This window comes from Apium graveolens, chromosome 5, assembly GCF_009905375.1.
Source record: "Apium graveolens cultivar Ventura chromosome 5, ASM990537v1, whole genome shotgun sequence".
Lineage (NCBI taxonomy): Eukaryota > Viridiplantae > Streptophyta > Magnoliopsida > Apiales > Apiaceae > Apium > Apium graveolens.
In genome coordinates, this window is record NC_133651.1 from 77,802,158 (window position 1) to 77,874,246 (window position 72,089).

Sequence of the window (72,089 nt, forward strand, 5' to 3'; positions counted from 1 at the left end):
TATGGTTCTCAAGCCCAACAACAGATCCAATAAGGACTCTACAAAGAATCCTCTAAGCCTTGCTCAGATGAAAGAAGTGGATTTTCCTCTTCCAAAGCCTGATGAAGACAAGGTTTTGGGTGGAAGTATCGTAAAGCACAAAGAGACCATGGATGTGGTTGAAAGGATGAACATGGCTATTATCTTTAGAGAGGGAAAGAGCATTTGTGTGATGCAAGGACATCCCAAATTCTCAATAGCCAAAAGGGAAGAAGCCAGAAGGTTGAAGGAAGAAGCCAAAAAGCTAAAGGCTGACAAAAGAGCACAAGCAAAGCTTGAAAAATAGCTAAAGTCAAGTCAAGCTGAAGAAAAGAAAGAAATTGAAGACAAGAGTGAAGATGTAGGTATGTGGGACATGTTTAGTGATGATGTGGGAGAAAGAAGTAAGGAAATAGAGGAATGGCAGAAAGGGAACAGAAAGAAGGCCAATGCAAAAAGAAAGATGGTAGATGAGACTGAAGAAACCCAATCAAAATCTAAACCACTACCTTCTATTCCTGAACCCATTGTGCCTGACCCCCTCATAAACATCCATGGTGAAACAATCACTCCTAAGGAGGAACCAATTGATTGAGACACCATCAAATTGCCCACCTTCTTAACCCCTTCTCCACCTTCAAAGAAACAGAAAAGGAAAATCAAATCAACACCTCCTCTAACCTCAATCAAATTTACTCAGAAGCCTAAGCCTAAGCCACAAGCCTCTAAGGATGATTATGTTCACATTTGTGACATAAAGGAATTCTCAGACATTGAACTCTATCTGGATGAGCTGGAGGAAGTAATGGGAATAGATGCCTACAGACAGCTACCAGAATGACTAGTGTTCAAATACAAAGGAAGTGGGGAAAGAACTTGGCCTCTCTACAGGATTCTGAATGAAGGCTACTCTACCTTGGTTAGAGTCTACTCAGCCATAAAAAGGGATTCTGGCTTTACCAGGACTGCCAAGACTGAGATTCTCAACAAGATTGCCAACATAAGGAAGACTTGGTGGGAGCCCAATGCCTTGCCTAGAACATTATTCATTCAAGAAAGAGGAATTACAGTTCACAAATCACCTCATTGGTTGATGGAGTTCAGAGACAACAAAGAAGTCAGAAGATTTTTCAGATTTGAAGATCAGCTCAAGATTGCCAGTAATGAAACTCTCAAGGATATGTAATCTAAGTTGGACATCAATGAAGAAGATGAAGCTGAGTTCTACAGACAACTTCAACTTCAAATAGAGGAGAATGACAGGAGGCTAGGAAAGAAAACAAGAGATCAAAGGAAAAGAAATTAATCTACTCAGGCTAAAGGAGCACCCTTGGAAACAATGTAATTCTTCAATTCCATCTCAGCATACATATTTTTGCAGGACTTTTGAATTTCTTCTTTATTACAGTTAATATGTTTGTCAAGTATTTTGCTATCATCAAGCTAAACCCAAATTTATGCCTACAGTTCTAGTAGACATAAATAGGGGGAGATTGTTAGGAATATGTGTATTAGTTTGATGATAAGTTAAACAAAACACTTAAGTAGAAATCTAGTGTTTGTAGCCTCAACAGATAAGACCATCTTGGCTATCCGTTGAAGGATTAGCTTTACTTAGCAATAAGTTTAGTATTGTAGCACATTTCATTCTCTGGATTCAAGTTGTAATTCTTAGATGTTGTAGGAAATTATCAGTCATGTTGACTACTAGTGGATATGCAAATAGGAGGGCTAATTGTAAATATTTCATGCCTTGTAATTTTGTATAAGTGAAGAAGTATCAACTGATATTGAAGACCTTCAACGGATAAGAAACAAAGCTTCAACGGATGTCTCTAAAGCTTTAACGGATAATATCCATCAACGGATAAGTGCTTCAACGGATAAGACTTCAACTGCTAATGCATCAACGGATAAAGCTTCAATGGATAAAGCCTCAACGGATAAGGCATCAACGGATGAAAGCTTCAACGGATGCTTAGGTCAATAGCAGTTGATAGTGACAATTCATAAGCTGACAGAAGCACATGGGTTGACAGAGACAAACTGGAATGTGGCAGCGTCTAGGGGGAATCAAGAAAATGCAGCATTTTTATTCTGGTGCAAACAAGGGAGTATTCAAAGATTAACAGCTAAACCCAAATTACATTGGATAGAGAAATGAAGAAGAAACATGTGAAGAGCCTTTTTAATTGTATTTTACAGTTTTGTCTTCACTTGTAAAATTGGTGATATATAAACCAAGTAGCAGCTAGTAATTAGATGTGAATTTTCAAGAGTTGTTTAGAAAAATCCAGAGAGAAAATCATCTAGTTTGTACTAGAAAGCAGCTGTGATTTAATTCTTTGAATCACAGATTTTCTGAAATAACACATCTCTGGTGGAACAACAAATCCACCAGAAAAGTTTTTAAGTTCTTTGTGTTCTTTATATTTGTGTTTGAATATATATCTGTCTGTATTAGCCTCAAGCAATTCACACACATTTGCTCACTAAAACACTTAGCCTTAGAAACTGCTCAAAACTTGAAAAAGTTTTGAGATTTACATTCAACCCCCCTTCTATAAATCTCATTGTTAGTCCACTGGGAATAACATATTCCATTCGTCCATACACATAAAACACAATCACATATACTCAAATTCATTTTCATATAATCAAACACAATAAACTCCTTTGGTAAGCATATTACAAGAGTCCTTCCGCAATTACGCTTTTATTCTTTTGTCCAAAATTCGAATCATACTCATTTAAGACTCAAAACTCAACACCCTCTTTTAATTATCAAATTCGAACATAAGCATATTCCAATCAATGTCATGCAACCAAGTTCTTATTAGTAATTAGCACATATTCTCATAAAAATCAACTCAATTCTCTTTTAACCATATGATCCATTCGGGTTTTTCAATAAATCACACATGCAAGGATCAATTTTGACATGCAAAGTTTTATATCACATTTCCAACTTGTTTTAGACCTTAACTTAGTCATTCAATTCATTTTCATCAAGATTTCCGAAGCACAAAACCAAACATCATCTAATGACTCAAACCTTAATCAAATTATTCAATCAACATGCATGCATTCACTTAATCATCAAATCAATCTCTTCTAAACCCATTTTTCATTCGGCTGAATCATGATTTACAATCTCAAGGATCAAACAATGACATGCACTACATGTTCTTTTTTTAGAACTGACATGCAATCACCTTCTATACAAAATAAGCTTAGTTTGCACTAAGATCAAACCATCAAATCCAATTCCCCTTTTTAATTAGCACAAAACCAAATTATAAACCCATCATGCAACCTTAAATTTTGATTTCCTAAACATTAAATGATTTACACACACATCAATAATCAAAACAATCCATTTTCAATCACATATTCAATTTTCAAAGGAAATACCAAAAACCCTTTTTGATCTTTCAAAAAAAAACCAAACATGCAAGGTTTAAAAATCATATTAACACATCATTAAAACTCCACCGGCTCTCCTTGGATCATAGCCGGTGGTGGTCGAACTTAAGAGAGCCCGCAACGGGTCTCCTCTTGAGTTTTAAACCACATAATCTCCTTGAATTCACTGTTATGATCTTATATCAAGAAATCAATTTCCTTGTACACTACCATATAGATGATCACCAAAACACTTACACAAATACTCACATGCAAATGGAATTTGAGAAGTATACCGAAAATAGAAACTATAGAGAGCAATATCTTTGAGTTTGAGTGAAGATTGGGTGTTGCATGCAAGAGAGAGATAAGAGAGATGGAGGAAGCCGAGAGAGAGAGAGTGAAAAAAAGAAAGAGAGAAGGGGAAATAGGGTGCACGGGAAAAGAAAAGAAAAGGGGGGGGGGAGAATGAGTTTATAAATGATCAAGGACAAGGGCAATTTAGTAATCTACTAAATCCCTTTTAGGCTTATTTAATCCTTTCTTTTTACTCAAATATAATAAAAATCAAATATAAAATATATCTATCTGGGAAAGTCGAAAATTATTGCAAATGACAATTTTAATATATAGATCTCGAAATTAGCTTTCCAACCATTACTCATAATTAACTTTTGAGCGTACGGTTGATTTTATATGATTTCCGCAAGCTCGCCTTAATAATAACATTTTTCCACATAAAAATCAATTTAAAATGCAATGACCACACAATAAATATATTCATTATTTTTAAAAAGTCTCTAGGACTATTATGAAGATAACAAAAAAAATCCCATGTTTTTATCTTACTCAGATAATTTTATAAAAATGCGCGAAGGTTAAATAAACCTTCATTTAAAACTAATAATTCCTCTAAATTCATAAAAATGTCACAGAGCACATAGTCATGCACACAGATAAGCAATCACATATATACGATCACATAAAAACTCAGGTCTGATCAGAGAATTTGTCCTTCTTTAATATTTACCCTTTTCTACGCGTATCGAGTCACGCTCAGCCTGACGGCTCGACGCTTAGCGTTTCGATTACGCTTCTCTTTATCACTATCGACCGACACGTCACTTAGGACGAAATACTTTATTTAAACATTCATTTCACTCAATCACACATAATTCACATTTTATATTTTTTAAATCCTTATTAGGATGGATTCCGTTCTACCTGACGGCCCGACACCACAACTTAACTCCTAAGCTGACTCTTTAAATTGGAACGTTTTTACTTACGCTCCTATATTTTAATATACAGCAAAGAAAATTAATCAACACTTAATCACATAATTATAATCACATCACATAAAACATACTTTATTGACTTAATTACGTCGAAAAATTCTCAGTCGTCACAAGAGGACAGTTCCATATTGTAACAGAGTTTAATAAAGCTTGTTTTCTGTTACTTGTGTTCTTTAATTCGATTTGATTGTGATAAACATTGTATTCAACCCCCTTCTACAGTGTGTGTGACCTAGCAAGTGGTATCAGAGCAGATCTGTTAACACACAAACAGTTTAAGATCCGAAAACAATCATGTCTGAAGAAGAACAAACTCCAACAAAGCCCACCAAAACTAAAGAACCTCCAAAGACTCAAATCCATAGTCGATATGAGACCATTAGAGTTCCCATACTAAAACCATCTGAATATTCCATATGGAAGGTGAGGATGTCTATGTTTCTAAAAGCTACTGATCCAGAATACCTTGACAGAATCAATGAAGGACAACACAAGCCAACCAAACTCTCTGTTGTAGTTGCAGGTGAACCAACAAATTATATACCAAAGGAGAAGAGTGACTATACTGCTGAAGATATCTCATCAATTGCTAAGGATGCTAAGGTACGACACTTGCTGCATAGTGCTATTGATAATGTAATGTCAAACAGGGTAATCAACTGCAAGACTGTAAAGGAGATATGGGATGCTTTGGAGACAAGATGCCAGGGAACCAAATCAATTAAGAAGAACAGGAAGACTATACTCACTCAAGAGTATGAGCAATTTGACTCAAAGCCTGATGAGTCATTAACTGGTTTATATGACAGATTTGTAAACTCTTGAATGATTTATCACTATGTGACAAGGAGTATGATCTTGAGGATTCAAATCTTAAATTCCTGTTAGCACTTCCTGAAAGTTGGGATTCGAAGGCCACCACTATAAGAGACAACTATAATCTTGAAGAAACAACTCTTGATGAAATTTATGGGATGCTCAAGACTCATGAACTTGAGATGGGACAAAGAAAGAAGAGAAAAGGAAGAGAGTCAAGGACAGTTGCTCTTAAGGCTGATGAGGAATCCCCCAATGCAGCTGCCTCAAGGAAAGGCAAGGGAAAAGCTCTCATCACTAAGTCTGATACTGAATCATCAAGTTCTGATACTGATGATGACTCTGAAACTGAAAGCTTACCTGAGATGGATCCTGATGAAGAGATGATGAAGCTGTGAGCTCTTATGGTGAAAGGAATCACAAGGATTGCATACAGGAAATTTAGAAAAGGAAAGAAGTTTTCCAGAAAAGGTGCAAGTTCTGATAATAAGAGTTTCAGAAAATCTGAAGGCAAAGGAGGAAAGTCTGACAGAGGAGATTACACAAATGTCAAATGCTACAACTGTGGTGAGAAAGGCCACATATCTCCTGATTGCAAGAAAGTGAGGAGTGACAAAGGCAAGGCTCTTGGGCCACATATCTCCTGATTGCAAGAAAGTGAGGATTGACAAAGGCAAGGCTCTTGTCATAAAGAAGAAAAGTTGGACAGACACTTCAGATTCTGAAAGTGAGGTGAACAATGCATTGATGGTAAATGCTGATAGCAGTTCTGATGATGTTGAGTTAAAGGTACCTCAAACTACTTATGCCTTTCATACTGATGATATTAATGAGTTGAGAAGATATCTTAAAACCATGTTCATTAGTTATAGAGATCAAACTTTAACATGTGAAAGATTAACTTCTGAAAATCTTGCTTATAAGAAGAGGAATGATTATTTAGAAAAAGAGTTAGTCATGTTCCATCAAACTCAAAAAGATAGAGATGATGCCATTTATGTTAGGGATGAAATACTTAAAATAAATGAATCTCTAAAAACTGAGTTAGAAAAGGAAAAAGAGATTATCAGGACTTGGACTAACTCTCACAGAAAAACTCAGAATTTGTTAAGTAGTGGAAACTGGAAAGAAGGCTTAGGTTATGGAGATGATAAGCATGATAAGGGAACTGTAGAAATTGAGCCTGTAGTTGATAAACAAAAGCCTAAGGTAAATCCTGTTAAGTTTGTAGCTGTAAAGTCTGATATTGAGAAATCAGAAGTTAAAAAGAAATTAACTTCTAACAAACCAAAACAGGATAAACCAACTGAAGTCAACATAGGCTTAATGACAAAGAAGCAGCTTAAGCATAAGCTGAAAGATGTTATGAATGTAAACAAGGTAAATCCACCTAGGAAAAATAGGTATAGAAAGGAAGGTGTGAATAAAAGTAATAATTATAAGCCTGTTCCTAATGCTCCTATAAAACATGTCATAACTGTGGAAATTCTAACCATCTGGCTTCTTTTTGTAGGAAAAATAAGAACATAAACTCCCTACCTTCAAAGTCAGGAGTTAAGAGTCAGTCTGTTAGATATAGGCCACAAAATCCTTGTTTTTATTGTGGTAGTTTATGGCATTCCATTTATACTTTTAAGGAATATCATAGCTTGTACTATGATTATTATCAAATAAAACCTTCTTTAAAGAAAGTTAGCATTGTTCCTTCTAGTGTAAGTTTTGATACAAAGTCTAATAGTGTAAATCTGATAAGAAAAATGTTAACATAAACTCTGATGCTAAATCCGCTGCAAATGTTAACAAACTTAATAAGGCCAAAGGATCCAAGCAAGTCTGGGTCCTTAAAACTAATAATTAGTGGTCTTTGTGATTGCAGGGCAACAGGAAAAACATCCTAGTTCTGGACAGTGGATGTTCAGGACATATGACTGGAAATAAAGCCCTGCTATCAGACTTTGTGGAGAAAGCTGACCCAAGTGTTTCTTATAGAGATGGCAACATGGGAAAAACTTTGGGATATGGCAATATCAATCTGGGGAATATCATCATTGAAAAAGTAGCTCTGGTCTCAGGAATTAAACACAATCTGCTGAGTGTCAGTCAAATATGTGACAGAGGTTATCATGTGGATTTCTTTGAAGAACAATGTGAAGTTGTAAGCAAATTTACAGGAAAAGTTGTTCTGAAAGGATACAGGCATGGTAACATTTATGAAACCAAGCTTTCAACAAGTACTGATGGTTCAACAAGTCCTAATCATGTCTACAGACTTGACAAAGCACTTTATGGCCTTAAGCAAGCTCCGAGAGCATGGTATGAGACACTAGCTCAGTTTCTTCTGGAAAGTGGATTTTACAGAGGGACTATTGACAAAACATTGTTTTATCTCAATCATGGAAAGGACTTACGTTTGGTGCAGATATATGTTGATGATATCATTTTTGGTTCTACAAATGACAGACTTTGTAAAAATTGTGCCAAGCTGATGTAGTGAATATATTAAATGAGTATGATGGGGGAACTTAGCTATTTTCTGGGCCTTCAAGTCAAGCAGAATGAAGAAGTTACTTTTATTTGTCAATCCAAGTACACCAGAAATTTGCTGAAGAAATTTGAAATGCAAGATTGTTCAAGTGCATCCACTCCTATGATTACTGCAATAAAATTGGATAAGGATACTGGTACATCAGTAGATATTACTGATTACAGAGGTATGATTGGCTCATTACTCTATCTAACTGCAAGTAGACCTGATATCATGTATGCTACCTGTCTTTGTGCAAGATTTCAAGCAGATCCAAGAGAACCCCACTTAACAGTTGTGGAAAGAATTTTTAAGTACCTTAAGGGTACAACTGATCTGGGATTGTGGTATCAAAGAGAATCAGACTTTAAGCTAATATGTTACTCAGATGCAGATTTTGCAGGATGCAAAATTGACAGGAAAAGCACAAGTGGAAGCTGCCAATTTCTTGGAGGCAGATTAGTTTCTTGGTTTAGCAAGAAACAGAAGTCAATTTCCACATCAACTGCAAAAGAAGAATACATTGCTGCAGGAAGCTATTGTGCACAGATTCTTTGGATGAAGAATCAGTTACTAGATTATGGGTTAGAATTTTCCAAAATTTCTATTTACTATGATAATCAAAGTGCTATTGCTATGACAGGTAATCCAGTTCAACACTCAATGACAAAGCACATCAACATTAGGTACCACTTCATAAGGGAACATGTGGATGAAGGTACAGTGGAATTGCATTTTGTTCCAATAGACCAACAACTAGCAGATATCTTCACAAAACCACTGTGTGAAGCTACTTTTACAAGATTGGTAAATGAACTTGGAATGGTTTTAGGTTCTTTCTCTAAATCTTCTTAGTTTATGTTCTGATACATCAGATTTTATGATCAGTATTTACAGATATTACTATCTTTGTGTATTCTGTGCTTATATTGAAATTTGCTTAAGCGCTGATTGTTGTCTGATATGAATCTCTAAACTCTGATAGTGATATGCATGTCTCTGTGACTATTCAATGCAATGAGGATAATTGTTCTAGATGATGAACTAGTAGTCTTTAATATTCTAAAAATCCCATGTTTGAAGTAATTGTTTATATGGAAATCTTTTAACACAAGCAAATTCTGATATTGAGCTTAGTTAAGTTTACTTTGTGTATCTTATTACTAAGTCAAAAACTAGAATAGTGCTTCTTATATGTTAAGTTCTGATGTTAGTAAATCTGGTGAATGTACTTAGTGCTGATAAGCCTCACTTATCAAAAGAAAAAGAAAAGAAAAGAAATAAAAATCAGGTACTCCTTTGAGATTTAGAGTAAAAATGTGGAAGGGAAGACCCAAGTGCATTGCTGGTATTAAGTTATATGCATTAGAAAAGCAAAATAAATATTTTCTTGGTGACTTTTCACACTCTATGCTTACTGGAGAAATACTCTGATAATAGCATAAATTCTGATAAGCAGTCGTGACTCACTTACACTGAGAAGCCACTGATGGAATTTCAAAAGATGCATAAAATGAGCACAAAACAGTTGAGGTGGACTCATGCATGAACTCATTCTATAGTAGACTTCAGAATAATGACAGATTTTGAGCAAAGTTCTTAGTTATTCCTTATTTCTAAGATGTACTGAAGTGAATTAGACTTTATTCTTTATCTGATATTTAGCTTACTGCACACACATACACTCCACATGAATGATGAAAATTACTGTGGTGATAAATGTTATTTTAGATGAACAGGTTAAGTGTCAGTTGCTTAAATTCTGAGGACAAGTTATGATGGAAATTTTGATGATTATGTTTTGAAGAAACTAAATCAGTATTTGTGTGAAGAATTACAGAAATAGACATTCACTTTTCGAGTTAAGGAGCCTTGTTCTGACGACTGTTAAGTTCTGATATAAGTCTAAGTTCTGATATTAAATCCTAATTCTTTACTTGACTTATTTGTGGTTAAATCTGAAATAGTCATATTTAAAATCAGAATATGTTTGGGTGAGATATAAACAATCAACATAATTTGGGTTCGTGGTACTCATAAATGCATAGTATTTTTTACTTGTTTCGTGTGCTCATTAACTCCTATTTTAACTTCCGATAGCTTTCATTATTACTCATCGGTCTAGGGAGACGAGGCTTGACTTCTTTTCGTTTCACATTCCATGCATCCCTTGGTCTTCCCTTGTCTATATAACTGACCAATAATCCTTCAGTAAAAATCAATTCTTTTACTGAAACATTAATTCTTCTCTCAAACAATGACTCAGTTTGGTTGGTTTTACTGCTATGGCTCAGACAAGGTGACTATCTGGAACAATGGAGTTCCAACTCGTTATCCTATAAATAACATTCCTTCTAATCTCTGGATTCAATTTCCAGAAATCATTAAAAATGACTTGTTGACTATACAAATAAATCTTCATCTCCGTTCTCTTTGTTAGCAGGAGAGAATCATTCGTCTTGCTATTCTTTTTATTGAAGATAGGAAGAAGAATTAATTGCAATCCTCCTGTTTCTCTTCACTGTCAATTTTGTCAGTCTGTTAGACTAAGACTAAGGCTGTTGATGTTAGAGATTTTAGACTAGGGCAATCTTGTAATTTTATGCATGTAATTTAAGTTTCATGAAATGTATTCATTTGATATATTAATGAAATTTTACTTTATTGCAAGATTTTGTCTCTGAGTCGTTTCATATTCTGATGACCTTTAAAATTTTGATAATAATCAAGTTCTGATGACCTTTTAAATTCTGATAATAATCAAGTTCTGATGCTGACGTGGCAGTATTTCTTTACTTGGTTTATTTTTGGTCATTACCTCAACGGTCATATTTTTCAGAATATTGGTTTATGAGAGATAAAGCAGTAATATTCATTTATTTAATGGGATTACTTGGTTAGTGGGACGGTTTTTCTTCTTGAAAAACTGTATGTGATAAGTAATAATTGCTTATTTACCGTGCCCATTAACTTTTGCCTTAACTACTGCATGTCTGATAGGTGTAAAGGTCTGTTCCACTACTTATTAACTGCTATCACGTGGGGTGTCTAAGTAAAAGAGATAAAAGGCTTTTAAATCTTTTATTTTCATTCTTATTCTACTCTTTCTCTTTTCTTATTCTCTCTCACAATTTCTGACGGTTTCTTTACAGACATTTTATCAAACACCTTACAGGCAATTTTATTTCTCACTTAATTCTCATGGCACCCAAGGATTTAATTGTTGATGGAGCCAAGTTTTTACCAAACAACTATGCTGCAATCTTGAACAAGGCTGAAGCTCCATCAGATTTGCACTTTATGCAAGATTTCTTAGCAAATAGTGAGATCGGGTATGCTTTGACCCAACCTCAAGCCATTTCAAGCCAACAATTACTGACGTTTTGACGAACTGGGATTTTTGATTATCGTGGTTCTACTGGTACTCCAAGCATCATATTTGAAGTCAATGATGTTGAACATGGGATCACTCCTGGAGCCGTTCGTAAAGCTATTCACTTACCAGAAGGATGTATATTCTCAACAGTGGAAGACCCTGTTCTTCAGCAGCTCATGGCCAGTTTGGGCTATGAGAGTAGTTTGGGAAAGCTTGGACAATTGAAAAGAGCAAATATCAGGAAGGAATGGAGCTTTTTCTTCGATTGTATCACTAAGGCATTCGCCAATAAGTGCTCCAACTTTGATGCCATTCCAATCATGAGTCAACAAATCGGGTATACTCTTATTCATCAAACTCACTTTATTTTTGCAAGTGTTGTGTTAGGTTTCATAGGAGATAGGATGACAGAGGATAGGAATATCGTATACTTTGCTAGATTCTGTCAACTTATATATTCTTTTTGTTGTGCTGATGAGCCCCCACCTACCACTAATTTAATTCCACCCTTTAAGCTTGTAAAAAGGGCTTTTAATGACTTGCTAAAAGCTGACATAAAGAAACAAGTTGTTAGACCATTACAGCTACCTCGTTTAGTGAAACAGATACTGGTAAATACTGATCCTCAATCCTACATATATGTTTACCCTAATGTTCAACCCACCAACACATCCCAGCCATCACAACAGCAATCAGAACATACCACATCTACACAAACACCTCAAACTTCTCAACCTCAACCTGCTCAACCCTCCATCAGGACATATTTCAAACCATCACAGTCATCTCAACCTTCAGCAAATCCTGTGCAGCCTTCTTCTGCTAGAGCAACAACATCAAGATCTAAGAAAGTTTCATAGCTGGAAAAGAAGGAGGATCATCTTGAGAGATGAATCAGATGATGAGGCACAAGTTCAACCTACAGAACCTGTTGTTTCTGCAGCTGAGAAAGTCTCTTCTCAAAAAGATACAGAGACTGGGAGTTCTAAGTCCCTCAAAAGGCCTAGAATAATTAATTCTGATGATGCAGCTCCTACAGTCTCCTCAAAAGCTAAAAGATTTAAAACATTAGCAAAAAGGCTTGCAGATTCTGGTAAAGGAATGGAAGCAGCAGCTAAGGAAGGGGGTCAGGAATCTCTGATCTCACAAGATCCTGTTGAAGCTCACAATTCTCCAAGTGTTGATCCAGACCTTCATGCAACTCATCACTCTCCACTTCATAAGCCAGACACAACTCATATTCCCACACCTCCAGTATCTCCAGCACATGCTGATAACCAGGGGTCAAGTGATGAAATTGACATTCATAACTTGGAAGTACCTCAGGTTTTGTATCTAGAAGCTCCACCAACTCAAATCACTCCACCAACAACACCAATTCTAGATGCTGATTTTAATGAAGATATTCCTTCTACACCAATTCTGAATCTGGATGATGAAAATCAGAATTTAGGTGGGCATCAAGGTTTGGCTGTTGATCAGAATTTAGTTGGAGATCAGCACTTAGAGGATGATGTTGAAGTCTCAATAGCCTCTCATACTATTCTTTTATCAGAGGAAGGTGATGATGCTGATTCTATAAGTTCTAATGCTGCTAATATTGAACTTACTGGTGAAGCTACTGTCAATGTAGATGCTGATGCAGTTGGTCCATCAGGACATGCACCTCCACAAGCTCCTTCAAAAGCTGATTGATAACTCCGGTGAGCGGGCGGCTCCGTCCGACGGCGTTTTTGGACCTTCTGTGCGTGGATGAGGTGTAGCTGCTGGTTGGGCGCCTGCAAAACAACATCGGAAGGGGGGTTTGGCTCCCACGGCGCCTCCGGTGTAAGAATAAGAACAGGCTTTGGAGAAGATGAAGGTATGTATATTTATGTAATTTAGAGGCTGCTGGTGTGTTTGTGTGTGGATGTGTATATGTGATGGCTGCTGCGTATTTTTGAGTGTATGAGAGTGTGTGAGTGTGTAAGAGTGAATATTTTCCAACCCCTAAACCCTTCAGCCTTGGGGGTATATATAGCCCCAAGGTAGGGTTTAGGGGTAGTTACCTCTAAGTCTGGGCCGTTGGATCTTGGGACCAGAGGACGCCTGGCTTGGGTGGATTGCTTACACGTGTCCAGGGGAGGACCACCTCCAGAGTGTCCTAACGGCCTCTGACATGCGTCGTGCCTGTCTGGTGTGTTGGTTGTTGATAGCTGTCATAGTCACGTGCCCACGTACCCTTGCTTGGCGGGTTACGGGATGTGCATGTGTTTGCTGGGACCCCCTCAAGGTGGCTTGAGTCCTGATCCGGATCCGGGTAGGCATTAGGTCCAGGTTCCGGGTTGGATCTGGATCCGGGTCATGGGATGGGCCTGGGTCTGGTCTCTCCATTTGATTGTACTGGGAGAGGGGGGTCTCGGTACATCGATTGAGCCCGGTATCCCATAGATCCAGGTTGATCCTTACCCGGGTCTCTTATACCCTATCATTTGCCCCCACTCCCTTATGCAGATTTTCTGGATGAGGGAGTAGATTAGAATTACGTAGTTGCCTTGGAGAAAAATTTCTGCTCCTGGCTGCCCCCCAATCCGGATCTGGTGTAATGGATACCAATCCGGTTTAAGGTAGAATAGTTGCTTCCGAAAAGTTTTTGCTCCTGGTTGCCCCCCAATCCGGATCTGGTGTAATGGATACCAATCCGGATTAAGTAGAATAATTCATTAAAATTTCTGCTCCTGGTTGCCCCCAATCCGGATCTGGTGTAATGGATGCCAATCCGGGTTTAAGGGAGAATGGTTGCTGTAGAAATTTTTTTGCTCCTGATTGCCCCCCAATCTGGATCTGGTGTAATGGATACCAATCCGGATTGAGGTAGAATAGTTCATAAAAATTTCTGCTCCTGGCTGCCTCCCAATCCGGATCTGGTGTAATGGATACCAATCCGGTTTAAGGTAGAATAGTTGCTTCAGAAAAATTTCTGCTCCTGGTTGCCCCCCAATCCGGATCTGGTGTGGTAGATGTCAGTCCGGATTAAGGTAGAATAGTTGCTTCAGAAAAATTTCTGCTCCTGGTTACCCCCCAATCTGGATCTAGTGTAATGGATGCTAATCCGGGTTTAAGGGAGAATGGTTGCTTTAGAAAAACTTTTGCTCCTAGTTGCCCCCCAATCCGAATCTGGTGTAATGGATACCAATCCGGATTGAGGTAGAATAGTTCATAAAAATTTCTGCTCCTGGCTGCCTCCCAATCCAGATATGGTGTAATGGATACCAATCCGGTTTAAGGTAGAATAGTTGCTTCAGAAAAATTTCTGCTCCTGGTTGCCCCCCAATCCGGATCTGGTGTGGTAGATGCCAGTCCGGATTAAGGTAGAATAGTTGCTTCAGAAAAATTTCTGCTCCTGGTTGCCCCTCAATCCGGGTCTGGTGTAATGGGTATCAATCCGGATTAAGGTAGAATAGTTGCTTCAAACCTGTTTTCGGTTGTCAATGATCCGGATCATGGCTTTGGGTCCGGATCATGGGCTGTGGAATTTGAAGAGTTTTTAACTTGTAACGTCGTTCAGTTTTTTACCTCCCACAAATTTGAATTTTTAGGCAGTTATTTCCTAAAAACTCGGCCCATAATGATTATGGGTTTTAAATGTGTTTTAATATGTATATCAAGGGGTTTTTTTTTGTAACTGTTGGATGGGCTACTCCGTAGTCGCCACGTGGTGGGGGTCAGGGATTGCAGTGCCTATAAAAGGCTACCCCCTCTTTTCTTTTGTTTCTTATTCATATCCAAGAATCCCAACCGTTTCTTTTTCATTCTTCGAAAATCTCCGGAGGGTTTTGCTGTTTTCTGGGCTATCTCTACCGCTGGTGTCGCTTTTCTTTTGCTTGTTCTTGCTTTTGCCGACTAATTTGTAAGTTTCTGCGCCTTGGCTTTTTATTTGTTTGTTCTTCGATTTCTTGAACTCACTGCATGCTTTAATCATCCTTCCGTGATATTGATGCGAAATAGAGGTTGTGATTGTTAGTTTTTGTTGGATTGGGTTTGTACGAGTTTGTTTTGCTTTTGACTGTCCAGATCTGTGGGGTTTGGGTGTTTTTTGCGGGTTTTTGTGCGAAAATAGTGTTTTTGTGTTCGATTTTTCTGGGTTTTTCGATTATGTTCTTCGTGTTCTTGAGGGAAATATATGTATGTATATGTTTGCTGTGCATTTTTTGCTTTTTGAATCTCGAAGTCGCTGTTTGTGGGTTAGGGTTTTATTTTGATCCGGGTAGAGGGTACAGGATCCGGGTTTGGGGGAGGTTTATGGTAGGATTGTATGACTTGGGTTTTTTAGCTGTTTTGGTAGTTTTTGGTTGCTATTGATCCGGATCTGGGTGTTTACCGCAAAGGTCCGGGTCCATGGTTGTTTTGATATTTATTTGTGGTTAACATGATCCGGATCGTTGATGTTTTTCCGGGTTGGACTTGCATTGGTGGTCCGGATCATGATCCTGTAACATAACGTACCTGATCCGGACCGCTTAGTAAGACAAATAAAATCTGTAGGGCCCAGACTAACTGACCTTCATTTTAATAGGTATATGGTCCGGACCAAGGAGCGAGCTAGGAAAATCTATAACTGCTATCCCAACTTTTCTGACGAGGAGAGTGATCCAGATTCGTCTGGTAGAGAACAGATCCGGGGTGAGATGGTGAGAAAGGGGTCCGGGTATGTGGGAACGATTACGAGCTTCTGGAGAATTCGGTTATCTTCACTCCGGATGGCCGTTGGTCCGATATTAAGTATCACTTCGTTAGGAAGCCACCCGGGTTTGAAGATAGCATTTACTATACCCGGGTCAGATATGAGAGGCACGAGGATGGCCACCCGGGCGTTTATGACCAGGGCGCCCTGGAGGAAGCTTTTGCTTTGTTTGGGATCAGCCGGGATCATTACCAGTTGAAGGATTTTTATGCTGAAGCTGATCCGGGTGATATGGACAAGGCAATCTGGGCTGCTTTTCAATTGACTCTTGACATCGCTTGGAGGTGGCCCGAGCCACATGATAGATTTTCCATCATCCCGCGGATGGTTTTGTTTCGGTCTGGCTGGAGCATTTAAGGTCCAGTGGAGCCCCCGCTGCCATATTTTTCTAAAGCACCTGTGCAAGTATGTCTATAGGATATCCCCCATGCAGATAACCCCGAATGGAATCAAGTCTATGACCTGGTTCATAGCTTGCTGCAACAAGGCCGGGCTCATGCCTACCTTCAAGTTATTCCACCAGATATTTTATCTTTCTAGGTCAAGCCAAAAGCCTTTTTATGAGCTGAGGTTCTGGGCAGCAGAGTGTGGATTTGGTCCGGGTAGGTCAAAACTGGTTATGCACCAGACCTCTTTGAAATATTGGAATGGGGAGATATTGATGTTGAAGGGGTACGATCTGGAGTATCTCCCTTACTTCACAGCTGGGGAAGTTAAGACGAAGTTTAACCCGGAGATCTTAGAGGGGGAGGTTGTAGACCAAATTAGGAAATTTTGTGGTAGTCTCGGGTTCCAGCCAACCCGGGATACCTTTATGAACCATAAACTCCTGTTCCAACTTGGTTGTAAATTCTTTTTTAACCTGTTTTTTTATTGGTCCGGGTCCCCATCCCCGCTTGTAGATCCGAATTACCTTCCTTTTCCTTGTAACTTGTAATTTTGATCCGGATCAACGCCTATTTTGGTCTTTGATCCGGGTCCCTCTGCTTTTCCTGATGATCCGGATCAACGTCTATTTTGCTTTTTTACTTGTAGCTAATTTGCATAAAACGTCTTCCCATGATCCGGGCGTACTGCAGTATTTTATTTCCGGATTTGGTAGTCTTTGCATTTGTATCAATCCTGTGTTGATAGTTTTCTTTTCTAATTTTTCAGGTTTGCCGCATTATAACCCTGCATCCCGAGCCATAATGTCTTCTTCAGCTTATGCAACAGCTTTTAACTCCCTTGGGTTGACCTACAAGATAACAAAAGGGGCTCTTGGGACTGGATCCGGGTCTGCTGACGCAGAGGGCGGAGCCGAGTCTTCAGCCCCCCGGAATGTTGCTGATCCGGTCAATGCGCCTCTGGCCGAGGATCCGGACGTCCAAGAAATTTTAGAGGATGATCCCCCTTCGAAGAAGAGGAAGTCTGCCCCGAGAAAGCCTCCCCGCGGGAAAGCTGTTGTTGCCGACCGGGTCATATGCGATTCGGAAGGGAAATGCCCGGATGGGGGTCTTATCCGGATAGCGACAGGTTCATGTCCAATATCCCCTCCGAAGACGACTGGGAGGAGGGTGAGGGATATATCATGGCGGCTTCCTTGAAGAGGGTCACAGGTTAATGGGGCAGGTGATTTCTGAATTTTTATACTCTTAGTTCCGGATTATGCCCCCCAATTTATTTTGTGCTTTGCTCATAAATATGTTTTTTCTTTGTTTCTCAGCTTGGGAGTGCAATATCCATTTGTTCCGATGTTGCTTTCACTGAGATCAAGGAGGCCAACAACCGAACTAAATCCGAGAAGATACTTTCCGATACCTTGAAGGGAGAGCTGGAGGAGGCCCGGGAGGGGTTCCGTGTGGTGGAGTCCGGATTAAATGAGAAGCTGAAGGATTCCGAGGCCCGGGCTGAGGGGCTGGCCAAAGAAGTGGAGAGGCTCAAGGCCGAGCTTGCTGCTAAAGAGAATTTGAACAAGGAGGCTATCATTGCTGAATTCAAGGCTAGTGATGTTTATGACTTCGAGGTTGCTCAGGCCGGGGTTCCCAAAGTGCGCAGGTCCTGGGTTGTTAATGAGCGCCACATTAAGACTGACCCCTTGGCTTCCTGGGAGAGCTTCATCCAGGAGTTCCTTGCTGCAAAGGCCGCGGTGGAGCAGGGCCAGGGGGAACCAGAACCCTATGACGGCCCGAGTCCCAGCTTCCTTTAGATCCGGACCAGCTTTGCAAAGCTTCTCGGGCCCAACCTTTGTAATTTCATTTTCTGGGATTTCCCATTCTCGTACTTTGATTTGAACTATTTGTAATATTTGGATTTGTTCTGGGTTGATTGCAATCCGGATCCTGCTTTGAACTTTTCTTCCTTTCTAGAAAATACTTGCTTTTCTTCCATCTGTTGTTTTTTTCTTTTATGAGCAATCTGGATCCTGGCTCTATTTCACGAATGATCATGATCCGGGATGTGGCTATTGCCCCTAAACTGGATTGGGTTTATATCAGGGTTGGTCCGGGTATGGAACCGTATTCGGGTTGATGTAAGTACATAATGGATGGCTTGTGATCCGGATCTGGTGGCTTATCCAGGTTGATACTGAATTTTGTGCTTAATGTACTTAGAAGATTTAAGTAAATGATTGTTGTTTCTAATTTGCTTTCAATCCGGGTATAAAACCCACCCGGGTTGATGTAAGTACATAATGGATGGCTTGTGATCCGGATCTGGCGGCTTATCCAGGTTGATACTGAATTTTGTGCTTAATGTACTTAGAAGATTTAAGTAAATGATTGTTGTTTCTAATTTGCTTTCAATCCGGGTATAAAACTCACCCGGGTTGATGTTTGCTTTTTGCTGTATGTACTTGGAGGATGCAAGTACATAATGGGTGCTTGCAACCCGGATGTGAATGCTTATCCGGGTTGTTGTTTGCTTTTTTGCTTTATGTACTTGGAGGGTTACCTAAGTACATAATGGTTGTTTGTAACCCAGATTTGAATGCTTATCTGGGTTGAATTTTGCTTTTAAATTTGTTTTCAATCCGGGTATGTCTAATCAGGATTGGTGATTGCTCCATTTACTTTGAAATTTTCTAAGCAAATAGTGGTTGCTTCCATAACTGATAATCTAAAAGTAATAACTTTCTAAGAAAGGAAAATTCTTTTCGTTGATTTGTAAATTTTTTCATACAAAATATAGGATCATAGATTGGTTGCTTGCTATAGGCTACAAGTTATGGTTGCTTTTGGTTGCTTTTTCTACTGGTAAAACTTTCTGAGCCTGAGTCCATGCCATGTATTTGGTACTTCAGACTCATCCATGTTCATGAGCTTGTATGTTCCTGGCCTTAGAACTTCCTTGACTTTATATGGGCCCTCCCACTTTGGCATCAGCTTTCCAGTGTTGGTGGGGTCTGAAGCTTCTGTATCTCGAAGGACCAGGTCTCCAACTTGAAAGTTTTTGACCCGGGACTTCTTGCTGAAGTGCTCTCTTATTTTCTGTTTATACTTTTCCATTCTTGCCACTGCCTGGTCTCGGACTTCATCAATTAGCTCAATATTCGTTCTGAACCCCTCCTCATTCGCTATCTCATCAAAGTTGATTGCTCGATGGGAGGGGGATCCTACTTCGATTTGTATCATGGCTTCAGTTCCATAAGCCAATTTGAAGGGGGTTTCTCCTGTGCTTGTTCTGGGGCTTATTCTGTATGCCCAGAGTACATTAGGCAATTCTTCTGGCCATTTGGTTTTGCTTTCCCTGAGTCTCTTCTCTATCCCCCTGAGAAGTATTCGATTTGTTACCTCAACTTGGCCGTTTCCTTGAGGGTAGGCTACTGATGACTTCTTGTGCCGGATGCTCCTTTCTTGAAGGTAGGATTCAAATTCTGAACCAACGAACTGCGGACCATTATCTGAGACCAGTACTCTCGGGATCCCAAACCTCATCAATATGTTGTCCATGAACTTGATGCAGTCTTGTTGGTTTATTGTTCTCATTGCCTTTGCCTTTACCCATTTTGTCATATAATCAATTGAGACTAGTAAGTACCTGAGGTCTCCTCTGGCCCTGGGAAAGGGTCCCATGATATCAATTCCCCATACAGCAAATAGGATTGGTGACAAGACTGAAGAAGGTAGGACTGGGCTAATCCGTGTCACATTGCTGAAGAGTTGGCATTCCTTGCATTTTTTCACAAAGTCTATTGCATCCTGGTGAATAGTGGGCCAGTAGTACCCCTGCCTTATGATTTTGTGAGCCAGTGCTTTTGCGGACATGTGGTCCCCGCAGATTCCTTCGTGAACTTCCATGAGGCAGTACTGTGCCTCTCCTGGGCCTATGCACTTGAGGATCGGGGAAGAGAAGGTCCGGCGATAGAGTATACCCTCTTTGATGAAGAATTTTGAAGCTTTTGCCTTTAACCTTTGAGCCTTCCCTTTATCCTCCGGAAGCTCTCCCTTCTCTAGGTAGTTAATAAATGGAGTCATCCAATTTGGGCCGTTATCTATTTCCATGACTTTTTCAGATTCTGTGCTCGGTTTCTGCAATTCCTCGAAGTAGACGGAGCAATCCAGGTCTGATGAATTTTGAACAAGTTTAGATAGTGCATCAGCTTCTGAATTCTCCTCTCTGCATATTTGGATGACTTGGATTTTTGGTATGGAGGCGAGGTAGCTTTGGACCAGAGCCTGGTACTTGGCTAGAACTGGATCCTTAGCTATGTACTCGCCATTTGTTTGCTTTGCCACGATCTTGGAGTCGCTGTAGATTTTAAGATCTTGGATCCTGAGTGTTCTTGCTAGCTTCAATCCTGCGATCAAGGCCTCGTATTCTGCCTGGTTGTTTGTCGCTGAAAAGCCAAAGGAGATTGTTGTTTGGATTGTGAATCCTTCTGGGCTATTTAGGATGAGCCCGGCTCCTGATCATTCATTTGTTGAAGAACCATCAACTTTGAGGGCCCAGGCTTCTGTTTCTTGATCTGTGTTTCTCTCAGGGTCAATGCTCATGGGCACGGGCTCTTCATCTGGGAAATTGTATTCTATGATGAAATCGGCTAGAGCCTGGGCTTTGATTGCTGTTCTAGGGATGAAACTCAAATTGAATTGACTTAGCTCAACTTCCCAATTTACCAAACTCCCTGAGACATCTGGCTTGTGTATTATGTTCCTTAAGGGTTGGTTAGTTACAACCCGTATCTCCCTTCCCTGGAAGTAGTGTCTGAGCTTTCTAGATGTTGTGATCAAGGCAAAAGCAAACTTTTCTAGCCTCGGGTATCAGGTCTCCGCATATTTTAGCACTTGGCTCACATAATAAACTGGTTGCTGTTTGCCCTTCTCTTCCCTGATCAAGGCTGCTCCAACTGCCAGGGCCCCTGCTGATAGGTAAAGGGATAGGGGCTGCCCGGGTTGAGCTTTGGTTAACACAGGGGGTTGGGAAAGGTACCTTTTTATTTCTTCAAATGCGCTTTGGCATTCTGGGCTCCAATTAACTTCTCTCTTATTGGTTGCTCCTTTTAACAGGTCGAAGAAGGGTAGGCATCTTTCGGCTAGCTTGGAGATGAATCTTCTTAGTGCAGCCAGTGACCCTGCTAGCTTCTGCACATCTTTTTGTGTTCTGGGGGCCTTCATCTCTTGGATTGCTTTTATCTTTTCTGGGTTGGCCTCAATCCCTCAGTTGCTTATCATGAATCCAAGGAATTTTCCTGCCCCTACTCCGAATGTACATTTTTCTGGATTGAGCCTAAGTGAGTATTTTCTCAAGTTGTCGAAGCATTCTCTCAGGTCTCCTATGTGCCCGGGGATGCTTGTGGACTTTGCAATCATGTCGTCCACATAGGATTCCAGGTTCCTTCCAATCTGGTCCTTGAAGATTTTATTCATTGCCCTTTGATATGTTGTTCCCGCATTAGTCAATCCGAACGGCAGCATTACATAGGCATAGACCGCCCTGTGGGTGATGAAGGCTGTCTTTAGAATGTCTCTGGGATTCATCTTGATCTGGTTGTACCCCGAGTAGGCGTCCATGAAACTTAGCATCACGTGCCCAGAAGTTGCATCGATCAATTGATCAATATTTGGCAAGGGGTAGGGGTCTTTGGGGCATGCACTATTCAGGTCTGTGTAGTCGATACACATTCTCCACTTTCCGTTTGCTTTTTTCACCATTACTACATTTGCCAGCCATTTCGGGTACTTGACTTCGCATATTATTCCGGCTTTGAGTAGTTTCTCGATTTCTTCATCGATTGCTTTCTGCCTTTCTGGGGTAAAAATTCTTCTCTTTTGCTTGACTGGCTTCCTCTCGGGGTTGACGTCCAAGCTATACATCGCTATGGATTCATCCAACCCGGGCATGTCTCTTGGTGTCCACGCAAATATGTCAGAGTACCCTTGGATTAGTGATACCAGGTCATTTCTGAAATTAGCCTCGAGCCCGGATCCTATCTTTATCTTTTTGGAAGGATCACTTTTATTGATCAGAATTGTTTCCGTTTCAACGGCTGCCTCTATCTTTGATTGATCCATGTTTGATACCATCTACTGTATCCGAGCCTCTGTATTCTTCTTCATATAAATCTGAGCCTTGGCTGTCATCTCTTTATTGTTTCTTTCTTCAATCATTTCTGGGTTGGTTGCTTGTATAGTAGAATTTGTTTGGCCAAGGCCTAGGCCCAATTCAATCCCTTATGTGACTTGGTTGCTTTTTTGCTCTTCTGAGCTTTGTTTGGTTGCTTTTGGGTCTGAGAGGGACTCTATGATCTGAACTTCTTTTCTCGCATCATCCCTCGAGTGTGGGCGATGTTTCTTAATACTTTGCTGTTTCCGGAGCACCATAGCCTTTCTCTTGTTGTCTTGATGAGTTTCAGCCATTACCAGAGCCTGACTATAACATCTTTCAGCTACCTCATAGTCTCCCTTGATTTCTCCTACTCCGGTAGGAGTTGGGAATTTGATTTTCAAGTGTGATATGGAGGTGATTGCTTGGATCCTAGTCAAGGCTGATCGCCCGATTATGTCGTTGTAGGATGAAGGAGTATTGATCACGTAGAACTTTATCACATGGGGAACTTGGTTTGAGCCCGATCCAAATATAACTGGTAAGTATAAAGTTCCCTGGATCGGGACCAAGTTATTTCCGAACCCGTACAGAGGGTCCTCTTGGCATTCATTGGAGCGTACGCTCCCAAGCTTCATCCTGTCCACAGTATGTTTGAAGAGTATGTTTACTGAGGATCCATTATCAATCAAAATCCTTCTTACTTCGTTGTCAAAGATATCAAGTGTTACCACCAAGGCTTCGTTGTTGTAACGACCGAGGAATTACGCTTGTATTATATTATAATAATAATAAATTATGTGTATTATTATGTGATTAAATGTGTTAAGTCGTTGAACCCTAACTGCTATGTGTTATGTGTTGGTTGTTTTGATCCAAACGTGTTTTGGATATTTATTGAACGTTCTATCGTCAGTTATATATATTATATCAAAACCTGTACAGCTCAAAACTATGTTTTAAAAGCCCGTATTTCAAACAAAATCATTGGCCCTATTTTGCCAAAAATGCCCTATACCGTATCGCTATTCTGAACCCCTAGATGTTTTACCAATTGACCTTTTTCGCGAAAAACGACTTTTCCGGACCCCTTCGGGTACCAAAAACCCCACAAAAATCACATTTTTATTTTTATATGATCATGAAATTATTATATATCATTTTTCTTTGTATTTTTGTATTTTTCACAATTTTTGGGAATTTTTAGTATTTATTTTGTATTTATTGGATATTTAAAAATTCAATATCAATACCCAAAAATTATAAAAATTGGGGCCAAATATTTTTATTAGGAGTGTAATTAGCCCCTTAATTTTATTTAGGGGTATTATTTTCCATAATATAAATAGCCTAATTTTTATTAATTAATTCAGTTAATTACAATAAAAAAATCAGAAAATTCAAGAAAATCCCCAATTCTCTAAAATTAGGGTTTGGAGTTCCTGGAATCAAAGCCAAGTTTGATCGTGATTCTGTTAACCAAATCAGTCGTGTAAGTATCCGTTGTGAAGCTCTTTCGATTCTCTATCTGATTATGTAATCGTTTTTGTTGATTAATTAGTCGATTTTTAATTCATAATTTTCGGGTTAATTCATGAATTCGGGTTTTTAGTTTGACTGATTGTTTGATGTTGTTGTTGTTGGGAACTATTAGATCGTCGAATTTCTGACTGTTTGGCACCGGTTTCATCAGATTTCGTTTAGGATTTAGGTTCGCCGGAGAACCGCCGTCGCGGCGGCGTTCTCGAACTTTCCGGCGTCGTGTTCGATGAGGAAGGACGAGAAAGGTCGTGTTCGGGTTGCTGTGGAACAGGAACGTGAAGAAACGGTGAGGAATCGAGGTGTCGTTGTGGTTCGTCGTCGAATCGAAGCTCGCCGGAGATTTCCCCGCCGGCGTCGGGTTTCAGTCCAGGCGGCTGTGTTCTTGAGCGACCCGGGTTCGACCCGGTTGCGACCCGGTTTCGACCCGGGTTCAATCCTAAAAACCCTAAATCCTGTTCATGTGTTTATGTTTCTGATTAAATTAATTATTTATTTATATTTTAGTAATTAAAATCAGTTTTTATTAATTCTAAAAATATAATAAAAATTAGATTTAAATTCTGAAAATTATTATTAATAATTTCTAAATTATTTTATTAGTTTAGAAATTCGAAATTAGTTATTAATTTGATTATTTAATTATTTATCTAATAATTTATTTATTTATCTATTATTCAATAATAAGTAATTAATTAATAAATAAAGGTTAAATAATCGAATAATATGAAAATAATTTGTTAATTATTCGAATAATGCGAGTAACTCGTATTTATACGAGTAGTTGATCGTTGAGTTGGATTATTACTTGAGCAATAATTTATTTATTCGAAGAGTGTCGTAATAATTATTCGTATCGTATAATTAGATATCAGTAATTAATTAATTAACGAATCGTATAAGTTTTAGTAATAATGTAATAGATCGATAGTTATTCGAGAATTGCGAGTAGCTCGTAGTTATACGAATGAGTAATCGTTAAGTGATTTATAATTCGAGTAATTCGTAGTTATTCGATAAATAGCGTATCGGTTAAATAAGTTGATTGATTATTTATAAATAATCGATCTAATCGAATAAATATCGATAAGTTATAAATATTATAATAAATTGTGATTAATCCTAATAATTAGGGATTAATTATTTTTAAATTAGTAAATACTTATCTATTAATTATTTATTAGTTATTTATTTATTAAGTGATTAATTATTTCAATAATTAATCACATAATTTTCAATAAATCGTAACTTCTTCATTTTAACTCCAAAAAAAATTATAAAAAAAATTATTTTTGACTTTGATTTTTCTTAAATAATTATTTAAAAATTATTTTAGGATTTAAAAGGTTGTAATAATTATTTATAATGAATAATAAATTAAATCATCCGTATTTAATTCATAACAATTCAACCGTTACTCCGATTTAAGTGAAACGAAGACCCATAGACTCAGAAAAATGAGACGAATCCAATAAAAATAATTGTAAGTTATAATTTCTTCTGAAAAAGAGTGGTTGGTGATAATTGATAGTTCGAAGGTCCTAGTAAGGATATAATTGAGCCGAATAATTCCCGAAAAATTATAATAAAATCAGATACGACTAGTAATGCAGGTATAAGCCTAGAATTGATTCTAAAAATAATTATAAATCTAGAAATTAATTGTGTGCTTTACGTGTTACGTGTTATATGTGATTATGTGCATAAATGTGTTGTGTAAATACATGTATATATATATGCGAGTCAGATAGAAACGCATGGGTAGACTGATAAGGTTGCGTGATATCAATTCAAGATACACGTATGTAGTAAATTATCTAAACACCTATCTTTCCATGATTTGTTCAGTGTTAGCAAGGCAGAGCAAGCTAGGGTCAGAAGGCAGTAAGTTAAACCAGGTTAAGTACGCGCAAGGCAAGTTTCTCCCCTATTCTAAATTCAGAATAGTGATTTATATTTCCTTTCTATCGTATCGAATCTCTTTGATAATCATTGTTCATATACACTGTTACCTACTTATTATCACTTGTTCCATTTCATTTCAATTCTTGATTTACCCAATTTATTGAATTCCCTGTTCATATTTCAATTCCTTTACCCTTGTTACATATAGTCTGGTATATCCTGGTGTTGGGATATATCAATAGCATTTCGATTATTCCGGATGCTAAGCCTTGGACTGGATGGTTACTTTACGGGCTGGGTTTTACCCAGACCATTATTTAATAGGCCATAGTTGCCTGAGTACTCCTAATGTTGGTTGGGTCTATGCAGTTGGGTATAGATCCGCACTATATTCTGACTGATCAGCAGGTTATAGTGCATATGTTGGTTCTTGTTCCAGTCTTGTTCATTTGGCACTCGCCAGTGTTGGCAAATTATTATCATATACAGATACAGATGGTTGTTCAAACCAACAGCTTATTGGTTCATTTATTTCTCTCTTTTTATAATATATATATATTGTTGCAGGCTTGTTGAGCAATTTTGGCTCATTTCTTTTATTGTCATTCATATTGTTTTACAGTTAAGGTAGAGAATGAAACCCATCAGGACCCGCATTGTCAAGAAGCGAGTCAAGCAGCGGGACCCTCTTATACCAAGAGTGTTCCTTCCTATTCCCGAAGAGAGTTTTGAATTGTCAGATCAGGTGTAGCAGGATAAGTAGTAATGTTGGGTTGAATAAAAGTTTTGTGTAGTCTGAATAAAAGATTGTGTAGTGAAATTGTAGATAGAATAAAGTTTTGTAATAAAGAGAGTTCTTAAGACAGGTTTTATTTAGTTGGGTTTGTAATAAGTATAGTGCATGATTCTTGTTTTTCAAACTCAAACCTTAAAAGATCCTGAGTAGTGATAGTTCGGGGTAATTATTATATTTATATTCCGCTTGTGCAGGTATAGTTGGTAGTTGTTGTTAATAATGCCCCAAATCTATACCCCGGATTTGGAGGGTGTTATAGTTGGCATCAGAGCTTAGGATTGACCTTGGAAAACAAGAATGTTAGGGTTAAGATAAGATAGGAAAATAAGATAGGATGAGAGTAAGAGTGTTAGGATTGTTTGTCTATGTGATTAGAAGTTATGAGTTATAGGATTGTGATTTGATTGTTTTGTGTTATTATTTTTATGTATATTAGATGGCTTCTTTATCATCATCTACGGAGAGGACCGAGACAGATCCAGTGGATGCACCGGTAGTAGCCCCAGTGTCAGAGCAGGTTTTACCTCCATTGCCACCTGAGCCAGCACCAGAGATACCATTTTTCCCGGAGGTACCAGGTTTTGCAGATTATTTTCCATACGTTGAGCCAGAGATACCAGATATTCCACCATTAGAGTTTCCGATGTTTGATATTCCTGATATGGTTGATCTTCCGCAGTGGGAGGATGTAGAGCCTCAGATTCATATGCCACCAGTCGAGATTCCAGAGATGCCACCGATGGAGCCAGAGGCAGAGCCGCTTGTGTATGCGCCTATGGAGCAGCCTGTCTTATTTCCTGCCCCATTAGCCATTTATGCACCTGTTCCAGGAGTGTATCAGTTTCCTCAGCCAGAGTTTATGGATGAGATCGTGGTAGATGGACCATTACCTTCTCGAGGTTCCAGCACTGATCTTCATGAGCATCATACCGTGACTTACCAGCGCTTTCAGGCAGAGAGGGAGGAGAGGATTAGATGGCAGAACCAGTGTAGAGAGATCCTTGGATTGTATGAGACACAGACGGATGGTCCTGTCAGAGCATTACGACCGGATTATATACTGAGAGAGAGACTACATCATATTCACCGGGTTAGTTCGCAGCAGCTTACTGATTTGAGACAGCAGGATCTTAGTGCGGAGACAGCATATCGCAGAGCATTGGGACTTACCGAGGCAGTGCTAGAGGCAGTGCAGGAGGAGTTGAGCCACGTATCACCAGGATTTTGAGACCAGCAGATCGATGAGTGTTGTATTATGTATATTTTGTAGATAGAGGCAGCATAGTATTGTATATTAGTTTGTATGAGTGTAGCTACTGACTCTGACTGATAGTAGTAGCAGTACGACTGTTATATCATAGGGTTTTGTATCAAGCATTGACACCTGTAGCTGGTGTTCTACCTATATATATATATGAGATAATCTTTTGCATGTTTTCTTTATTTTATTTCCAGTCATTTAAGCATTTACATTTATTTCAGTACCATTGCATATTTACAGATGTAGTTTTATTTACGATCATGTTGAAAAAAAAAATTATTAAATTTAAAACATATCATACTGTTTTATCTATTCAGTTATTTAATAAGTTATTTTATTTTCTCGAATTAACTGTTTTAATATATGTTTAATATACTGTTATTAAATAAGATCCATTATTTATTTACCAGAAAAATGGCACCTAAGAGAAAAGCGCAGCCCGACTCATCGAATGGAAACACCGATGGCCAAAACAATAATAGACAGATGGATCAGATGTTTAATCTCATGCAACAGCAGATGTTGATGATGCAACAACAAATGCAACAGCAGCAACAGCAGTTCCAGCAACAGATGTTACAGCAAGCCGCTCATCCAGGACATCAAATACCACCAGCAGTACCTACGCCTACTTTCAAGCAATTTCAGTCGGTGAAGCCACCGGAATTTATGGGTTCCACAGATCCTACAAAAGCGAGAGCTTGGCTGAAAGAGATGGAAAAGGCTTTTTCGTTGGTAAAGGTTGAGGAAGAGCAGAAGACAGATTTTGCTAGCTATTTTTTAAAAGGCGAAGCTAATTACTGGTGGGAATCAAAGAAAGCTTTGGAAGAGGGTGTGGTGACCTGGAACAGATTCACTGATCTTTTCTTGGAGAAATATTTTCCTCGTTTTATGAAGAACCAGATGGAGATCAAGTTTCTGGAGCTGAAACAAGACAACTTATCGGTTGCGGATTATGAAACCAAGTTTACTGAATTGGCAAGGTTTGTTCCAGAGCAGGTGGATACGGACGAGAAGCGGGCCAAAAGATTTCAGCAAGGACTGAAACCATGGATTCGTAGCAGGGTAGCTGTGTTTGAACTGACAACTTATACGGCTGTTGTTCAGAAAGCTATGATTATTGAAGGAGAAAGCGAAGCAGCTCAGAAAGAGAAAGGACCAGGGAATTTTCAGAATCGTTTCAACAAAAGGCCGGGATTTCAAGCTCGGGGAAAAGTAAACTTTAGAAGGCCAGAGCAAAACAACCAGAGGATGGGTAATCGACTACCTGCCCCAACTCAGCAAAGGCTTATTCGACTGCCTATACCTGATTGCAGAACGTGTGGTAGAAAGCATACAGGAGTTTGCAACAAGCTAAATGTTACGTGTTTCAAGTGCAAGCAAAGGGGACACTATTCTGGAGAATGTCCAATGGGAAAAGCAGAAGTTACTTGTTTTCAATGTGGGAGAAAAGGACATATCGCCAAAGACTGCAGAGGAATTGCAATGGCTGCCAGTATTCCAAGAGTTTTAGCATTACCTCCACCTCCATTACCACAGCAAAATCAGCCCAGAGCAAGGACTTTCAACATGTCAATGAAGGAAGCGGTACAGAGTCCGAATGTGGTTGCAGGTACACTTCCTGTAAATTCCGTAAATGCTTTAGTATTGATTGATTCAGGAGCTACTAGATCTTTTATTTCTGAAGCCTTTATCTCTAAGATAGATTGTGAGATTCAGTGGTTGGATGAAGTGTTAGTCATAAAATTAGCGAATAATGATCAGGTTGCAGTAGATCGAGTATGTCCGAGCTGTGATATTAAGATAGGGAGATGTCATTTTTCAGTTGATTTGATACCTTTTAGGTTAGGGGAGTTTGATATTATTTTAGGAATGGATTGGCTGTCTAGTAATAATGCTCAAATTGACTGTGCAAATAAGAGAGTGAAAGTGCAAACTGAAGAAAATGAAACGGTAATATTTAAAGGTGAGAAGCAACAGCAGAAATTCCTATCAATAATGCAGACGAGAAGATTGCTACGTCAAGGATGTCAAGCTTATTTAGCCTATGTACGGGATGTTGATAAGGGAGATTTGAAGATTGAAGATATTCTTGTAGTTTGTGAATTTCTTGATGTTTTTCCGGACGAATTACCAGGACTTCCACCAGATCGAGAAATTGAGTTCACTATTGACTTGACGCCAGGGACTGAACCAATTTCGAAAACTCCATATCGAATGGCACCTGTTGAAATGAGGGAATTAGCAAAGCAGTTGCAAGAACTTCTTGACAAAGGAATTATAAGGCCAAGTGTATCCCCATGGGGTGCGCCAGTATTGTTCGTGAAAAAGAAGGATGGTAGTATGCGACTGTGTATCGATTATCGTGAGCTGAACAAGTTAACTATCAAGAATAAATATCCTTTACCTCGCATTGATGATTTATTTGATCAACTAAAAGGAGCAGCATGGTTTTCGAAAATCGACTTACGATCAGGCTATCATCAGTTAAAGATCAAGGCTGAAGATATTCCAAAGACAGCGTTTAGAACAAGGTACGGACACTATGAATTTCTTGTGATGGCTTTTGGATTGACGAATGCACCTGCAGCATTTATGGATTTGATGAATCGAATATTCAAGAAGTATTTGGATAAGTTTATCATTATATTTATTGATGACATCTTGATCTATTCAAAGACGGAAGAAGAGCATGGAGAGCATTTAATAACGACATTGGAGATATTACGGAAGGAGCAGCTTTATGCAAAATTTTCCAAATGCGAATTTTGGTTGAAAGAAGTGCAGTTTCTAGGGCACATCATCAGCAGAGAAGGCATTCAAGTTGATCCAGCAAAGATTGAAGCCGTGTTGAATTGGGAAAGACCAAAGACGCCGACAGAGGTTCGAAGTTTCTTAGGTTTGGCAGGATATTATCGAAGATTTGTCAAAGATTTTGCGAAGATAGCTACACCGCTGACCAAGTTAACTCGACAAAGTGAAAAGTTCGAATGGAATAGTAAGTGTGAAGAAAGTTTTCAAGAGTTGAAGAATCGGTTGGTGACGGCACCAGTATTAGTACTGCCAGACGAGCAAGGAAATTTTGTTATTTACAGTGATGCTTCATATCGTGGTTTGGGATGTGTGTTGATGCAACATGGTAATGTCATTGCATATGCGTCGAGACAACTTAAACCTCATGAGCAGAAATATCCTACGCATGATCTCGAATTAGCAGCAATTGTATTTGCATTGAAGCTTTGGAGACATTATTTGTACGGTGAAAAATGTGAAATCTACACGGATCATAAAAGTCTGAAGTATATCTTCACGCAAAAGGAACTGAACATGCGACAACGTCGATGGCTGGAATTGATTAAAGATTACGATGTTACAATCAGTTATCATCCAGGAAAAGCAAATGTTGTAGCAGATGCGCTAAGCAGAAAAGAAAGATTGAATAGGTTGACTTCATGCGAAGAATTGGCCAGGGAATTCGACAAATTGGAAATCGAAATTCGTACTCCTAATGAATCTGTAGAAACTATCTATGCTATGACTTTCCAACCAGAATTGCTGGAAAAGATTCGCCGTTGTCAAGAAAAAGTGATGAGTCAAGACGACAGCTTAACAGGAGAAGAGATTACAACTCAGAAAGATAATGAAGGAATTTTACGTTTTGCGTCAAGAATCTGGATCCCTAACGTGGCAGAATTAAAAGAAGAAATTATGCGAGATGCGCACAATTCGAAGTATTCCATTCATCCAGGAAGCACGAAAATGTATCGCGATTTAAAGGAAAATTTTTGGTGGCCGAATATGAAGAAGGAGATAGCAGAATGGGTGAGTAAATGCTACACATGCCAACGAGTTAAAGCAGAACACCAACGTCCGAGTGGGTTATTGCAACCATTAGACATTCCAGAATGGAAATGGGAACATCTAGCGATGGATTTTGTGGTAGGACTACCGAAGACTAGGGCAAATCATGATGCGATATGGGTAATCATTGACAGACTTACGAAGTCGGCACATTTTCTACCAATTAATGAAAGATTTTCGCTCGACAAATTAGTGCACATGTATCTCAAAGAAATTGTGATGCGTCATGGAGTACCAGTATCAATTGTATCGGATCGAGATCCTCGTTTCAATTCAAGATTTTGGAGGCAATTTCAAGAATGTCTAGGAACGAAGTTGAATATGAGTACAGCTTATCATCCGCAAACTGACGGCCAAAGTGAAAGGACAATTCAAACGATTGAAGACATGCTACGAGTTTGTGCGATCGATTTTGAAGGCAGTTGGGATGAACATTTACCCCTAGTGGAATTTTCTTATAATAATAGCTATCACGCCAGTATTGGAATGCCACTGTATGAAGCATTATATGGGAGGAAATGCAGATCACCCGTGCACTGGGATGAAGTTGGAGAACGCAAGATTTTGGGTCCAGAATTAATTCAGCAGACAAAAGAAAAGATTAATCTTATTCGAAAACGAATCGAGGCAGCACAAAACAGACAAAGCAGATATGCAAACCAAGCCAGGAAGGATATGGACTATCAGGAAGGAGAACACGTATTGCTCAAAATATCGCCATGGAAAGGATTGACCAGATTTGGCAATAAAGGGAAATTGAAGCCACGATACGTTGGACCATTTGAGATTTTGAAGAAAATTGGGAAGGTTGCGTACGAGTTAGCTCTACCACCCCATATGCAGCACATTCACAACGTATTTCATGTATCTATGCTTAAGAGGTATAATCCTGATACAAGGCATGTAATAGAGTATGAACCAGTAGAACTTCAGGCAGATTTGTCATATGTAGAACAGCCAATAAGAATTCTAGATAGGCAAGAGAGGGTATTAAGAAATAAGTCTGTGTCATTAGTGAGAGTTTTATGGAGAAACCCAGTGGTTGAAGAATCAACCTGGGAGCTTGAAAGTGAAATGCTAGAAAAGTATCCTCAGTTATTTGCATAATTAGATTCTGAGGACAGAATCTTGTTAAGGGGGGGAGAATGTAACGACCGAGGAATTACGCTTGTATTATATTATAATAATAATAAATTATGTGTATTATTATGTGATTAAATATGTTAAGTCGTTGAACCCTAACTGCTATGTGTTATGTGTTGGTTGTTTTGATCCAAACGTGTTTTGGATATTTATTGAACGTTCTATCGTCAGTTATATATATTATATCAAAACCTGTACAGCTCAAAACTATGTTTTAAAAGCCCGTATTTCAAACAAAATCATTGGCCCTATTTTGCCAAAAATGCCCTATACCGTATCGCTATTCTGAACCCCTAGATGTTTTACCAATTGACCTTTTTCGCGAAAAACGACTTTTCCGGACCCCTTCGGGTACCAAAAACCCCACAAAAATCACATTTTTATTTTTATATGATCATGAAATTATTATATATCATTTTTCTTTGTATTTTTGTATTTTTCACAATTTTTGGGAATTTTTAGTATTTATTTTGTATTTATTGGATATTTAAAAATTCAATATCAATACCCAAAAATTATAAAAATTGGGGCCAAATATTTTTATTAGGAGTGTAATTAGCCCCTTAATTTTATTTAGGGGTATTATTTTCCATAATATAAATAGCCTAATTTTTATTAATTAATTCAGTTAATTACAATAAAAAAATCAGAAAATTCAAGAAAATCCCCAATTCTCTAAAATTAGGGTTTGGAGTTCCTGGAATCAAAGCCAAGTTTGATCGTGATTCTGTTAACCAAATCAGTCGTGTAAGTATCCGTTGTGAAGCTCTTTCGATTCTCTATCTGATTATGTAATCGTTTTTGTTGATTAATTAGTCGATTTTTAATTCATAATTTTCGGGTTAATTCATGAATTCGGGTTTTTAGTTTGACTGATTGTTTGATGTTGTTGTTGTTGGGAACGATTAGATCGTCGAATTTCTGACTGTTTGGCACCGGTTTCATCAGATTTCGTTTAGGATTTAGGTTCGCCGGAGAACCGCCGTCGCGGCGGCGTTCTCGAACTTTCCGGCGTCGTGTTCGATGAGGAAGGACGAGAAAGGTCGTGTTCGGGTTGCTGTGGAACAGGAACGTGAAGAAACGGTGAGGAATCGAGGTGTCGTTGTGGTTCGTCGTCGAATCGAAGCTCGCCGGAGATTTCCCCGCCGGCGTCGGGTTTCAGTCCAGGCGGCTGTGTTCTTGAGCGACCCGGGTTCGACCCGGTTGCGACCCGGTTTCGACCCGGGTTCAATCCTAAAAACCCTAAATCCTGTTCATGTGTTTATGTTTCTGATTAAATTAATTATTTATTTATATTTTAGTAATTAAAATCAGTTTTTATTAATTCTAAAAATATAATAAAAATTAGATTTAAATTCTGAAAATTATTATTAATAATTTCTAAATTATTTTATTAGTTTAGAAATTCGAAATTAGTTATTAATTTGATTATTTAATTATTTATCTAATAATTTATTTATTTATCTATTATTCAATAATAAGTAATTAATTAATAAATAAAGGTTAAATAATCGAATAATATGAAAATAATTTGTTAATTATTCGAATAATGCGAGTAACTCGTATTTATACGAGTAGTTGATCGTTGAGTTGGATTATTACTTGAGCAATAATTTATTTATTCGAAGAGTGTCGTAATAATTATTCGTATCGTATAATTAGATATCAGTAATTAATTAATTAACGAATCGTATAAGTTTTAGTAATAATGTAATAGATCGATAGTTATTCGAGAATTGCGAGTAGCTCGTAGTTATACGAATGAGTAATCGTTAAGTGATTTATAATTCGAGTAATTCGTAGTTATTCGATAAATAGCGTATCGGTTAAATAAGTTGATTGATTATTTATAAATAATCGATCTAATCGAATAAATATCGATAAGTTATAAATATTATAATAAATTGTGATTAATCCTAATAATTAGGGATTAATTATTTTTAAATTAGTAAATACTTATCTATTAATTATTTATTAGTTATTTATTTATTAAGTGATTAATTATTTCAATAATTAATCACATAATTTTCAATAAATCGTAACTTCTTCATTTTAACTCCAAAAAAAATTATAAAAAAAATTATTTTTGACTTTGATTTTTCTTAAATAATTATTTAAAAATTATTTTAGGATTTAAAAGGTTGTAATAATTATTTATAATGAATAATAAATTAAATCATCCGTATTTAATTCATAACAATTCAACCGTTACTCCGATTTAAGTGAAACGAAGACCCATAGACTCAGAAAAATGAGACGAATCCAATAAAAATAATTGTAAGTTATAATTTCTTCTGAAAAAGAGTGGTTGGTGATAATTGATAGTTCGAAGGTCCTAGTAAGGATATAATTGAGCCGAATAATTCCCGAAAAATTATAATAAAATCAGATACGACTAGTAATGCAGGTATAAGCCTAGAATTGATTCTAAAAATAATTATAAATCTAGAAATTAATTGTGTGCTTTACGTGTTACGTGTTATATGTGATTATGTGCATAAATGTGTTGTGTAAATACATGTATATATATGCGAGTCAGATAGAAACGCATGGGTAGACTGATAAGGTTGCGTGATATCAATTCAAGATACACGTATGTAGTAAATTATCTAAACACCTATCTTTCCATGATTTGTTCAGTGTTAGCAAGGCAGAGCAAGCTAGGGTCAGAAGGCAGTAAGTTAAACCAGGTTAAGTACGCGCAAGGCAAGTTTCTCCCCTATTCTAAATTCAGAATAGTGATTTATATTTCCTTTCTATCGTATCGAATCTCTTTGATAATCATTGTTCATATACACTGTTACCTACTTATTATCACTTGTTCCATTTCATTTCAATTCTTGATTTACCCAATTTATTGAATTCCCTGTTCATATTTCAATTCCTTTACCCTTGTTACATATAGTCTGGTATATCCTGGTGTTGGGATATATCAATAGCATTTCGATTATTCCGGATGCTAAGCCTTGGACTGGATGGTTACTTTACGGGCTGGGTTTTACCCAGACCATTATTTAATAGGCCATAGTTGCCTGAGTACTCCTAATGTTGGTTGGGTCTATGCAGTTGGGTATAGATCCGCACTATATTCTGACTGATCAGCAGGTTATAGTGCATATGTTGGTTCTTGTTCCAGTCTTGTTCATTTGGCACTCGCCAGTGTTGGCAAATTATTATCATATACAGATACAGATGGTTGTTCAAACCAACAGCTTATTGGTTCATTTATTTCTCTCTTTTTATAATATATATATATATTGTTGCAGGCTTGTTGAGCAATTTTGGCTCATTTCTTTTATTGTCATTCATATTGTTTTACAGTTAAGGTAGAGAATGAAACCCATCAGGACCCGCATTGTCAAGAAGCGAGTCAAGCAGCGGGACCCTCTTATACCAAGAGTGTTCCTTCCTATTCCCGAAGAGAGTTTTGAATTGCCAGATCAGGTGTAGCAGGATAAGTAGTAATGTTGGGTTGAATAAAAGTTTTGTGTAGTCTGAATAAAAGATTGTGTAGTGAAATTGTAGATAGAATAAAGTTTTGTAATAAAGAGAGTTCTTAAGACAGGTTTTATTTAGTTGGGTTTGTAATAAGTATAGTGCATGATTCTTGTTTTTCAAACTCAAACCTTAAAAGATCCTGAGTAGTGATAGTTCGGGGTAATTATTATATTTATATTCCGCTTGTGCAGGTATAGTTGGTAGTTGTTGTTAATAATGCCCCAAATCTATACCCCGGATTTGGAGGGTGTTATAGTTGTGATTCGGGTTGACCCCTTCATAATCCTTGTTGCTGAATGAGATCATCATCTCCGGGTAGGATTGAATGGAGAACACCTCATCTCCTGAGCCCGGGCTCCTAGGGGGAGAGTTTGAACCTCCCAGGACCACATTTACCACATTCTTACCTTTTCTTTGCCTTTCTTCTCTCTGATTTTTCTCCCTTGAGATGTATTGATTCAGGTTGCCTTTCTTGACTTGATCTTCAATGAAGTATTTTAAAGAGAGACAATTTTCAGTCTTCTGTCCATGGGTTTCATGATAGTCGCACTGCCTGTTATAAGGCCTGCTCTCTGGGGGAGTCTGCATTGGCTTTGGAGGATAGTAGAATGGCTTTCCCTTGATCTCCTTCAGTATCTCTTCCCGGGTCCTGTTTAGTGGTGTCCAGTCTGGCTCTTGCCTAGGCTCCCTTGCCTGCCTAGGTGGATCGGGATCACTTTTGGATTCTGTTTTAGGACCCAATCTTTGGAATATTGGGGTGTTTTGTACAACATTTGTTTGCTGGGTTTGGTTGCTTTGTTTGAACTTTTTCTCCTGATGGTAACCCCCTTTCGGTCGGTCATCAGAAGATTTGTTCATGTTCCCTCCATTCCGAGTCATTCTCATTGCCTGGAGAACATCCATTTCTTTTATGAACCGGGCTGCCATAGAATAAGTAGCGGCCAGGCTTTGGGGCTCCTTATTTATCAATTCCACAATATACCTCTCATTACGTTCTTGATCCAGGTTTCTTCGAAATATGCTTAGAGCCTCCCTTTCATCGAGATTCGAGACTTTGTTGATGGCTTCCTGGAACCTCCGCATATAGGCTGAGAGTGCTTCGTTATCATACTGGCGGATTGTCTCCAGGTGGCACATGTGCATTTCATGTCTTTTATTGGCTCTGAATCTTCTAAGGAAGGCTCCTCTGAATTCTTTCCAGGAGTAAATGCTTCTTGATGGGATTCTGCTGAACCATCTTTGAGCCCCCCCTTTGAGGGTGGAGGCGAAGAATCTGGATTTCGTCAAGTCATTGTAATAGTATATCTGAGCTATCTGTTCAAAGTAGTTGAGGTGCTCTTCCGGATCCCCCAGTCCATCGAAAGAGTCGAAGTTGTAATGTTTGAGATTTTTCTGTCGAGGGATGGCTTCTAGGGAGTGACTGAAGGGCGTGAGGGTCTCCCCAACTTCCAACCCGGAATCTTTCTCCATTTTTCTCTGGAGCTCGTAAATCATGTCTTTGAGATCTTTCTGACCCTCCTCTTCGTCATCAGAAATGAGTTCGGGAGTAGGGTCCCTCCGAGTTCTTTTGCCTCTTGTTTTGGCTAGGAGTCTCTCCTCCTCCAGTTGCATTCTTTTCTGAATTTTTTGCTCCAGCTTTTCCTCTTCTTCCTTTCTTATCTTTTCTCTGATTTCTTCTAACTTTTTCTTTCTGGTTGCTTATGTCTCCTTCTTACTGGGGTCCTTTTGATTCTTCTTTGCCTTAGCCCCAATTCGGTCGAAGACAGATCTCCTAGATTGCTGAGAGTCCCCGGACTCTTCTTGCTCATCATCCTGTTCAAATTCCATTTGAGCCCGGGCTTGTTCATCTCTGTAGAGCCTGATTGCTTCAGCAAGTTCGTGGCTTGTTAACTTAGCCATATGCTCATCTGCAACTGGAACATTGGTGTACTTGTACTGATTGAGCTCTATGACATTTTTAACATCCCTTACCGGGGTATGCTGCGTCAGTGGTTGCTCCTGGAAGGTTTCCCTATCTCCTCCAGGTTCTTGAATTTGAGAGGGGTCTTGATCCTGAATATGGGTACTGGAGGAGAGCCTACCAGCTGTACTTTTTCCTGCTCTTGCCATTACCACAAATGTACAAACAACTGACCAAGATTTGAGGCTACAAATGTGGATCTGAGGTTGCTTTTTTGAAAGTTACAAAAAAAAATTCCAGAATAACAGCAAGCAAACTTTCTGGGTTTTGCTAACAATAATACTAAACAAGAACAGCAGGCTCTTGATCACAAAAGAAAATATGCAAGCTAAAACAGTTCTGTGTTTTTAAAATTACCAAGACTATCAAACCCCAGGCTTCAAGATTATCAAGATTAACAAACCCTAAACCAAAACTTAACAAACAAGAGCGGGCTCACACAAACGTGGCCTAAAGCAACAAGCTCACACAAACGTGGCTACGGTGAAAATTCATATTCAAGAAAGGGTTTGGTTGTTTATGTTCTTACAGGTTTAAAAGTGGACTCTCTCAAGAGTTTGCTGATGAAGATGAATCCAAGGGCACCGAGACCCAAGGACGGAACCCCTCCTTCTAGCGCCAAATGATAACTCCGGTGAGCGGGCGGCTCCGTCCGACGGCGTTCCTGGACCTTCTGTGCGTGTATGAGGTGTAGCTGCTGGTTGGGCGCCTGCAAAACAACACCGGAAGGGGGGTTTGGCTCCCACGGCGCCTCCGGTGTAAGAATAAGAACAGGCTTTGGAGAAGACGAAGGTATATATATTTATGTAATTTAGAGGCTGCTGTGTGTTTGTGTGTGGATGTGTATATGTGATGGCAGCTGCGTGTTTTTGAGTGTATGAGAGTGTGTGAGTGTGCAAGAGTGAATATTTTCCAACCCCTAAACCCTTCAGCCTTGGGGGTATATATAGCCCCAAGGTAGGGTTTAGGGGTAGTTACCTCTAAGTCTGGGCCGTTGGATCTTGGGACCAGAGGACGCCTGGCTTGGGTGGATTGCCTACACGTGTCCAGGGGAGGACCACCTCCAGAGTGTCCTAACGGCCTCTGACACGCGCCGTGCCTGTCTGGTGTGTTGGTTGTTAATAGCTGTCATAGTCACGTGCCCACGTACCCTTGCTTGGCGGGTTGTGGGATGTGCATGTGTTTGCTGGGACCCCTTCATGGTGGCTTGAGTCCTGATCCGGATCCGGGTAGGCATTAGGTCCGGGTTCCGGGTTGGATCCGGATCCGGGTCATGGGATGGGCCTGGGTCTGGTCTCTTCATTTGATTGTAAAAATATGTAACTCAGGCCAAGGTAGACAAGATTCAAGAATCCTTAAATCAGCAAGATATGGTTGCCAAGTTGGACAAGAAAAGGTTTTTTAAACCTACTTTTGACAGAATTGAGTACATTGAGAAAACCCAAGAGAAGCAATAATCTCAGATTGATGAAATTTTGAAGAATCAAGCTTCTCATCAAAATTAACTCAATGAGATCCAATCCTCAGTGGAATTGCTTCTCTCTCTTCTTTTACCTGCTGATGCCAAAAAGGGGGAGAAAGTAATTAAGTCCAAATGCAAAACTGTTAAGACACTGAAGGGAAAGGATGATGAAAAAGATGACCAGGGAAACTCTGGAATGGGTGGAGGTCATGGTCAAAGTAAAGGTTTTTCATCAAGCAAAGCTGGAACTACAAGTCAAAGAATAAGTTCTGATACTGGGAGAAGAAGAAGTTCTGATACTGGTAAAAGAATAAGTTTTGATGAACATCTGGAACTTGATGAGGAAATTTCAAGACAGTTATTTCTGAAAGAAAATCCAGGAATGGACTTTGAGAGTCTAAAGGAAGAAGAAGCTAGACTTAAGTTAGAAAAAGTCAACTCCAAATCTAAAGCTTTTGTTGGTGAAAAGAAACTTCCTAAGGCTAAAGGCATTGTGATAAAAGAAAGGACAAATCCTGAGGCAACCAAGGCCAAATCACAAATGGAGATAGATCCAAGGTCCAAGGGTAAGGAAAAAGTTGATGAACCTATAAAGGTTTATGTACCATTTATGGATGAAGAAATATTTGATGAAGATGCTAGTCTTACTCTGATACAAAGGAAGATTTCTCAAACAACCTCTGACATGGCTCAAGTTGTTCAGAGTCAAGATATAGTAAGTTCTGATATGACAATGAAGCAAGCAACCTCTGACATAGCTCAAGTTGGCTTGATATCAAAAGATAAGGAAAAGGAAACCTATGATATTGCTCATGTTAAACCTTCAAAGTTACTCCTACCAGGATTCACCAAAGCTAAACAGACTCAACCTTTGAAGACTGCAACAAGTGGTTTTGAAGCAAGAGTGGTTACAGGAAAAGAAGCAAGAGATAAATCTGGATTGGGTAGTGCTGATGAAAGAAGAATACATAACACAACCAATGATCCAACTTCTTTAAGTGAACCAGGTGTTGGAGCAACTCCTGAAAGATTGAATCAGCTTGAATCTGTACAGATGGTTTACCATACTTTCTTGAAAGAACACATCTTGTTATATTTTATGATAGATGGAAGGGTATACCATATTAGGCAGAATGCTATACCACTGAAGTATTATGAGGAACTAGAACATGTTCTATTCTTACTTCGAGTGAAGAACATATTAACAGATGGTGCCACAAATTATTTGAAGACTCAAATTCAGAGACAGAAGAAGCTTTATTCTGTAAAGTCTGACAACACATATTGTCCCAAGTATAGAGATCACAAGGGTGATATTGTCGAGATGAAGCCTAACTCTGCTAAGATTATAACTACCTTTTTGGGTTATAAAGCTGTGGAATTCAATCTTGAGTCTGACAAGGCATATTTGATCAGACTAGATCAGGACATAAGAAAAGCTAGAATAAATGATCTCAGGGCTGCTATCTTTCAAATTGGTGAAGATACAATTGAATTGAAAAATGCTAAAAGGAGGATGGTTAATGAACTTGAATATGCCGAGAGATGTTTGTTAAAGAACTATCTCAGGAAAACTCCTGATACCAAAGAGATCAGTAATTGAAGCCAAGTCAAAGATCTACAACTGATTAAATTCTGATGTGTATACAGATTGAAGATGTTATTAGAAGTTAAAAATGGTAAAGCTACAAGGACTGTAAGTTGTAGTTATCTAGTCAAATTCTCATACATTTGTACTTAATATTTTTGACATCATCAAATATCTTTTAAACTTGTATATTATGCTAATTTACAAGTTGGGGGAGATTGTTAGATATATTTGATAATTTCATGACTAATATGATTTGTGTTTAGTTTTCAGATCTTACTTAACAGGACAAATCAGTACTTACTGAAATCAGCACTTACTGGAAGTCAGAACTTAATGATATCAGTACTTAAATTATCAAGAGATAATTATCAGAAGATAGATATCAGAACTTAAGTGCGGAAGACTTTCAGATAAGGAAGGCGGCTGATTGAAAGGAAAGAAGATCAAGATAAACGCAAGAAGAGATATGCATGAAGAAGGAATTCTATAAAGAATAGAATACTTGGAAGAAAAGATAACTAGTTGATATATTTTAGGAAGCAGAATTATATTCCATATCAATTAGAGATTATCTTGTAACTGTGTAGTACATAAACACAGACATAGGGTTTACACTATATGTGTTATCATAATCGAAGTTATTATTTATTGTAACCCTAGCAGCTCTCGTGATAAGTTGTTCATCACTGAGAGAGGATAGTTCCATATTGTAACCGAGTTTAATAAAGCTTGTTTTCTGTTACTTGTGTTCTTTAATTCGATTTGATTGTGATAAACACTGTATTCAACCCCCTTCTACAGTGTGTGTGACCTAGCACATACCATACTATCCAAAGTACAGAGCTCACAATGGTGAACTAGTTGAGATGAAGCCTAATATCGCCAAGATCACTATATTTCTGGGTATTAAAGGTGTTGAATTTAATCTGGAGTCTGAAAAAGCTTACCTGATCAAACTGGATCAGGAAATAAGGAAAGCAAAGATTAATGATCTCAGGGCTGCTATCTTTCAGACAGGAGAAGATACAGTTGAACTTAAAGATGCTAAAAAGAGGATGATAAATGAACTTGAATATGCTGAGAGAACTCTTTTAAAGAACTATCTCAGAACAACTCCTGACATTCAAGAGATCACAAACTGAAGCCAAGTCGAGGACTACAACTGTTAAATTTTAAAGGATATACAGGCTAAAACTGATATCAGACTTTAAGGATGGTAAAAGCTACAAGGACTGTGAGTTGTAGTTATCTAGTCAAATTCTCATATGCATTTGTACTTAATGTTTTTGACATCATCAAATATCTATTGAACTTGTATATTATGTTAATTTACAAGTTGGGGGAGATTGTTAGATATATTTGTGATGTCATGTCTAATAATGATTTATGTTTAGTTTTCAGATCTTGACTAACAGGACAAATCAGGACTTAACTGAAAATCAGTACTTATACTGAAGTCAGAACTTAAGATATCAGAACTTAAGTTATCGGAACTTAAGATATCATAAGATATTCATCAGAAGATAATATCAGGACTTAAGAAAACTTTCAGATAAGGAAGGCGGCTGATTGAAGGGAAAGAAGATCAAGACTAAAATAAGAAGAAATATACATGGAGAAGAATTCTATGAAGAATAGAAGACTTGGAGGAAAAGATAACTAATTGATATATTTTAGGATACAGAATTATATTTGATATCAATTAGAGATTATCTTGTAACTGTGTGGTATATAAACACAGCATAGGTTTTACGCTATATGTGTTATCATTATCGAGAATATTATTCATTGTAACCCTAGTAACTCTCGTGATATTTGTTCATCACTGAGAGACAATAGTTTCATTACAATACTGTTTTATTAATAAGATTATTCTTTGTTACATACTTGTGTTCTTAATTCGATTTGATTGTATTATACACTGTATTCAATCCCCTTCTACAGTGTGTGTGACCTAACATAAAACTTTACTCAAAACCGAACCCTTGAAATTAATACTTATTTTGCTATCATATCAAATTAGATATCAATACGAACTTTGATGCTCACAACATCCCATACTGAAGTCAACATCAATCATATATACTAATACCACCTTTGATATTAAACAACAATCTAAATATCAACATCAATCAGAAATTGAGTCAAAACTGCATTTCACCTTTTATTCAAAACCAAAATACTTGATAAATCATTTATTCAATGATTATCAAAACAATTTAGAAACAACAGTTTAGATTGGAACCAATTATTCACTATGTTGTTCCTGATGATTAGTCACGAAACAGCACCGGTATCCCGCAGCCATACCGTAAATATAGGTCCACCCATATCCCTCAGCCATACGGTACCTATAGGGTGCCAGAAAAGGCATATATTCGCCTTATAAGATATTACACTTCCGTATAATAGCTCACGCTGGACCGGTGCCTCGGCCTCTTACGCAACCTGTAACGTCTAGGAAATTTACGTCTGTATTATATCATATTTATAATAATTATGTGTGTTAATAAGTCATTTATGTGTAATTAACTGTCAAACCCTAATTCCTATGTGTTACGTATTTTTAAGATATTTTCCAGATATTTTATTTTTCATTTATAGCTTGCATTTCAAAAGTTTTACAACCCGAATCATGATTTTAAAGCAGATATTTCAAATAAAATAATGGGCCTTATTTTTCATCAAATGACTTTTACCATCGCATTATTCTGAACATCTAGGCATTTTATAAATTTTCTTGTTTTGCGAAAAATAACTTTTCCGGGCCCCATTGGGTGTTAAAACCCCCACAAAAATCACATTTTTATTTTTATAAAATTAAAGGTCTTTCATTTATACCATTTCTTTGTATTTTTGCATTATTCACAATTTTTGGAAAATTTTGGCATATATATTGTATAAATAAAATATTTATAAATTAAATTTTAATACTCAAAAATTATAAATTAGGTGCCTATTAATTTTAAAAAGTGTAGAATTAGGGCCTTAATTTTATTTAGGAGTATTAATTTTACTACTATAAATAGCCTAATTTTTATTTAATTATAATTAATTAAGTAATTAAAAATCAGAAAATTAGAAAATTCTCTGTAGTCAGGTTAGGGTTTGCAATTCGGGTCAAGAATTCGAGCAATGATTCTGATCATTTTCCAGCATCGATTACAGTCTTGTAAGTACTCAAAACGAAGCTCTTGAGTTGTTCTTTCGGGTTGTGTTATCAATTTCATGTTTAAATCAATATATTTGTGATTTCGATTCTAGGGTTCATAATTGCGATTCGGGGTTTTTAGTTCTAGGGGTTGTTGAATGATTTTGATGGCTGATATAGTTTCTCTGTGTTGTAAGCAATCAATTGGTACTAATTAATTGAACAAACGATACTTGAATCGATGAACTCGATTTCTAGGGTTTATGTTCGATTTTCAAATCATAACTCTGTAATTTCTGTGAATCTTTGGTTCTGGTAATGTTAGGGCTTTGATTGTAGGTGTTATTAGCTATAATTTGCACTATTAAACGTTCAATTTCATGTATGATTCTGTAAGTTCGATTATTGGCCGGTATTCAATCGATTTTGGCCGGAGAAATTGTTGCTGGGATGATTTTGATGAACAAACTGTTGGACTGAATTGTTGATATGATTTGCAATGAAAACCCCTCAAGAATCACCTCAAACGGTGAAGATTTGAGGCTTATCGGAACATGGCCGGAGTCCGGGGAACTCGCCGAATTCTGGAAATTTTTGGGCCAGTTCATCCCGACCCGGATTGTTCCTGATAACCCGATTTCAACCTGGTTTTTAAACCCGGTTTTGATCCGAAATTGTTAGAATACAATTTCTGACAACTGTTTCTGGAAATTATTTTTAATTTTTATTTTTAGTAATTCTAAAAATAAGTTTTATTCATTTTATAAATTAATTAATTAAGTATTTAATTAATTGATTTATATTGTAAATAATTCTGAAATATTTTCTAAAAATCAGATTTAATTATTTTCTCAATTATTTATTTATTAATTATTTAAAAATGATTAATTATTTTGATAATTAATCAAATAATTTTTAATAAACCATAATAAATTCATTTTAATTCCAAAAATTATAGAAAAATCATTTTTAGTTCTGATTTTTTTTAAATAATTATTTTAAAAAATAAATTATTTTAGGGTTTAAAAATTAGTAATAATTATTTATATTGAATAATAAATTGAATTATCCGTGTTTAATTGATATTAATTGGACCATTAATCCGATTCGAGCGAAATGAAAGAACTCTGACTCAGAAAGATGAATTCTTTTATTAAAAATAATATTAAAGCCTAATTTCTTCTAGAAATTAGATGAATTTGTTATTTGTTTGATTATCAGTCGAATTGCGTGCCGAGACGAGTTCGAAAAATTCCTAAAAATAGGAAACGAGTCGGATAATGATCAGTTGAGCGATAAGCGATTCGATTTTGATTCTAAAAAATATTTTAACTACGAGAATGATTCTGTGCTTATATGCTTATGTGTATTATGTGGTTAATCGAGTCTTACTTGTTAATATATAATATATGAGTTAGTCATAAGCGCATGGGTAGATAATAGGAACGATGTGAAGTCGGTTCAAGACGCAATTGAAGTACAAAATGACTAAACCAGTCTATTTCTCTAACAGAAGCTAAGCCAGCAAGGTAGGTTGAGTCGTTAATAGACGAAGGTGATATAATTGCAGTGAGTCCCGCAGAAGGCAAGTTTTTCCCCTATTCTAATTTCAGAATAGTGATATTTCTTCAGATTCTTATCACGCTTGCACTCTTTTAATTCTTGTTCATAGTTCATTTCGATTCTTGATTTCTCCTTTTCATTTGAATTCATTGTTCATATTCCAATTGTTACTCAAAAATATTGATATATTCTGGTGATTAGAATATATCAAAGTATACCGATTGTTCCGGTTGCTACTCCATGGACTGGATAATGATACTTTTGGGGATTAAGTTTACTTAATCCTAAGGAACGGGACATAACCGGATCCTTGAGATAAGCCGTAGTGCCTGGGTGCCCGACGGGATCTATATAGTGGGATATAGAGCTGCACTATATCCTGGCTGATCAACAGGGTATAGATGCGAACTTGTGTCTAGTTTAGTTTATTTGTACTCGCCAGTAATGGCCTTCTTTCTATTCTCGCGGGGTTATATCTTTGCAGATATACCCCGGTTACCGATTTATTTATACTTCTTTAACACTGTTTATAGTTTGTGGACTTGTTGAGCAATTTTTGGCTCACCCTTTTTGTTGTTATTCATCTTATTGTTTTCAGTCAAAAAGGAATATGAAACCCATCAGGACTCGAGTGGTAAAGAAGCAGGTCAAGCCTCGGGATCCTCTCATACCCAAGGTGTTGATCCCAATCCAAGAAGAAAGCTTTGAGTTTCCTGAACAGGTGGAGTGTAGATAATTAGTGTGTGTGTTTGAATAAAAGATGAAATTAATTTAAAAACTGGTTAGACAATGGTTTGTAATAATGAGAGTTTGTAAGATTTTGAATTTGGTTTGTAATAAAGTAGTTAGTGGTTCTTGTTTTCATACTTCAACCTAAAAAGATCCTGGTTAGTGTTAAAAGGGGTTTAGATTTATTTCTTTATTATTTGTTAATCAGATTGTACAGATTTGGTGATTAGCTAGTAACCCCCAGACTTATACCCCGGGTCTGGAGGGCGTTACACAACCAATAACCATCCAATCTCAAACATTTTATTGAAAAAGAACATAATTAATCGACATACTAAATAATTTTATTCCCCCATTCACTTGGGCAGGAATACTTACAACGAAATCATTTTTCTCAAAACCCAAAATATTTATAATTCCATTCATTTGATAAGTAGAATCACTTAGCTATTCTGAACATTGAATAGCAGAAGAGTATTTGCATAATAAGCATTTAATTCAGTGATATGTAAAACATTTATCTATTCTGAATTGAGAATAGGGAAATCAATACTTGCATAATAATAAGCAGTTGGATATGAAAAACATGGAATAATTCTGGAATTAGAATATCGTAGAAACTTGCATAATAGGATTCAAAATAAATTTCACTTGAACAATAAGTGATGATAGAGATACGTGCCTTTGGGTTTTTAGCAGTTAGTCACACTCGCAATGACACATCTATTCTGACATTATGTCTCAAAACATCATCGTCTTTTTATCTCGATACTTTGTTGATGTTTTGTTTCTGCGATTTCTAGAAGCCAGATAACCATCACTATCCCATTTCACTCTTAATCCTACATCTAGTTCTGATGGTCTTAAACGACCCGCATCTTGCAGAGCTTTTCCTACCAAACTCTAGGTTATTCCTAAACCGACTTTGGAACTTGGTTCTTTCATCTGGAACCTACAGAGTCGAAATACCTTAGATTAGACAATCACTTAAGCTTGGCATATCCTCACTATCAGTTCTACCCTTACGATTACATAGCCCGACTCGTAACATACTTCATATAATAATACATGTATTAGTTAGGGTTCACATTCTTGAAAATCGGTTCGATGCTCATTTTCAGAAAATATGTACATCTGTCTTTTTTTTGAAATTAGGGTAATCAGTTTTAGCAAAGTATTTCATCACAACACATAATCAGGATCCGTATAGAGTACTCATATATAACCGATCGACGTTCCGATAGTCATTGGGTACGGCCTCGCGTTTCCGTAATTTAATTTCCTGAAATCGGGCAGCACTTCCTTTGATTATCGGCTAACCCGTCGAACATCCCGATGTCAAATCAATCACAACACAATTACCAAAAATCCAATTGTCCAAGTCCCATCCACTAATTCAACCATCAGTGACAATTCGCAATTCACATACACCAATCAATTTAGTCCAAACCAACCACGCAACCTGATATTTAACTATTACATTTATTTATTTATTTCAAAAATTGCAGAATAATTTATAAATCGTTATTTGGCTCAAGAATCATCATTGCCAATTGTTAGATATATTTGAGATGTCATGTCTAATATGATTTGTGTTTAGTTTTCAGAACTTAACAACAAGACAAATCAGGACTTACTGAAATCAGGACTTACTGGAAGTCAGAACTTAATATCAGAGCTTAAGGTCATATCAGAACTTAAGTGCGGGAAGACTTTCAGATAAGGAATGAAGCTGATTTACAGGAGGAGATCGAGACTAAAACAAAAGAAGATATGAATGAATAGAGTTAGAAGACTGGAAGACTTGCAGAAGATATCTAATTGATATATTTTAGGAGACATAATTGTATTCCATATCAATTAGAATATATCTCGTAACTGTGTATATAAACACAGACTTAGGGTTTACACTATATGTGTTATCATTATCGAGAAGATTATACATTGTAACATAGCAGCTCTTAGTGATATTTGTTCATCACTGAGAGAGAACAACAGTTCATATTGTAACAGAGTTAATTGAATATACTTGATCTTTGTTACAGACTTGTGTTAAATCAATTTGATTGTATAAACACTGTATTCAACCCCCTTCTACAGTATTGTGTGACCTAATAATTGGTATCAGAGCTTTTCTATTAACACACATATAGTAAATATCCAAACAATCATGTCTGAAGAAGCACAAACTCCAACCAAGCCCACCAAAACTCAAAACACTGAAACCCACAGTCGATATGAGACTATTAGGGTTCCCATACTGAGACCTTCTAAGTATCCCATATGGAAAGTGAAGATGGCTATGTTTCTAGAAACTACATATCCAGAATACCTTGATAGGATTAATGAAGGACCATATAAGCCTACCAAGCTCTCTGTTACAGTTGCAGATCAACCAGCAAAGTCCATACCAAAGGAGAAAGGTGATTACACAGCTGAAGACATCTCATCTATTTTCAAGGATGCAAGGGTAAGGCATTTGCTGTATAGTGCCATTGATAATATCATGTCAAACAGGGTAATTCATTGCAAGACTACAAAGGAGATATGGGATGCTTTGGAGACAAGATGCCAGGGAACTGATACAATCAAGAAAAACAAGAGGACTATACTCACTAAAGAGTATGAGCACTTTGAGTCAAAAGTTGATGAGTCATTAACTGATTTATATGACAGGTTTGTCAAACTGTTGAATGATCTATCACTGGTGGACAAGGAATATGATCTTGAAGATTCAAATATAAAATTCCTTTTGGCTCTTCCTGAAAATTGGGATTTGAATTCTACTACCATAAGAGACAACTATGACCTTACTAAAACTACTCTTAATGAAATTTATGGTATGATCAAGATTTATGAACTTGAGATGGATCAAAGGAGCAAGAGGCATGAAAGAAAGTCAAGGACAGTTGCTCTTAAAGCTGAGGAGGAATATCCTAAAGTGGTTGCCTCAAAGAGGGGCAAAGGAAAGGCTCTCATTATAAAGTCTGATTCATAGTCATCATATTCCGATGATGATGATTCAGATACTAAAAGTTTACTTGAAATAGATGTTGATGAAGAGATGATGCAACTGTGTGCTCTTATGGTTAAGGGTATGTTAGGTCACACACACTGTAGAAGGGGATTGAATACAGTGTATACTACAATCAAATCGAATTAAGAACACAAGTATGAAACACATAATAATCTTATTAATAAAACAGTATTACAATGGAACTGTTCTCTCTCAGTGATGAACAAATATCAGGAGAGCTGCTAGCGTTACAATGAATAATATTCTCGATTATGATAACACTTATAGTGTAAACCCTATGTTGTGTTTATATAGACACACAGTTACAAGATAAACTTCTAATTGATATCGAACATAAGTCTGCATCTTAAAATATATCAACTAGTTATCTTTTCTTCCAAGTATTCTATTCTTCATAGAATTCTTCTCCATGCATATCTCTTCTTGTGTTTGTCTTAATCTTCTTTCCTTTAATCAGTCGTCTTCCTCATCTGAATGTCTTCTTAAGTCTTGATATTATCTCCTGATAAATATCTTCTAATATCTTAAGTTCTGATAACTTAAGTTCTTATATCTTAAGTTCTCACTTCAGTATAAGTACTGATTTCCTGTTAAGTCCTGATTTGTCCTATTAGTTAAGTTCTGAAAACTAAACACAAATCATCATTAGACATGACATCACAAATATATCTAAAAATCTCCCCCAACTTGTAAATTAGCATAATATACAAGTTCAATAGATATTTGATGATGTCAAAAACATTAAGTACAAATGCATATGAGAATTTGACTAAGTAACTACAACTCACAGTCTTTATAGCTTTTACCATCCTTAAAGTCTGATATCATCTTTAACCTGTATATCCTTCAGAATTTATCAGTTGTAGTCCTTGACATGGCTTGAGTGTGTGATCTCTCTAATGTCAGGAGTTGTTCTGAGATAGTTCTTCAACAGACTTCTCTCAGCATATTCAAGTTCATTTTGCATCCTCCTTTTTGCATCTTTAAGTTCAACTGTATCTTCACCTGTTTGAAAGATAGCATCCCTGAGATCATTTATTTTTGCTTTCCTTATATCCTGATCCAGTCTGATGACATAGCCTTTATCAGACTCTAGATTGAATTCAAGACCTTTAATACCAAGAAATGTAGTGATAATTTTGGCGGTGTTAGGCTTCATCTCAACTAAATCACCATTGTGAGCTTTGTACTTAGGATAGTAAGGTCTGTTAGACTTTATAGAGTAAAGTTTCTTCTGCCTTTGAATATCAGATTTTAAGTAACTAGCAGCACCATCCGTTGACCTATTTTTCACTTGAAGTAGAAATAACACATGTTGCAATTCTTCAAAGTACTTCAAACGAATAGCATTCTTTCTAATCTGGAATATCCTCCCATCTGTCATGAAGTATAGCATGATATCTTCTTTTAATACAGAGTGTTAAACCATATGTACAGACTCCAGTTGATTCAATCTTTCAGGAGTTGTTCCTACTCCTGGTTCACTCAAAGAAGTTGGATCAGAGGTAGTATTATTTAACCTCTTTTCTTTAGAACTACCCAATCCTGATTTGTCTCTAGCTTCCTTTCCTCTAATAACTCTTGCTTCAAAATCACTTGATGTAGTCTTCAAAAGTTGTGTAGACTGTTGAGCTTTAGTAAACCCAGGTAGTAGAATTTTTGAAGGTTTAACATGACAAATGTCAGAGGTTTCCTTTTCTTTATCTTCTAATATCAAGCCAACTTGAGCTCTGTCAGAGGTTGCTTGCTTCATTGTAATATCAGAATTTACTAAGTCCTGATCTTGAACAACATGAGCTATGTCAGAGGTTGTTTGAATATTTTTTTTCTTCAAAATTAGACTAGTATCTTCATCAGATTTTGCTTCCAGATCCATGATTGGCATATATACCTTTACAGGTTCATCAATTTTTATTTTACCCTTGGATCTAGAATCAACTTCCACCTGTGATTTGGCTTTGGATTCAGATTTAATTGCCTCAGAGTTTATCTTCTCTTTAATCACAATGCCTTTAGGCTTAGGAGGTTTTTTTGCAATACCTTGAGCTTTAGACTTGGATTTGACATTTTCTGCTTTAAGTCTGGCTTCTTCTTCCTTCAGACTTTCAATATCCATTCCTGGATTATCCTTTGGGAACAGCCTTTTGGAAATCTCTTCATCAAGTTTCAAAGTTTGTTCACTAGAACTCATCCTTTTAACAGTATCAGAACTTGTTCTTCTCCCAGCATCAGAACTTGCTCTCTGTGTAGAAGTTCCTGCTTTCCTAGATGAAGAGCCTTTGCCTTAATCATGACCTCTACCCCTTTCAGAGTTTCCCTGGTCATCATTATCATCATCCTTACCCTTCAGTGGTTGATTAGTTTTGCATTTGGACTTAAGCACTTTCTCCCCCTTTTTGGCATCATCAAGTAATAGGAGAGAGACAAGCAATTCCACAGAGTTTTGGATTTCATTGAGTTGGTCTTGTTGAGCAGCTTGATTCTTCAAAATATCAGATATTTGAGCTTGCTGCTTTTCTTGAGTCTTTTCTATGTACCCAGTCCGGTCAAAGGCTTGCTTAAAAAACCTGTTCTTTTCCAATTTGACATTCATGTCTTGCTGAATTAGGGTTTCTTGAATTTTGTTCACCTTGGCTTGAGTTATTGAGTGTTGACCTTGAAGGTGCCTTGTACTCAATACAGTAACTCTGAGCTGTGCTTTGAAATCATCATTCATAAGCATCTCATCAGCTTTAGCCAGGTGCTCAGCAAGAATATTTACAGTAAGAACAAAATCAACTTTGTTCCACTCCTTGATCCATTCTTGTTCTCTTGAAGTTTCACTCCAAGGTACTGGTGCATCCCCTCTCACAAACTTCTTAATCAAATCAGCTTTATTAATTGCTGGTAGAGGTGCATGTCCTAAGGACCAGCTGCATCAACATTTTAATTTGTAGCAGCTTCACCAGTATTTTTAGCATTTATAGCATCAGAACTTACAGAGCCTGTAGAATCAGCTTCCTATGATAAAATGATAGTGTGTGAGTCTATATAGGTTTCAAAATCATCCTCCAAGTTCTGATCAACATCCAAATTCTGATGCTCACCTAATATCTGAGCTTCATCATCTAGATTCAGAAGAGGTTTTGTTGGAATATCTGCATTGAGATTAGCATCTAAAATTGGTGTTGTTGGTGTAGTTTGTTGAAGAATGGTTGGAGCTTCTAAGTACAGAATCTCAGGCACAACCAAGTTGTGAATATCTATTTCAGCACTTGTACCTGGGTCTTCAGCATGTACTTTTTCAATGATAGGTGACACAGGAGGTGTAGGCACTCTATCTTGAGCAGTGTCTTCAGCTTGAATTGGTGACGTGGAGGTGTAGATGTAGTGGCTTCAGCAAATTCTGTTTGTGTAGATGGAAGGGATTGAATCACAATTGGCTCCTTTAGGATCAGAGATTCCTGATCCCCTTCCTTAGCTGCTACTTCCTCATCCTCTGAATCTGACTCAACTGTGTCCCATTTAGCTCTTTGTTTCTTCCATGTCTTCAAGGATGGAGAGACGGTGGGAGCTTTATCATCAGAATTTATCTTTCTAAGCCTTTTGAGTGGCCTAGAACTCCCAGTTTCCTTTGTTTTCTGAGGAGACATTTCCTCAACCACTTCTGCAACAGGTTTTGATGTTTGAACCTGTGCCTCATCTTCTGATTCATCTTTCAGAATCATCCTCCTTCTCTTTTGTTGTGTCTGAGGTACAGTCTTTGTCCTCTTTGATTTAGAAGAAGAAGGCTTCACTGTAGGTGCTGATGGTTGATTTGCATGATCTGATGTTTGTGGTTGTTGAGTGACAGGAGTAGGTACTGATGACTGTTGTGTGTTGGTGGGTTAGACATCAGGATATAGCAATGAATATGTAGCAACGTCAGCATTTATAAGAGCTTGCTTTACTGATAAAGGAATTCTAAGGGGTCTCAAAACTCCCTTCTTGTTATCAGCAGTGAAAAGATCAGTAAAAGCCCTTTTTGCTAACCTAAAAGGTTCTATGAGTTCACCTGCTAGTTTTGGTTCATCATCTGTACAGTAATTGTAAATTAACTGATAGAACCTAGCAAAGTAAACTACATTCCTGTCCTCTTTCATTTTATCTCCTATAAAATATAACACAGTCTTTGCATAATCAAAATGAGACTGGTTTAGGAGTGCATACCCAATTTGTTGTGTCAGAATAGAAATGGCATCAAAATTTGAGCATTTGTTGGCAAACGTCTTCGTGATGCAATCGAAGAAGAAGCTTCATTCCATTCAAATATATGGGCATTTGAGTTGACCCAACTTAGCCAAACTCCGTTCATACCCAAGATTAGCCATCATTTGTTGTAGCAAGGGCTCCTCCACAACAGAACTGAATTGACAGGATTCAGGTAGGTGTAGAGCTTTACGAACTGCTCCTGGAGTAACAACATACTCAACCTCATTTGCTGTAAATACGATGTTTGAAGTCCCATGCTTACCACCATCATCATAATGTCTAGTACGCCATAATGTCAGAACTTGAGTTCCAGATATACTGGATGGTTGTGTCAATGCAAACCCAATTTCACTATGAGATAAAAAATCCTGAATAAAATGAAATTCAGAAGGAGCTTCACTCTTAGTGAGAATGACATCATAGTTGTTGGGGACGGACTTTGCTCCATCAAAGCTTATATCCTTGGTTGCCATTGAAAACGAGTGAGAATTAAGAATGCCTGAAAAGTTTTTGATAAAATGTCTGTATAGTAAACCTTCAGAAAGTATGAGAAAATAAGAAAAAGAGAGAGAGAGTAAGTAGAATAGAAATGTAAATAAAAGATTTGAATTTATCTCTTTTACTTAGACACCCCACGTGACAACAGTTATTGAGAAGTGGAACAGACTTTACACCTGCCAGGCATGCAGCAGTTAAAACAAAAGTTAAGGGGCACGGGAAATAAGTAATGATTACCATGTACATCCAGTTTTTCAAAAAAGCACAAGTCATCTCACATAAAAAAATTATTATGACTGTCTTTATCTCACATAAACCAATATTCTGATAAAATATAACCGTTCAAGTATTGACTTAAAAATAAATCAAGTAAATAAATACTGCTACGTAAGCATCAGAACTTGATTATTATCAGAATTTAAAAGTCATCAGAATATGGCTTCTTAACCCAAAAAGTGAATGTTTATTTCTGTAATTCTTCACACAAATACTGATATGGTTTCCTCAGAACTTAATCATTAGAACTTCCATCAGAACTTGTCCTCAGAATTTATGTAACTGACACTTAAACTGTTCATCTAAAACAATATTGGTCACCACAGTATTTTCCATCATTCATATGGAGTGTAAGTGTGTGCTTTAAGTTAAATATCAGACAAAGAGTAAAGTCTGATTCACTTCAGTACATCTTAGAAATAAGGCATAACTAAGAACTTTGCTCAAAATCTGTCATTAGTCTGGAGTCCACTACAGAATGAGTTCATGCATGAGTCCACCTCAACTGTTTTGTGCTCATTTTATGCATCTTTTGAAATTCCTTTTTACAACGGTTTCTCAGTGTAAGTGAGTCACGACTGCTTATCAGAATTTATGCTATTATCAGAGTATTTCTCCAGTAATCAGAGAATGTGAAAAGTCACCAAGAAAATTTTATTTTGATTTTCTAATGCATATTACTTAATACCAGCAATTCACTTGGGTCTTCCCTTCCACATACATTTTTTCTCTAGATCTCAAAGGAGTACCTGATATTTATTTCTTTTCTTTACTTTTTTTTATAAGTGAGGCTTATCAGAACTTAGTACACCCATAAGATTTACAAACATCAGAACTTAACAGATAAGAAGCACCATTCTAGTTTTTGACTTGGTAATAAGATACACAAAGTAAACCTAACCAAGCTCCATATCAAAATTTGCCTGTGTCAAAAGATTTCCACATAAACAATTACTTCAAACATGGGATCTTTAGTATATTAAAGACTACTAGGTCAGCATCTAGCACAGTTATCCTCATTGGATTGAATAGTTACAGAAACATTCATATCACTATCAGAGTTTAGAAATTCACATCAGACAACAATCATCACTTAGGTAAATTTCAGTTTAAGCACAAATTACATAAAGAGAGTAATATCTGTAAATACTGATCATAAAGTCTGATGTATCAGAACATAAACTAAACAGATTTAGAGAAAGAACCTGAAACCATTCCAAGTTCATTTACTAATCTTGTAAAAGTAGCTTCACATAGTGGTTTTGTGAAGATATCTGCTAGTTGTTGATCTATTGGAACAAAATACAAATCCACTGTACCTTCCATCACATGTTCCCTTATGAAATGGTACCTAATGCTGATGTGTTTTATCATTGAGTGTTGAACTGGATTACCTGTCATAGCAATAGCACTTTGATTATCAGAGTAAATAGGAATTTTAGAAAATTCTAACCCATAATCCAGTAACTGATTCTTCATCCAAAGAATTTGTGCACAACAGCTTCCTGCAGCAATGTACTCTGCCTCGGCAATTGATGTGGAAATTGACTTTTGTTTCTTGCTAAACCAAGAAACTAATCCGCCTCCAAGAAATTGGCAGCTTCCACTTGTGTTTTTCCTGTCAATTTTGCACCCTGCAAAATCTGCATCTGAGTAACCTATTAGCTTAAAGTCTGATTCCCTAGGATACCACAATCCCAGATCAGCTGTACCCTTAAGGTACTTGAAAATTCTTTTCACAGCTGTTAAGTGAGGTTCTCTTGGATCTGCTTGAAATCTTGCACAAAGACAGGTAGTATAACTACTCGTGTATTTTTGAAGTATTTAAATATGTGATTATTATGGAAATTATTAATTAAATAAAATATGTATATTGGTTTTGACCGCTATGTGTTGTTTGATTTTTATCTATGTGTGATTTATGATGTATCGGGTTGTCCGCATGACTAATTAAGGAATTGTATTGAATTGTTTAACTTTTAAAGTGGATTTAATGCAAATTTATTTGTATAAATATTTGAAGTGTATCTAAAATTGTTTTTATGATTTAATAATTACAATAATTATTTTTAGGATTTTATAAAATTGAGAAATTAATATTTTATTAATTATTTATCTTTAAATGATTTTCTGATTACTTTTATTTGTAAATTCCATATTTAATTCTATAATTCTTCAAAAATTATGAAAATCAAATTTATTTAAGTTTGGAATATTTCGAGAATTTTAAAATTAATTTGGAAATTTTTGGGATTAATTTCACCCCCGCGTTGATTCGTTTAATTGATAAAAGTGGGTATAAATTGCGTTTCAGAAAATATTTTAAAATTACGAAATTTATGTTTTTATTAAATTCGGGATATTTATAAAATTCTAAGATTATTTTGGTATGGTTTTAATTAAAATTTTTTCGCAAATTATAAAAATGGATTAATTGGTGAAAGTCGGTGTGCAGTCAGTCAGGGAACGACACATATCCATTAAATTGGACACGTGTCTTGTAATTGGGTTCAGGGGGGGAGTTATCTGTTTCTGTGTGTGGGTAGACATCAGTCTCAATCCCTCTCTTTTCTCTTGTACTCCCCCTGCAAGCTCTCTCTTTTGGGTCTCTTTCTCCGGCCCTGTTTTCCGGTACCGCCGCCGCCGCTCAGTCCGGTATGGCTGGAGGTTTTGATTTGGTTTACTGGTTTATGCATATATATATACAGACGTATATATGTGTGTATAGCTATGTGTGTTGTGTGTAATTTACTGTCTATGCTGCTGTTCTTTTTATTATTTCCCTATCGCCGCCCCTCTCCGTTTCCGGTGAGGGTGGTGGCGCGTGGGCGTCGCTGCAAAGGGGGGGGGTTTGTTTATGCAGTTGGTTATTGGTTCAGTTCTTGGTACTATGGTTCTGTTATGTACTAATTTGTGTGTGTATGGATTGTGTTCTATGCTCTTATTTTTCAGGCTTGTTGTCGGCTGTCTCTGCGTTACCCGATTACTCTGTGTGTTATGCGTGCGTTTGCACGCGCCTGTGTTGGGAATATGTTAATTATTGAAATTGTTTGGTTTTCTGCAGGAACTATTGATGGATTTCGTGAAATAAAATAATTATTTTATTTAAAAAATTATTGAATAATCGGTGGAATCGGTATGGACACCTGAATTATTCGGGCACCGACTGATTTCGCCGTCGTCAGCGATGAACATCGATGAGCTGACGGTGGACAGTGATGATATAATTCCGAGTCCTAATATTTTAAAAGAAATAAATGTAAAAACGCGAATAATAATAATTAATGGTTTAAATCAGTGATTGGATAATTGTTGCGATTGTTGTGTTTGAGATTTGACGTCGATTGATGTTTCGACGGGTAGTCCGATAAACAAAGGAGACGCTGCCCGATTTTCGGGATATCAACTATGGAAATGCAGGAGCGTATCCGGTAATTATCGGGACGTCAATTGAATATATATACTTATACTTTATACGAACTTGGTTATATGTTATGGTGAATGTTCTGTCCAAAACTCAGTAACCCTAATTTCGGAAAATGACGAGTATACGCATTTTCTGAAAATGAACACTGGACCAATTTCGAGAACGTGAACCCTAGTTGTTGTCTGTGGTATTATAATATGAATAATTACGAGTCGGAATATGCTATCATATGGGTAGGTTGTCGCGAGGATATGTCAAGCATAACTGAGTGTCTAACATAGAGTATTTCGCCCCTGTAGGTTCTAGTCGGGAAACCGAAAGTGGACGTTGGGCTAAAGATGACCTAATAGTCAATCGTCGAGCTCGGTAGAGTTTCAACAGAAAAACCTGAGTGTCGAAGTCAAATCCAATGTGATCTAGTGGTTGGACGTTATATCCTGAGCGGCAGAGTCGGATCAGAGTTGATCGGTAATAGTTGTAAAGCCCTGTAAAGCAAGTACTTCTAAACCTTTCTCGAGATAAAGTGCAAATATTTTTAAACTCACTTGTAACATATTGTTAAGCATTCAAAATAATTCTGTTTTATATTGTTAGTACTTTGAATCATATAGCCTTGAAACCGGATCACATCATTTGAACTTTGAGCCGTAAGCTTTATTCTTTGTAAACCATCCTTTGTTGATTCTCAGATACCAAACCACATAAGTATGATACTACTCCCCAAATGTATAACTACCAAACACCAAACACTGGAACAAATTTTTTTGAAAACATAGAAACTTTTATACTCCAACCATTCTTTATAACATCAAAGAACTATACCTTGAAAAATCATTATTGGTCTAATACCTGATCCTTTTACAGACTGAAAACCGTTTCTTATACATACCCTGATATACCCTTATGATATCCATGAGTTTCCATACATTTTTATTCAAGTGTTTAATCATCATTGATTATGATCTCATTTTATCGAATTATATTGTTTATCATATTGAACTGCTTTAGAATTGGATAGTTTTTTTTATATATGGACCAGAATCGTGGTCAGACCATATCAATGGTCAAGTTAGGCCAATGTGTGCCTTGGATCCAGTAATTAGAGCAGTGTTGTGTGCTTTGCTCGGGGTTAGTGCGTGACTGATCAGCAGCCTAACCTTGGTTTTAAAACTTAAAATGAATATACAATTCTAATGATTGTTTAGCAATAAACTTGATTCCTCTGAATCATTTTGTTTGATCATTGATTAACCTCAATTATTGTCATTGTGACTTGCTGAGCTAGTTAGCTCACTCTTGCGATTTTTTTTATGTATTCTACAGTTAAGAAGGATATGGTTGATAGCGAGGTTTCCCAGTTTAATGTACGAGCTAGTATTCTTGATTGAGTTGGATCGAGCTAGCAGGAGCTTATTGCGGTAGTGAGATAGTAAGATTGTAAGAATAATTTTATTATTAGTTGTAAGTTAAATTAGTTGGGATTTGGTACGTTGTAATAAAAGTTAAGTTTGTGGCTTATTTTCATACTTTAACCTGTTGCAATCCGTGGTTGTGTAAAGCAGGGTCATTGCAAATAGTATCTCCTATACATGTTTATATATTGTGTATGTGTTGTGGACCCCAAACTTCTGACCCGGGTTTGGAGGGCGCCACAGGTTGGTATCAGAGCTAGAGGTTATAAGTCACGAAAACAAGCCTAGATTGTAGGGATTGGGTAGAGGGTTAGGATTAGGAATAGGAAATAGAAAGATAAGACGTTGTGAGGTTGAGTGCCATTGTATAGTAGGTCTCCGACACGGTTCGTATTGCGATTCGGGATTCTTAACTTGTGACGTGTTTTCCAGACAAAGGCAATGGCAGATCCTGATTTCCCTGTATCGTTTGATCATTTGGAGTTTTTCGTTCAAGGATCGTCATCTTCTCTCGGATTTGATTTGCACCTTGTTCCTCCATCAGTATTAATGGTACTACCTTCTGTTATGACAATCGCACCTCTTTAAGCTATTCTACGTTATTCTACCACCTCTTGATACGAGACTACCTATTTAAGAACCTCCATCCGTTTATTCTTGTTTTACTGGACATTCAGCTGTGAGTGTATCTCTTTAGTTTACCCTACCTCTTGTTCTATACCCTCGGTTTAAAACCTGTCCGATGACGCAACAGTACCTACGAGGATGGATTTGAAAGCTACTGTAAGTGGTGGGTACTTGAGATGTAAATAAAGGTGAGAAGAAGTTTAGAAAGAAGATTCAAGTGTTCAGGAGGATAGTTGTTATCAGGTTAAAAGAAGTCATTAGTAGTTAGGCCACCCATGACTAGATTGTGGAATGGACTAGATGAGTTTTGAAAGAGAATTAGAGAAGAATATGGATCTGGAGCTTTCTTAGGAGTTAGATAATGGGGTTATGACGATGTGATATATTTGTAGTAACAATGTGATGTGTCGTCAGTGGACTTGTTGACTATTGGATAACATGTTCTACTTAACGATTGCAAAGTTGATGACGGGAGCATTACCAGTATGAAAGTGTTGATGTGAAGCTACGAATACAATAACATGCAACGATAATTGAAGTGATCGTCGATTAAGGAAGGCAAATGGATCCAATAAAGGAGAGAAGGTAGATTGAAGTGAATGGACCTTTATGTGTTCGTTTCTTTAATTTGGTACCTTGCTATAGGTCGGAAGGACAACAACCAACTCATACTGTAAGGACAACCAGATTTATGATTTTCAAAATTTTAACAAGTTTTCGAAAAAGATTTTTCCTTACAAAATTTCTAAAAGCCTTTTTGAATAAAATAAGTTTTAAACATTGGTTGTCAAGTTACTACTTGAGTTTCTTATTTGTTAAAAGACCCAGATTACCTGGAAGGATACTTATTTTAGATTTAGTATTGTTAATTCAGAGGACAAAGTGATCCGCGATTATGAAGAAGTTGATTATTCCTAACAGAAAGGTATAAATATTGTTTGATAAGATTAACAACAGAATCAGCGTACGGAGCAATTACTCATCCAATTACTAGGACTATCCAAGTTCAAAGAATTCATTGATCTAACAGAAGCCTGAGTATGACTGAAGGAGATTGAGAAGATTTCCAGATTTTCCTAAAAGAAGAATATTATTAACAAAAGGATCGCTATGTTGAATGATTCGGGGTTATTCTAAATTGAAAAGAGGAAACTCGAGGTTATCTGGTAGGGACGCCATTATGATCGAATTGTTAAAGTATTATACGTGTAGGTGCGATGTTAGAGATGCAAGACTTAACAAGTAAGAATCTACCATAATGCTTAATTTGTGAAGGCATTTCAGCGTACTTTCTAAAGTTGTTATATGACACAATTGGAATATGATCGAACAAGCTCGAAACATGAATACAAGTGAAATATGGATGGTGACCAATGGTATCATTCTTGTCTTCAATATTACAGCGTATATTCCTTTTTAATTCCTAAAAATGTATGATCTTCTTTTCTTAATAAACTTCTTATGATGATATCAAAAAGGAGGTATGCATTCCTTTCAAATTTAATTATTCCCCTCAAGTTTTGCTCTCTGATTGGGACAAACAATGTTATGGTGATACGCTTTGTCTAGATGATGAAGAGTCGGGTGGGACGCCACCTAATCATGTGCTGTATGCCATATGGTACGAAAGACTGGCCATCTTAAGTACCAATGTGGTTGTCTCATTCATATTCAAATCATCACTTCTTCTTTCTTTCCAACTCTAAGTTTATTAAAATTGCGAATCCTTCTAGTTGTTCTGTCGTACTGTTGTTCTTTGCAAAAAGTTTTTCAAGTAAAAATCAACGTATTCTGAACCAAGCGGGCAAAGTTGCATCTACCTCTCATGCATGGAAAGGAAACAACGATATATGGTAAGAATTGCAAATCACTAACCCAGTCAGGAATGCACTAAGAGTCAAGGGAATCTACTCCAATAAGGAATATGTCTCCAAGAATGAGAGTTTATGATTTTTCGGTGAAATATGTTATTCAGAATACAGATGCGGTGATGTGAACGATTATTGTGGATACCTTACGCGTTAAAGTATTAAAAGATGTGAGAGAAACTTAATTGTTTATCTCTCAAGGTTTTGTTGATAAGATGAATTACCCTGTTGAATCAATAAGATTATGATCAAAGGACTAGCAAGTCAAGAACTTGTAATTGTTGAATAAGTAAGTACCAATGGTGGAATTGAGATTTCTGGCAATAAGTTGTGAAGAATTGATATCATTTGAAATAAGAGGATTTGACATTATTCTAAGGAATGGATTAACTATTTAAGTATGATGCCCAGACAAACCAACGTGATGAAAAGATAGTCCTGAAGATGTCAAATGAAAATATGATGAGGTATAAAGGAAGAAGGAGGGTAAAGAATTTGTTAACGATGATTACGGTGATCAAGATGTCAGCATTATGGTGATTAGGAGATAAATAAAAGTCAGAAGCAAACAAAATTTGAAGATTTTATAGCAATTAAAGAGTTTCAAGATATGTTTCCAAATGAGTTATCAACATTTCCTCCAGATAGAGAAATGAAGCTCGCGATTGACTTAGCACCTGAGACGAAGCCAGTGACTAAGGCCTTACCCAAAATAGCACCAGTTAAAATGAGGAAGTTAGCAAAGTAGATGCAAGAGATGTTAGAAGAAGGAGCGATTAGACCTAGTGTACCCCCTAAAGTGCACCGGTATTAATTGTTAATAAGAAAGATGGAAGTATGAGATTATGTGTCGACTAGCGAAAGCTCAACAAGTTTACTATCAAGAGCAAGTATCTGTTACCTCGAACCAATGATTTGTTTGATCAAACGAAAGAAGCAAAGTACTTTTATAAGATTGATTTAAGACTTGGTATTTCACCAATTGAAGATTAAACCTATGGACATATCAAAGATAATTTTCAGAACTAAGTACTGTGTTATAAAATTCTCGTATTGTCATTTGGATTAACCAATATACCAGTAATATTTGAACTTGATGGACGGAATCTTTAAGGAATATCTGGATAAGCTGTAGTTGTGTTACTTAAAGTTAACGGAGGACCATGTAAAACATTTAATGATAGCCGGGAAGTTGAAGAAGAAAGATGTTGTATGAAAAGTTTACAAGGTGAAAGTTTTGATGGTAGAAAGCATAAATAGTCAGTAAGGAGGAGACCGAAGGAGATTCAGTAGGAATTAAAGTTACTATGAATAAAGAAAGACCAAAAGCACCAACAAAAGTGAGAAGTTTGACCATGGACCGGTTATTACTGAAAATTTGTGCAAGATTTCTTGAAAATTGCAATACCTTTGACAAAGCTAACCAGGAAAAGAAAGAAGTTTATATGAAATGGAGAAGGGTGAAGAAAGTTTTACGGAGTTAAATGAAAGAATGGTTACAGCACCTGCTTTATCACTTTGAAGGTATCAAGGAGATTTGTTAGTTTATAGTGATGCTTCTCATAAGGGAGTATGAGGTATGTTGATGCAGCACAATAAAGTTAATATATGCACCCAGGCAATCGAAACCTTATGAACAGAAGTATCCTACTCATAATTTGGGACTAGCAGTAATAATATTCGCTTTGAAAGATTAGGAAACATGATATGTATGGAGAAAAGTGTAAGATCTATACAGACCATAAAAGTTTGAAGTATGTACTCACGAGGAAAAGCAAATGTAGAGGCAGGCGATAAGTAAAAAGGAGAGAACAAACATAAAAACTGTATCAGAAGAATTATCTATGGAATTTTAGAAGTTGGAATTGGAAGTCAGATATATAATTCCAAGGAAACAGGGATGGGTAGTATGACCTTTCAGTCAGAATTGTTAAGAAAAGATAAGGAGATGTCAAGGGAAGATAATGGATCATGATGTTAATAGTGAGTAAGAGGAAGATTATCCATCCAGAAGAATGATCATGATATTCCTAGGTTTTCTTCCAGCATTTGGATGTTACAAGTAAAGGAATTTAGAAATGAGATCCTACAGGGATTCACAATATACAGTATTTAATCTATTGAAGAGATGCCAAGATTTATGGAAATTTAACGAAACATAGTGATAACCAGGTGTAAGAAGGGAATTTCAAAATAGATTGGGAAGTGTTGGACATGTCAAAGAATTAAGGCAAAGTATCGAAGGCCTAGTGAACAAGGCAGACCAAGGAGTGGTTTTACAAGAAGTTAATCGTAAAATGTACCAGTGATGTTGTTGAAGAAAAGGAATAAAATTATGAGATTATGTACTGATTAGCGGGAGTTCAATAAAACAACGACTAAGAATAAGTGACCCCTATAAAGAATTTATTACTTACGAGACCTAATTCAAGAAGTATGTTATGTCTCAGGAATTAACTTAAGATCTGACTTGAGAACCTATTAGAGATTATGATTAAAATGAGTTATGAACATTACAAGCTCCGGTGATATTATGCGAAATAACAAATGTATTAGTTGATTATAAGGAATTAAGGAACATGGTGTATAAAGAGTACTCAGATAAATAAACTGTATTTATTGATAACACCCTCAACTACTCAAAGAATAAGAAAGTCTACATGGAATGCCCAAGGATTTTTCTCCAAAGATTAGAAGGAAAACAACTATACGTTGAGTCTTCAAGTATGAAATTTTGATCGAGGTTAACAAAAGATTCTGATTAATCCACTAACAACTACCTAAACAAAGCCAAAAGGTAACAGATGCCTTGTGTAGAAAGAAAGGATTGGATGTAATTAAGACCCCTGAGGAGTTAATAAAGGAATTGGAAAGATTAGAATATGAAGTTCAATTACCTAAAGGTGATAATAAGTGAATATATGAGATTACTTTTCAACCTTAATGGATAGAAACGAATAGAAGATGTTTAAATGTTTCAAAGCTAAAGTTGAAAATGAGCACCGCCTATCATCCTTAAACGGAGAGTCAAAGTAAGGAAGTGATTTAGGAAGTATAATATATGTTGAGAGGTTGAGTTTTAAGGAAACACTGGAATGATCATTTATCATCGATGTCAGCTTTAGAATGCCACTTTACCAAGTCTTATATGGACGCAAAAGTAGGTCCCCACTTTATTAAAACAAAATGGAAGAAAGGAAGTTGTCAAATTCTAAGTTGATTCAGCACACCAAGGGCATAGTGATTTTGATTGAAGCAGCTCAGAGTAGACAAAGAAAGAAGGTGAAATTGTATCGAGAGAGAGTATGAGTATAGAAATAGAACCAGTAGTTTTAGTACAAGTTTCATCTTGAAAAAGACTGGATAAGTCTGAGTAGAAGGGACAGGGTAAGTCCTAAAACTAGTAGACCATTTAAGGTATTGATAAATATAGATAAAGTTGTTCATGAGTTGATATTACCGTAATAGCAGTATGTACATATAATATGTTCTACGTGTCAATGTTAAGGCGATAAGTATCAGATTCAAATTAAGTGATTGATTAGGAGCCAATGGGCTCTTGTCCAAGTTTGTTCTGCATATAGTGATCGATCCAAATTTTTTACCGTTAAAGGCGAGTCGTTGGAAATAAGTGTATATCTATAGTGAATACGTTTGAAATCCTCGAGTAGAAGAGTCTACATGGAAACTAGAGTCAGATATGCTTGACAAATATTCTCACTTGTGTAATTAGACCAGATTCTGAGGACAGAATCTTTTTAAGGGGGGAAGGATATAACGACTCGTATATTTTTGAAGTATTTAAATATGTGATTATTATGGAAATTATTAATTAAATAAAATATGTGTATTGGTTTTGACCGCTATGTGTTGTTTGATTATTGTTTATGTGTGATTTTTGATGTATCGGGTTGTCCGCGTGACTAATTAAGGAATTGTATTGAATTGTTTCACTTTTAAAGTGGATTTAATGCAAATTTATTTGTATAAATATTTGAAGTGTCTCTAAAATTGTTTTTATGATTTAATAATTACAATAATTATTTTTAGGATTTTATAAAAATGAGAAATCAATATTTTATTAATTATTTATCTTTAAATGATTTTCTGATTACTTTTATTTGTAAAATCCATATTTAATTCTATAATTCTACAAAAATTATGAAACTCATATTTATTGAAGTTTGGAATATTTCGAGAATTTTAAAATTATTTTAGAAATTTTTGGGATTAATTTCACCCGCGCGTTGGTTCGTTTAATTGATAAAAGCGGGTATAAATTGCATTTCAGAAAATATTTTAAAATTACGAAATTTATGTTTTTATTAAATTCGGGATATTTATAAAATTCTAAGATTATTTTGGTATGGTTTTGATTAAAATTTATTCACAAATTATATCATTAAAATGGATTAATCGGTGAAAGTCGGTGTGTAGTCAGTCAGGGAACGACACGTATCCATTAAATTGGACACATGTCGTGTAATTGGGTTCAAAGGGGGGGGAGTTATCTGTTTCTGAGTGTGGGTAGACATCAGTCTCAATCCCTCTCTTTTCTCTTGTACTCCCCCTACAAGCTCTCTCTTTTGCGTCTCTTTCTCCGGCCCTATTTTCCGGTACCGCCGCCGCCGCTCAGTCCGGTAAGGCTGGTGGTTCTGATTCGGTTTACTGGTGTATGCATATATATATATATATGGATGTATATACGTGTGTATAGCTGTGCGTGTTGTGTGTACTTTACTGTCTGTGCTGTTGTTCTTTTTGTTATTTCCCTATCGCCGCCCCTCTCCGTTTCCGGTGAGGCGGCGGCGCGTGGGCGTCGCTGCAAAGGGGGGGGGTTTGTTTATGCAGTTGGTTATTGGTTCATTTCTTGGTACTATGGTTCTGTTCTGTACTGATTCGTGTGTGTATGGATTGTGTTCTATGCTCTTATTTTTCCGGCTTATTGTCGGCTGTCTCTGCGTTACCCGGTTACTCTGTGTGTTATGTGTGCGTTTGCACGCGTCTGTTTTGGGAATCTGTTAATTATTGAAATTGTTTGGTTTTCTGCAGGAACTATTGATGGATTTCGTGAAATAAAATAATTATTTTGTTTGAAAAATTATTGAATAATCGGTGGAATCGGTATGGACACCTGAATTATTCGGGCACCGACTGATTTCACCGCCGTCAGCGATGAACATCGATGAGCTGACGGTGGACGGTGATGATATAATTCTGAGTCCTAATATTTTAAAAGAAATAAATATAAAAACGCGAATAATAATAATTAATGGTTTAAATCAGTGATTGGATAATTGTTGCGATTGTTGTGTTTGAGATTTGACGTCGATTGATGTTTCGAAGGGTAGTCCGATAAATAAAGAAGACGCTGCCCGATTTCCGGGAAATCAACTATGGAAATGCGGGAGCGTATCTGGTAATTATCGGGACGTCAATTGAATATATATACTTATACGTTATACGAACTTGGTTGTATGTTGTGGTGAATGTTCTGTCCAATACTAAGTAACCCTAATTTCGTAAAATGACGAGTATACGTATTTTCTGAAAACGAACACTAGACCGATTTCGAGAATGTGAACCCTAATTGTTGTATGTGGTATTATAATATGAATAATTATGAGTCGGAATATGCTATCATATGGGTAGGTTGTAGCGAGGATATGTTAAGCATAACTGAGTGTCTAACATAGTGTATTTCGCCCCTATAGGTTCTAGTCGGGAAACTGAAAGTGGACGTTGGACTAAAGATGACCTAGTAGTCAATCGACGAGCTCAGTAGAGTTTCAACTAGAAAAACCTGAGTGTCGAAGTCAAATCCAATATGATCTAGTGGTTGGACGTTATATCCTGAGCGGCAGAGTCGGATCAGAGTTGATCGATAATAGTTGTAAAGCCCTGTAAAGCAAGTACTTCTAGACCTTTCTCGAGATAAAGTGCAAATATTTTTAAACTCACTTGTGACATATTGTTAAGCATTCAAAATAATTCTGTTTTATATTGTGAGTACTTTGAATCATATAGCCTTGAAACCGGATCACATCATTTGAACTTTGAGCCGTAAGCCTTATTCTTTGTAAACCATCCTTTGTTGATTCTCAGATACCAAACCACATAAGTATGATACTACTCCCCAAATGTATAACTACCAAATACCAAACATTGGAACAAAATTGTTTGAAAACATAGAAACTTTTATACTCCAACCATTCTTTATAACATCAAAGAACTATACCTTGAAAAATCATTATTTGTCTAATACCTGATCCTTTTACAGACTGAAAACCGTTTCTTATACATACCCTGATATACCCTTGTGATATCCATGAGTTTCCTTACATTTTTATTCAAGTGTTTAATCATCATTGATTATGATCTCATTTTATCGAATTATATTGTTTATCATATTGAACTGCTTTAGAATTGGATAGTTTTTTTATATATGGACCAGATTCATGGTCAGACCATATCAATGGTCAAGTTAGGCCAATGTGTGCCTTGGATCCAGTAATTAGAGCAGTGATGTGTGCTTTGCTCGGGGTTAGTGGGTGACTGATCAGCAACCTAACCTTAGTTTTAAAACTTAAAATGAATATCCAATTCTAATGATTGTTTAGCAATAAACTTGATTCCTCTGAATCATTTCGTTTGATCATTGATTAACCTCAATTATTATCATTGTGACTTGCTAAGCTAGTTAGCTCAATTTTGCGAATCTTTTTATGTATTCTACAATTAAGAAGGATACGGTTGATAGCGAGGTTTCCCAGTTCAATGTACGAGCTAGGATTCCTGATTGAGTTGGATCGAGCTAGCAGGAGCTTATTGCGGTAGTGAAATAGTAAGATTGTAAGAATAATTTTATTATCAGTTGTAAGTTAAATTAGTTGGGATTTGGTACGTTGTAATAAAAGTTAAGTTTGTGGCTTGTTTTCATACTTTAACCTGTTGCGATCCATGGTTGTGTAAAGCTGGGACATTGCAAATAGTATTTCCTATACAGGTTTATATATTGTCTATGTGTTGTGGACCCCCAAACTTCTGACTCGGGTTTGGAGGGCGCCACAGGTAGCATACATGATATAAGGTCTACTTGTAGTTAGATAGAGTAATGAGCCTATCATACCTCTGTAATCAGTAATATCTACTGATATACCAGTATCCTTATCCAATTTTGTTGCAGTGGCCATAGGAGTGGATGTGCTTGAACAGTCTTGCATTCAAAATTTCTTCAACAAATTTCTGGTGTACTTAGATTGAAAAATAAAAGATCCTTCTTCATTCTGCTTGACTTGAAGGCCCAGAAAATATCTAAGTTCTCCCATCATACTCATTTGATATCTTGACTGCATTAGCTTGGCAAACCTTTTACAAAGTCTGTCATTTGTAGAACCAAAAATGATATCATTTATCTGTACCAAAAGTAAGTCCTTTCCATGGCTGAGATAAAATAAAGTTTTATCAATAGTCCCTCTGTTAAATCCACTTTCCAGAAGAAACTGAGCTAATATCTCATACCATGCTCTTGGATCTTGCTTAAGGCCATAAAGTGCTTTATCAAGTCTGCAGACATGATGAGGAAATTTTGAATCTACAAAACCTGGAGGTAGTTCAACATATACTTCTTCTTCCGATTCTCCATTATGAAAAGCACTTTTTACATCCATTTAAAATACTGTAAACTTTTTGTGAGCAGCATAAGCCAAAAATATCCTTATGGCTTCCAATCTAGCAACTGGTGCAAATGTTTCATCATAATCAATTCCCTCTTGTTGAGAATATCCTTTTGTAACCAGCCTTGCTATATTTCTTGTAATTATGCCATCACTATCAGTTTTGTTTCTGAACACCCATTTTGTACCAACAACTGATTTGTTCTTTGGTCTTGGCACTAGGGTCGAGACTTTATTTCTTTCAAATTCATTTAACTCTTCCTGCATTGCTTGCACCCAATCAGCATCTTGAAGAGCTTCTTCCACTTTTTTTGGTTTAGACTGAGAAAGAAAAGAATGATAGAGACATTCATTTGATGTTGCTGTTCTAGTTCTAATACCTTCTTCAGGATCTCCAATAATTACGTCAGGTGTATGTGCTTTAGTCCACTTCCATATAGATGGAAGATTATCTCTAGATTCGATGCTCCCCCATGATCCATGTTGTCTCCATCAACATTTTCTGATGCTCCCCCTGAAATTATGCTCTCTGAGTTGGATCCTTCAGAATTTGAGTTTCCAGAATTATCAGAACTTGGCCCATCAGAACTTGATGAATCAGAACTTGAAGAGCATGTTCTAGGTTCTGATACTTCTTGAGATGTGGTTGGATCTTCAATATACTCCCCCTGCACAGGTGCATTTTCCTTTGGCGTAGTCACCACAGTTTCAATAACATCAGAGTTTAACCCATCAGAGTTTGCAGTATTAGGATTTAGACTATCAGAATTTACAGAATCAGAATTTAAAGCTTCATTCTCAAATCTCAGTTGATCATGATCATTGAAATCTTCAAGTCCAGTAATCTTCTTATCATTAAAAGATACATTGATAGATTCCATGACAACCCTTGTTCTTAAATTGTAGACTCTGAAGGCTTTTGTGGAAAGTGGATATCCAACAAAAATTCCTTCATCAGCGTTTAGATCAAATTTGGATAGTTGTTCAGGTTGAGTCTTAAGAACAAAACACTTGCATCCAAATACATGAAAGTACTTCAAATTTGGCTTCTTTTTCTTCACCATCTCATATGGTGTCTTTCCATGCTTGTTGATAAGTGTTGCATTCTGAGTAAAACAAGCAGTCTGCACAGCTTCAGCCCAAAAGTAGGTTGGTTACTTTGCTTCATCAAGCATAGTTCGTGCAACTTCAATAAGAGTTCTATTCTTTCATTCAACAACTCCATTTGCTGTGGAATTCCAGGAGCAGAAAATTCCTGCTTTATTCCTTGGTCTTTGTAGAACTCTTCCATAATCATATTCTTAAACTCAGTGCCATTATCACTTCTAATGATTTTCACAGAGTCTTTGACCAATTTATCCAGTTGTTTGACATGATCAATAAAGATAGATGCAGTTTCACTTTTTGTGTGCAAGAAATACACCTATGTGTATCTGGTAATCTCATCTACTATGACCATAACATATTTCTTCTTTGCAATAGACATGACATTCACTGGACCAAATAGATCAACATGTAGTAGGTGATAAGGCTCAAGAATTGAAGATTCAGTCTTGCTCTTGAATGAAGATTTTCTTTGTTTTGCCTTTTGACATGAATCACAAAGGCCATCAGGAGCAAATACTGATTTTGGCAGTCCTCTCACAAGATCTTTCTTGACTAGTTCATTTATATTGTTGAAATATAAATGAGAGAGTTTCTTGTGCCAATCCCAGCTTTCTTCAATTGATGCTCTACTTAACAGACAGATTGCAGAACCATCAGAACTTGTTGAAAGCTTAGCTTCATAAATGTTTCCATGCCTGTATCCCTTTAGAACAACTTTGCCTGTAGATTTTCTTACAACTTCACAGTGTTCTTCAAAGAAATCCACATGATAACCTCTATCACAGAT